Source organism: Benincasa hispida, chromosome 3, assembly GCF_009727055.1.
Source record: "Benincasa hispida cultivar B227 chromosome 3, ASM972705v1, whole genome shotgun sequence".
Lineage (NCBI taxonomy): Eukaryota > Viridiplantae > Streptophyta > Magnoliopsida > Cucurbitales > Cucurbitaceae > Benincasa > Benincasa hispida.
In genome coordinates this window covers 65398177-65459124 of record NC_052351.1, presented here as the reverse complement: position 1 = coordinate 65459124, position 60948 = coordinate 65398177, and the positions used below count along the sequence as shown (strand labels likewise).

General features: G+C 34.1%; 1 long non-coding RNA gene across 2 annotated transcripts; it reads right to left on the bottom strand.

The window, feature by feature from the left end:
* Positions 1-17088: 17088 nt before the first annotated feature.
* Positions 17089-31640, bottom strand: LOC120072989. 2 transcript variants are annotated; one of them, XR_005480651.1, is made up of 5 exons: positions 31421-31640; positions 31167-31282; positions 30871-30934; positions 30127-30178; positions 17089-17383 (listed from the first exon to the last, which is right to left on the bottom strand). It is a non-coding gene; the product is annotated as an uncharacterized LOC120072989 (long non-coding RNA). The 2 variants fall into 2 exon arrangements; XR_005480650.1 differs by lacking the exon at positions 17089-17383 and having other exon boundaries at positions 29105-30178; positions 31421-31636.
* Between the last annotated feature and the right edge of the window lie 29308 nt (positions 31641-60948).

Sequence of the window (60948 nt, the reverse complement as noted above, 5' to 3'; positions counted from 1 at the left end):
CCGTCCGAGTCGCATACATGCGTTTCTGGAATGGATGAAGCGCAGCGTTGCAATGCTTCATGGTGTTCTTCAAAAATTGGGCTGAACGAAGAGTAGCGTTGCAATGCTGCGTGGCAGTAGCTTGGTTTTCTGCAGCTGGTCTTTCTTGCTTCTTTCTTCAATTACAACCTAATTGAAACTCTATTGTCTCTAACAAATTTACAGATACTTAATCACATATTAAGACCTATAAACAAAGAGCCAATTACAATAATTAACACTTAACTAAATAGAAATTAAAGGCAAAAATGAAATTATCCATATCAGCTCCCATTTTCATACAACCTATGAAAATCACCCACCAAGTAAAAATAACACGAATTAAGTGCTTAAACATGCTCTGATACCAATGATTGGAGTTAGCATGCAATTAACGGGAGCAAATAGAACCATTAAGTACTATAATTCCTTCAATTTTAGTAACTAAGCAAGCATGTTCATGAACTAAAATAGAGTTTTGATTATATACCTTTGAAGAACTCTTAAATCTTCGACTTCAGCTTGAATCTTCACTTCAAAACGTTGTAGACCACCACTTGGCTTTCCTACTATTCCTTAAGACCTTAGATTGAATGGTGGGATTCAAAATGAATTAGAATCGAGGGAAAAAGATTAGAAATTTCTGGTTTTGGTGTGACATGAGAAAGAGAACTTTTCCCTTACTCAATTCTATTTTTTGCATAAGTGAAAAACTCAACAGATTTTTCATCTTTGATCAACAACCCCATGCAATTATTTTATTAGAATTTGACACCTAAAATACAAAATTTTGAGTGGAAAAATGGTGGCATGTGTGGGAAAAACCCACTTTGGTTTTTTTTTTTTTTTTTCATTTTAAAATAAAATTGAATCTAATTTCAATTTTAAATTGAATTCAAAATTCAATTGAAATTAAAATGAAAAACCAATTCTATAATATATTAACTCAATGATTAATACCATATAAAATTCGTTTTCTAAATTGATTTTATATTAAAATCAATGTAATTTTGAAATTACAAATTTCAAATTAATTTAAATAATTAAATAATTAATTTAATTAATTAATTATTGAATATCCAATTTTAAACTACTAAATCATTAATTCTAGAAACGTGAATCCTCATTTATGTAATTAGATATTTAAATCATATTTAAATATAATCTAATTCTCCAACTTCTTCAATTCGATAATTAAAAATGTAATTATATTGTATATAATTATTGATTCCCTTAATTCGAACTTGAACATCCAAATTCTCTTATAACACTATTCTAAGGTTTAGTTCGTTTGTGAGCTAGTAGGGGGACCTAAAAGACCTATAGATCATGGGCTCCAACAATTTGAGATTAACTAGCAAAACTCTTTAACCTAATTAATTAACCAACATTCGTTCACTACTAGGTTACTTCATTAAACCCTAGTAATTGCATTCCCCTTACTGTAGATATATTTTTATCCATTTGATATAACTATAACTAGTAAGTCAAACCCTTCACAGGTTGTTCGTAATAATGGCTGAGTCAAAAGTTATTTTACCCCCGAGATGACATCTTGTACCTTAAGTCCCATTGATCCTCAAATGAACAATTGGTTTGTGATCCAATCACCAAATCGAGTCTCTCTCGGGTCAATGAGAGGGTGTGGCCCCCTGTTCAAGATTCGGAGTAAGCACTTAAGGACCTTTCTACTATCCCTAAAAGTGTACGAGTGAATTTCATTTTGCACCCTCTGTCCCTAGCTATCTACCCGATCTTATCCTTGAAATGGGAGACTTATTGAGTCGACTCTATTGAGCCAACCCTCACCCATGCAAATCTAAGGATAATCTCGAATAAACAGGAGTTCATAGTTAGCTCAAGATTAAGGTCAAGTTACCTAGGTTATCACTTTGAAATAGTCAATCTTAAACAGTAAACAACGTTATAAAGTAAGAGTGAATTATTTCTTGGTCCGACCTTATACAAACTCTTTACATAGGACGTCCCCACTCGCATGTCTCCACATAAACGAAACAAGATCACATCGTTTATAGTACCTTACAATAATTGTAACATCTACAAAGTGGGTCACATCTGATAGTGTCCCCAGAGTAAGGTATCCAGTCTTATCCATATACTATAGACTATTTTTACTATCTACTCGAACTTGATCCACTCTTATGTCTCCATATAAGTCCAAGTGCTAATGTAATAGTCATGGATCTTGGTTTATTGGATTTAGGTTCTTTCTAAAATGAAATGATCAATTCATACATTCAATAACAACTTTATTGAATAAAACTTCAATAACATCTATATTGATTAACATAATAAGTTTATTGTTTATAAACCATGATTTTTAGAACATAAAATCTAACATTAACTACAGTTCAGTGCTCTAATCCTGGATTGGATACTAAATTTCCTACCGCATAACAAATGTCAGGTCTAGTACATAACATTGCATACATAAGGCTCCCAACAACCGATGCATAGGGAATTTGTCTCATTTTCTTAGCTTTTTAAGAAGTCTTAGGACACTTTTCCTTTGACAAAATAATTTCATGCCTGAAAGGTAGTAAATCTCTCTTAGAATTGTACGTTGAATATCTGACAAACATCTTGACAATATATGATGCTTGAGACAAGATCAACGTTTTATTCTTATGATCTGTAATAATCTAGGTTCCTAGAACAAACTGCACCTCACCCAAATATTTCATTTGGAATTAGATGGCTAGCCATTGTTTTATATTAATCAGTAGACCTACATCATTTCCATTGAGAGGATATCATCCACATAAAACACTACGAAAGCCACTAAACCATTGATGATCCTCTTTGATAGGATATAGAATCATGCACGGAAGTAATCAGAATCAATAAGCACCTTAATTACATTTAATTTGAGTTCTGAAAGCATACAAAATCAAAATTTCAGAAGAGGGTTTCATGAAAAACATATATTTGAAGAATTCCTCCAAATTCAAGTTGCTCCTCACGAATTCTAAGCTTCAAATCTTCAGTGAACCACCAAAGAGTAGTTTGGTTGGAGGGAAAAGAGGATGGGAATGGGAATGGGTTTGCAAAGCCCATGTTTGGTTGGTGGAATTTGTTTATTTACCTTGGAAAAGGCAATTCCTAGGTATCTTTTACCCACACAAATGAAGGAATTGCATACCCATTGAGATGTGTGGGTTTTTATTTCTTCTCCCGCTTCCTACCATGATTTTCCTTCATTCTAACCGTGAAATCGTATAGATTTTTTTACTCAGTGATCGTGTAACATTTAGTAAGTGATCGTGTAGCATTTGGTAAGCGATCGTGTAGAATTTGATAGGCGATTATATAACATTTGGTAGGCGATCGTATAGTATTTTGTTACTCAGCGATCGTGTAGCATTTGGTAGGCTATTGTATAGCATTGGGTAGGCGATCGTATAGCATTGGGTAGGGCAATCGTATAGCATTTTGTTACTCAGCGATCGTGTAGCATTTGGTAAGCAATCGTGTAGCATTTGGTAAGCGATCATATAGCATTTGGTAGGCAATCATATAGCATTGGATAGGCGATCATATAGCATTTTGTTACTCAGCGATCGTTTAGCAGAGGTTAGTGATCGTGTAGCAGAGCTAAGCGATCGTATAGCTGAACTCAGTGATCGTGTAGTATTTGGTAGGCGATCGTATAGTATTTGGTAGGTGATCGTATAGCATTGGGTAGGCGATTGTATAGCATTTTGTTACTCAACGATCGTGTAGCAGTGCTAAGCGATCGTGTAGCCGAGCTCAACAATCGTGTAGCATTTGGTAAGCGATCGTATAGCATTGGGTAGGCGATCGTATAGTGTTTTGTTACTCAGTGATCGTGTAGATAATTTGATCGATCGTATAGTATTTTGTAAACGATCGTGTAGATAATTTAAGCAATCGTATTATTACGAAATCGATAGTTAAAGAACACAAAAAAAAAAAGGGAACGTAGAGATAGAGAAGATCAACACACAGATATATGTGGTTCACTACGAATTCTGAATAGGTTGTTCGAAGCGCCAACAAACAGATTCAAGGCATTTCAACAAATGCTTGATAGGGACAATCTCAATTCTTTTTTTTTACTTCCCATATACTCTCACACATACTATTCCCAGACATTGTTCTCCCATGCACAACCAAACATAATCATCCTTGATTCCTAGTAATTTTATTCCCAGACATATAATTCCTAAACATCCTTAATTCCTGGGCATTGAGAAAACCTCAATCCAAACAGCCGCCAAGAGATCTTCTCTATTATTCCCAACCTTGAATTTGAGTGGTGGAACTCAAGATTGAAGTGAATTATGATGGGAATTGGAGTGAGTTTAAGAGAGAAGAAAGCTTTCTGTAAAAACTAATTTCTCAGCAGCTAAGAAAACTTCTCAAATTTGAGAAATTCAGAGGCTTTTATCAAAACCTTTCATGCAAGCACTAAAAAATCTCCGATTTGGACACTTCAATTTGGAGCATGAAATGGGCTAGGTGTTGGAATTATGGTCAAACACATCAAATGCCAAAATTTTTTGGAAAACTCCACTATCAACCTCAATTTCCATTTTCCATTTCTAAATTTAATTAATTCAAATTAACTAAATTTAGAAAATAAAAATTCAATTTCTAAAATTAAATGAAAATGAAAATGAATTTGATTCTAATTAATTAAAAAAATTTAATTAAATAATAATTTAATAAAAAATTCAAATTAATTCAACATCTACTTTAAACATGAAGCCTATTCATGTAATCAATATTTAAATATTATAAACTCTCTAATTTCATTTAATTTTGATAAATTAAACGTTAATTATATAGAATATAATTATGCATACCCTAATTTGAAATTGAACAATTCAAATTCAGACCCTAATTTACAATTTGAACATTTCAAATTGATGAAGGAAATCAAACATGAGGATTTCCATGAGCAGCGGAAGGATCGTTCCAAATTCCATTTGAAATTGAATACTAACAATTACAGTCACAAAACGGAAACTAACAGGTCATGCAACATCTAGAAATTATAGCATGCTAATAGATAATCAAGGGATAGAGTGTGTGTACCTTTAAAGACTCATTCTTCAAACTCCCTCGATTGATCCAATGCGTTCAAGAACAGCAACTCAGCCCTCAAACATAACGACCGATACACAACACGATCAACAGCAAACACGAACCCAATGAATGGCCTCCAGAACATCGAAATCAATCGAGTTGAGTAAGGATACACCACCATAATGGTTATCTTGGTATTCTCGGTGTGAGAATCCAGGAGTTGTGAGCTCTGTATGGACTTGGTTAGAGGAAGAGACAGGAGGACAGCGATCGTGTAGACGATCGAGCAAGTGGGAGATGACACAGTCTATTGTATAGATGAATGCTCGATCATGTAGTAAATGGCAGCCTATCGTATAGACAATGTCATGCGATCGTTTAGCTACGACTAGCTGATAATTATCAAATAATTAATATTAATATAAATAAATATGATAACCAACTTACCATATTATATTTATAACCTATAGTTTTAATATATAAACCATAGTTCTTTTTCTATTTTATGGTACTTAATGTAAATCATATTTACATTAATCCTCCACTTGATGTATCTCATACATCACACCAATTATATCATATATAATTGAATTTTCTCTTGTCAATTTAAACACTTCAAACTAACACCAAGAACTAATTCTCAACTTGAATCTATTATGCTACCAAGGGGACCTTATGGACCTGTAGCTTGAAGCTCCAACGGTACATGAATAACTACCTAAACTTTTTAGTCACAGGATCCACCATCCGTTAACTGTCGGGCACTCCATTAAAGACCGAAAACTTCACTCTTCTCATTATAGATATATTTTATGTCCATATCAACCAATAAACTGTGCGATAACTCTTTACAGATTGCTCGTAAGTACAGCTGGGCCAATTTACCGCTTTGCCCCTATAGTTACATCTAACTCCTTAAGTACCACTGATCCCTCTAATGAACATAGGTCATAGTCCTACTATGACTGAGTCCCCTCTTCCAAAGAGAGGAAGCGGCTATTATGTTCAAGATCCGGAATTAGCCTTTAAAGGAGCAATCTATCTACTTACCCCTGCTTCGGGGAAGGAGTGAATTTCATCTTGTGTAACTGAGTTTCCAGCTCCCTAATCAGACAAATCTCCAACATTGCATACATTAAGCTTCCAACAGCTGAAGCATAGGGAATCCATCTCATCTCTTCAATGTCTTGAGGTGTCTTAGAACATTGATTCTTAGACAAAACGATTCCATACCTGAAGGGTAACAAACCCTTCTTGGAATCTTGCATCCTGTACATGATTGACATTTGATCGATGTACGATGCCTGAGATAGGGTTAACCTCTTGTTCTTATGATCCCGAATGATTTGGATCCCAAGAACATACTGTGCCTCACCCAAATCTTTCATTTGGAACTGGGTAGCTAGCCATTTCTTAATGTCAATCAGATACCCTACATCATTCCCAATGAGTAAGATATCATCCACATACAGTACTAGGAAAGCTATTGAGTTGTTGATGATTTTCTTGTAGACACAAGGAGCTCGATCAACGTTCTAATCAAAGCCAAATGACTTGACCGCAGTGTCAAATCTAATGTTTCATGATCTAGAAGCTTGTTTCAGCCCAAAATGGACCTATTAAGCTTGCAAAATTTTTTCTCTTGATCTGGAACTACGAACCCCTCTGGTTGAGTCATGTAGATGTCTTCTCAAGATTACCATTAAGAAAGGCAGTTCTTGACGTCCATTTTCCATATCTTATAATCATAAAAGTGTGACTATGGACAGGAGTATCCTAATAGACTTGAGCATGACAATAGGTGGGAAAGTTTTCCTCATAGTCAACTTCCTCAACCCCATGAGTCAAGCCTTAAAGGTTTGCACCTTCCATCTACACCTCTCTTTCGCTTATAGATCCACTTACACCCAATAGGTCTTACTCATCAGACGGATCCACAAACTCCCAGACGTTATTGAAGTACATAGACTCCATTTCCTGGTTCATGGCCTTAACCCATTCATCTTTGTCAACATCCTCCACTGCTTTCTTAAAAGACAATGGATCTTCGACCCCATCATTAAAAATGACGTTCTGGGCTTTAGTCAAACCCATGTAACAATCTGGTCGGTTCATACCTTCCCACTACGTCGAGGCAGTCTCAACTCTTGAGCTGGTTGACTAAATGTACTGACATCAACAACTCTTGTTCATCTATGGGCCTGTTCAACAACTCTTGTTGAACCCTTAGTAGTCTCAGTCTCACTAGAAATCTCACGTAAAATAAGCTTACTTCATGGCTTATGATCCATAATGTGGTCTTCTTCCAAAAAGATAGAATTTGTAGAAATAAACACTTTGTTCTCACTTAGATCATAGAAGTATCCACCCCTCATTTCCATGGGGTAGTTTACAAAAAGGCAAACTTTCGAACTCGGTTCCAACTTCTTCGAGTTAGTCACAAGCACATGTGATGGACACCTCCAAATCCTGAAGTGGCATAAACTACCTTTACGGCCTCTCCACAACTCAAAAGGTGTTTCAGAAACACTTTTTGAAGGAACGTTGTTTAGAATATAACATGCAGTCTCCACTGCAAAACCCCAAAATGAGTCTGGAAGATGAGCATAACTCATCATAGACCGAATCATGTTTAACAAGTTTCTATTTCTCCTTTCTAATACACCATTCTGGTGAGGTGTACCTAGGGCCAAGAGTTGGGATTTAATCCCATGTTCTATCATATATTTTTGGAATTGGAGGTCCATATACTCTCCACCACGATCAGATCGTAGTGTTTTTATCTTCTTACCTGACAAGTTTTCAACTTCAGCCTTATCCTCCTTGAACTTGTCAAGGACTTCAGACTTACATTGCATTAGGTAGAGATACCCCTACCTTTGAAAATCATCTATGAAAAAGATGAAATATTCATGCCCACCTCGAGCCCTAACATTCATCGAACCACAGAGGACAGAATGTACAAGCTCCAAGGCTTCCGTGGCTCTGTAACCTTTTCTAGTAAAAGGTCATTTGGTCATCTTGCCTTCGAGGCATGATTCATACACAGGTAAGGAGTTTTCTTCTAAACTCTTTAGAAGTCCACTTTTCACCAACTGTTCAATCATATTGAGGTTGATGTGACCTAACCTTAGATGCCAAAGATGGGCGTTTTCCTTAGAAGAAACCTTTAGCCTTTTAGCTGTAGTTTCCGTACTGAACATTCAGTGTTAAACAAGGCTGTTATGAATAACGGCCTTAGTACATGTAAGTTAATTTCTATTGAACCAAAACCAATCTCTATTCCATTAGTGAAAATAAAAACTTTATTCTCAGAAAATGAGACGGTATACCCTTGCTCAATAAGACAAGAAACCGAGATTAAGTTTCTCTTGATATAAGGAACTATGAAAATATTATACAGTAATAGATAATGTTTCTTGTCAAAAAATAACTTCAGCCTGCCTACAGCAACAACTGAAACATCCTCACCAGTACCAACTCGAAGAGTCATCTCTTCTTATGGTAATGTTTGCCAGGAACTGAATCCTTGGTAAGATGAACTGACATGGTTGGTAGCACCCAAATCTAGGATCCAAGCAGAATCATCATTCTCTACCAAACACGTCTCCAAGACCAATAAATCACATTTAGTGTCTTTAAACATCCTCCTCTTTTGGAGAGTAGTGGGATCTATATCAGAACCTAAATAAGCTCTAAGTTCCATGTCAGAACCTAAGTAGTGGGATCTGTATCAGAACCTAAATAAGCTCCAAGTTCCATGGTTTTGTCATCCATCCCATTGTGTTCGAAAAGTAAGAACCGACGTTCAAACAAATCGTGCAAGAGTCCATGATCTTGCGTGCAATGACCATGTTCTCAACCTTTTTGGCCAAAACATCAGATATGCTAGCTAAAATGTGAAGTCGAGCCAATGAATTAGCTTTCATCCACACCTTATATGCATTACGAACACTTTGCAGTGCATCAAAGGTCGAGACTTGAGGACATTCCTCAACCATGACAAATTCGATGTCGTTTACCACGGAATACTTTTTACAAGACTCTTTCCACTATATGTAATTGGTCAAATTAAGGGCATTAAACGGAAATACTAACGCGTTGTTGAAAATAAAAACACATTGACCTACGTTAGATTTTAAGCAAATACCCGTTGAAAAAACATGTAACATCTAATAAGGTTTAGCAAAACTAACATGAACCCTGTGTGACATCTAATTTCGCAATGACGCTTCAAAGGTTTAGGACAAAAACCGCTGAAGGGAGGTCAATTGTCCCTCATCTGAATTGAGAAATTCTCAACTAGTCATCAATACCAGAATAACTCTTGCTCCTATAATGACTAGCCATCATTGATTTGGTCAAGATATCATTAACTTACTTAATAATCTCCCGTAAGTGTGACCTGTCATTTTAGGCCCTAGAGATCCGCCCAAAGCAGCCAATCCGAAGGGAAAAAAATTCGATTGGGGCAAAACCTAAAGCGACCCTATCCATTTCTGGAGTTCACCTTGATCTTGATCAACTACACAAAACCCATCCAAAGAGGGACGCACCTAAAACGTCACGAGGGAGTACAGAATGATCTCACAGAGTGAATCAATGACAGAGAGCGTAGGACATGTTGACACACACCCTTCACTCACTTACTATAAACACTCTCTCCGTCCACTTTGATATTGACATATCAGATACATCTCTTCCTCTTATTGAGTATTTTATAACCTAGGGTTTAGTTTACTTAGAAAAACACGGCTAAGAATTTTAACTAAGTCACTTTTTAGGTTTGCCAAGGAGTAACACTTACCTTGGATAGTTGAAACAACTTTTGATCATATCATCCATTAAACTCTTTAACGGAGTCTTTGACCAACTGTCGCATGCTTGCAGAAAATCTATCTAATTCACCTTTCCAGATAGGTTCCCAGGTAGGGGTGTTCCATTTCCATCAACTTAAGTACCCTAGCCTAGACAGAACCCACCTTAGACAAAAGGTCCCTTATAGATAGAATTAATACAATTTTAACCTTTTATTCCAATCAATTTAATCCTATTAAACAAATTTAAAAAGATTAAACTAGATAGCTAATCCCATTAGAACCTTTGAACTTAGGTCTATCTCAATCCAATTTTAGAACCCTTTTAAAACATGAGTTCACCATAAGTCCCCATACAACTCTTTTTTATCGATTTTAGTTTTAATTTCCTTTATAACACTTATAACCGGAAACAATAAAAAACGAACACAATGCTAAGCAAACACATGAAAAGCATTCATAATGTTTATAAACAACCTAAGTGTCATGATCAATGCATCTTTCATTCATTGCTACTTCTTTTATATAACTCTTATATAAGCAAACAATGAACCAAGCAAAACATGCTCTCATTCACCCTTATATTATAATATTTATATGTAAAGATGATGCATGAATATGCCTACTATATGCCAAAATATCTCTTATATCTCATGATGCATGTGCATGCTTTCAAGTAATTTCTTCATGCAATATTATAAGACTTATAATACATGATGCACGAATAATTGCACAACCTAAGGTGGGTTTTAAATCTATATGTCAAACACTTTGCCATATAAACCACATACAACTCATGTATAAAAAACAAATGTTGATGAACCAGGTAAAATTGCCTCAAAATCCTCGAAAACTACAAGCTAACTATTTCAAAACAAGGAGTCTTCAGTTCAAACAGACGAACCAGATCTTAAACCGTCCAGGCGAAGCAATGCGTCTCCATTGATCGTGCACCAAACACCCCGCAATCGTCTACACGAAAGAACAAATGCTTTGCTCAATTGTTTGCATGTGCTTCCAAAGCTAAACGATCATTTAGCAATGATTGTGTACCTTTTACTCTGCGATGAAGCATGAGGTACGCAATCGTGCAGCGCGCTTCGCACAATGCAAACTGTATACAATTGTCTAAATGACTACGATGCAATGAAGCACGATTGTCTAAACGATCACTGAGCGAGCGCCTTCCTATCGTATATCGCGTGATCGTGTAGTCAGTAACTATGCGATAAGGCATGCTAACTACACGATCGTTTAGTGTGCGCTTTCTTCTAAACGATAAGCATCATATGCTCCCACTACGATCGTCCACCTCCAGCGTCTCCGCGATTAGGCAACCAATGCTACGTGATAGAGTAAACGATTTACCCCATCATTTAGCATTAGCTAAAAAATCATTTAGTAAATATTACACGATCGCATAGAAAAATATACAAGATCGTTTAGTTAAATCCCAACGATCGTTTACTTGAGACTACACAACACGACCAACTTTTGGTCTTCTTCTTCGTTGAGAACCGCATCTCCATGCTTCGAAACTTCATCTGAATGACACACTAACTCAAACACTTTGAATTACAGACTCGATTGCATGTTAATTATGCCCAAAAACATAGGGGTCCTTACAAATTAACACTTTGTAATTTAAAGAAAGCTTTAAACAAAGGCAATTAAACCCATAAACATTCATCAACGTCATCCACAAACGCATTTAACAAATAAACGCAATATAGAAAAACTCACCATGACTGTAAAAGAAGTTCAAAACAGAAGTGAAATTTGGAATATCAGAATAACCTGGCTCTGATACCAATTGAAGAAAATCGAACATGAGGATATCCATGAGCAGTAGAAGGATCGTTCCAAATTTCAATCGTATATGAACATTCACAATTCCATTGAGATACCAAGGGGACCTTATGGACCTGTAGCTCGAAGCTCCAACGATACGTAAATAACTGACTAAACCTTTTAGTTAAGGGATCCACCATCTGTTAATTTCTTGGCACTTCACTAAAGATTGACAGCTATCCATCTTAACCAATCAACAGTGCGATAACCCTCCATAGATCGCTCGTAAATATAACTCGGCCAATAACCATTATGCTTCTGTAGTTACATCTAACTCTTTAAGTACCACGGATCCCTCTAATGAACATCAGCCATAGTCCTACTATAACTGAGTCCTCTCTTCCAAAGAGAAGCTATCACCACTATGTTCAAGTCCCGAAATCAGTCCTTAAGCGAGCAATCTATCTACTTACCCCTACTTCAAGAAGGCGTGAATTCCATCTTGTGTAATTTAGTTCCTAGATCCTAAATCAGACAAGTCCCCAAAAAGGTAGGCATGTTGAGTTGGCAATCTGACCACTCTCACCCATACTAATCAAATAATCGCCCTCAAAGGCAGGAGTTCTCAAAACACTCAGAATTGAGGTCATGTCACCTATGGTCGTTTAGGTGAGATGTAAGTCTCCAATATTAATGGCGTTATATACAGAGACGAATCATCTCGTGGTTTGGTCTTATACAAACTCTTTGTATAGGACACCTCCGCTCGCATGTCTCCACATAAATTGTTAAGATCTACCATCTGTAGTAGTTTATAACACTTGCAAACCTCTACAAAGCGAGTCGTATCCGTAATGTCACCAGGATCAGGTATCCCACCTTAGTACTTATACTATAGACCTATTTAGGTTATTACTTAAGGCATGATCCACTTGTATATCTCATATACATGCTTAAGTTTACATACGATAGCCATGAAGCTTTGTTTATTGGATATGAGTAAATGCCAGAATGAAATAACTCTTATTTTATTCATAACAATGTGTATATTACAAACTACGAGACTCTGGAGAATTAGGACACCAATCCCAACATAGATAATTAGGACCATTGGTTGGGATTCTAATCAATTGGACTAAGCATAAACAAGAAATTTAAGTCATAAATTAGGTCGATGATTTAAATTACATTGGACAAATCCATTTCTCTAAACTAAGACATCTCGGTTAATTTCACTTCTATTATTACTTTTCTTGCATTTTTATTTTCACGCAATTTTAATTATCCAACCATACCAATCCCTCACTCCCCCCTTCCCCTCCCCATTTATCACTTTAACTGAAAACAAGCCTGATTAACTAATCTTTCGCGCTTTTCTGAGATTTGACCTAGACTTACCGCTTGTACTACAGTTAGTATAAGTAGTTAGTTTGGTGATTTATAAATATTATTTGCGTAGGTGCGGGTTTACGAACGACGGTGAATCCGCCGACCTGCCAGACTTACATTTCACTAGGATGACCATAGGTAGCTTGGCCTTAATGCTAAGTGAGTTGTGAACTTCTGTCTATGAGGGCAGTCATTTGATTTGTATGAGTGAGAGTTGTCCGATTCGCTGACTGAGTATGCCTACCATTGGGAATTCGTCCGAGTGGGGAGCGGGGAACACAACTTCACAAGATTGAATTTGCTCCTTTCCAGTCATAGGGTAAGTAGATAAATTGCTCCCTTAAAGGCTGATTTCGGATCATGAACAATACAACGCCTCAGCTTCTCATTGGCCAGAGAGGGATCTAGTTTATAGTTGGAGTATAACTAATTGTTCATTAGAGAGATTAATGGTACTTAATGATTTAGATGTAACTATAGGGGAAAACAGTAATTTGACCCAGTTGTAGTTATGAGCAATTTGTAAAGGGTCATCTTACTGCTGATTGGTTATATTCATAGACATAGAAATATATCTACAATACAAAGAGTGCAGCTGTCGGTCTCTAGTGAAGTGACCCATAGTTAATGAATGTTTATTAATTTAACTAAAGAGTTTAATTAATTAATCTTCTATCATTTGAGCTTCTAATATGTAAGTCCATAAGGTCCCCCTACTAGCTCAATAAGGATTAAAAAAGAATCAATTAATTTTGGATTAATTGAATTGCTCAAATTAGTTAAGAGAATTAATTGTATGAGGTGCAATTAATATGATGTATATAGTACATTATAATATAAAATCTGATGAGAGAGAGAAATATTTGATATGATTCAAATATTAATTATGAGTAAGATTCATATAAAACTATGGGTTAAAAGTTAATGTGAATATGATTCAAAATAAAACTATAGGTTATGCGAGAGATTACTATTTGAATATGATTTAAATTTGTGACATTATATTAAATTTATTGTAGTATAAAGTTTTTAATTTAATTACATTTAAATAATTTTTAATGTAATTTGATTAGATTTAAATTAAGAAATAACTTCTTGGGAGTTATTCCATTGTGTCAATGGATGAATTTTTTTTTTAATAACTCTTCCATCCCCTCTTTCACATAACGCTGTAGGAGGTTCTTTAGAAGGTGATACAAAACGTATTGTTTTCTCTGTATTTCTTCTTCCTCTCCCAAGAACGCTCTCAAGAAAAACAAAATTCTCCCTCACCAAAATTCTAGACGAGCCCATACTTCCGTGTTGATTTCTTACCTTGAGAATAGCAAGGAAGACTTTGGTGGTAGTGTCCAAGAGAATTTCTATATCTTGCTGTATTCGTGGAGGAAGAGTTCATGACGTTGAGAAAGTGTTCGTGATCTTCGGACAGTAGTACATGAAGAACGATTTTCTTCAAGGGTAAGTTTCTTATCTTCTCTTTCCTCTCTGTATATTTAGATAACATGCTTAGAATAATATTTATCTTTCTGTATTTCTGTGTTTTTAATTTCTTTCAAAAAAACGAATTTACTAACACAAAGGTGATCTCTTACTTCGACATTAGGATTCGACCCTTTCATTGTGGACCTTTGTGTTCACTACTTATGCCTATGTCTATGCTTATATTTATGTCTATGTTATGTTATGTACACCCATACTCGAATAGGAAGGAGAACAAATTCCCTCGTGGGCCCAGTAGTGGGTCACCTATTGAGTATTTGATACTCATCTTTTCTTATGCTATGTTTTTCAAGTAAGGACAAGGACAAACCGACACATGACAGAAAAAATCCATGATCACACCCATGAGACTAGACTAACAGTTTCACATATGTTTTTCCATGCCTTTCATGTTCCATTTTGAGTTCTTTAATTGTTTTACTTTGTTTTATTTTAAAAATCATGTTTAGTAGTACCCTAAACCAAGATTTTATTTATTTGAACTTTTAATTTGTCAAAACGGTTTAATTTAAATAAAAAGGTTTGTTTCTTCAAGTTTAAGTTCCAAGAGGTTTATTTTTAAGCTTATGCATGCATGTACTACCGTCCTAATAGTATATGTTAGAAAGTCGAGTCATTACAAAATATATTTTTTCAACTATAATACTATGATATCAAATTGTTCAAAATTCAAATTTAAGTTTATCGTTAGTGTATCAATAGTTTATCAACCTTTTAAAGTACAAAAACTAAATATTTTATGGTTAATTGAAAGTGATTAAATTAAATATTTTAAAGTACAAAAACTAAAAAAGAACTCATCACAAAGTATGAAAACTAAATTTATATTTAATCATATTTAAGTTATGATCAATTTAACCAAAACTTAAAATTTCGATGTCTTGTTAAAAAAATATCGATGTCGATAAAGATGTTAAGGTCTCAATTTCACGAAAACGGATAGAAATATCAACAAAATATCAATGTTGATGAAAATTTTTGAAAAAAATAATAAAAACCAAAAGTTCAAAAAATTATTTAAATTAATAAATAAATACTTTTTATTTTTTAATCAGTTAAAATATTTATTATTTATATTATATTCACATTAGTAATATTTTATTACTTATATTTTATTTTTCATACTTTTTTTCATGATATAATAAAAGTGTCTAACTTATTACTTATGTCAAATATTCATTAATATTAATGAATACGTCGTGATGTCTACAAAAATTTGAATATGATATGGCCAATTTTAAGATATGCACCTTTATGTAAGATTTAAAAAAAAAATGAATCTTTCACCTAACTTTAATCCAAGGTGGGTCACCTCAATCCATCATTGGAATTAACATGTGGTGATGGATATAAATTAGTTTGATGGTAAAGATTTGTGTCCACATATTTCGTTGGACTATGATCTGACAGCCCAAATTTATGTCCACAACCATTTTCCTCCACTTTTTTTCTTCACTTTCACTTTTTTTTTCCTTTGACTAAACAAAAGTGAAAAGACTTATGGTTGACAAATTTTCAGCGCTATCTATGACAGTATTGTTATTTTGTTACGCTCTATATTTAATGTGATGGTAACGTCCACTTGAAGGTGTACATAAATAATGGGAAATTATTCGAATAAGAGAAATTCTAAAAATAAATATATATGCAACTATGATTGAGAAAAATATAGAGGAATTGATATTTATTATCTATACTTGTAGGGTGGTACTTCCTCTTTCGGTTACTGGTCAATAATTAAGAATTATGAAGTTTAGTGTGTTTGGTTTGAAGTAAATTTAGGTCGAATGATTTTATGAAGATTTTTCTAAGAATACAACAGTCAACAACACATGTGGGATTCCACGATTTTAAAAAATTGTCATAACTATATTTTATGGTTATTTTTTTTGTCATTGAATTGATGATCAAAGAAAGAGTATCAATTACACTTAAAAAAAAAAAAAAAAAAAACACTAATCCTTAATGAATTCTTATCTAGACAATTTTATTCTATAAGATATTAACGACAGTAAATAATCTTCAATATATTGGATTTGTGTTCTAAATCCATGTAATTAATGAGTTATTTGGTAAGTTATTTACTTATTTTACTTGCAATAATAAATTGTTCATCATAGTAAAAATTCAAGATTGTAAATGTATTCTTGAACAATATATTGTTGACATACGAGTTAATTCATGTTCAAAAAATAACTTAAAGAGATTATAGTATATAATAAGATCGGGTGTTTACGCTTGGTACTATGTAGAGGTATTCAAAATTCAGTCTAAACCAACAAACTAGATTGTACCGAACCAACTAACAAAATTCGATCCTGTTTCTTCAAAATAAAGTGTTTTTTTTTTTTTTTTTTTTTTTTTTTTTTTGGTTCACTAACATAGAAAAAGGGAAGTTTTGGTTTGGTCAGCAGTACTGTGCTTAAAAAACCATCATAAACTTAACCGAGCCAACCGAGTAGTAATATAATATATCTATTGATTTTTGGGGTGACTGGACAATTTTTTTATTTTAAAAAATATCTAAACACAATTTTCATCCCAAAAATGTCTAAACGTAAAATACTAAATTAAAATACATAGTAATTATTTAAAAATATGGACATTACCCTTTCAGGCAATCAACATAAATTACACCAAATTTATGTACAAACTCTAATGTGTAAATTGTCACATCCCCTTCCAGGTTACCTTTTTAATTTAGAAGTGATATGAAGACAGCAGATGTCAACCCTATTATGACAATAACTGTCAAACATACTCCTGTGAACCTGTGTCCTTAGCACCTATTAAACCTGATTAGCAGTTTATAATTCTCCAGAACTTAACACACAATCTCAGTAATAGCTCAAAGTATACAGATTACTATTAATTAAAATATCAACTTCAACATATATAACAGTTTCAGAAAAACCAAGCCTATTTACAACAACAGTTCAACACAATTTCTACCTTAATTACCACGACATGTACAGGAAAAACTAGGGTTTAAATAAGACATAGTGGACCACTTAAACTTCAAGCCCTCTATGATCCTTGAGTAGTGATTGACTGGCAGAACTGCTATGTTGGGGTTAATATCCTAAATCTCGTAGGATCCTATAGTTTATAATTATATTATACAAACATTGTATTTATGTAATTAAATATATGATGTTTTATTTCACAATTAGTTGCATTAACCACAAAACAATAAACTAACATCCAAGGTTATCTTGTAGCTTAAACATGTATGTAGAGATATACGGCTGGATCATGTTTAAGTGATAACCTAAATGGTCTAGATGGATAAGGTTGGATACCTTATCCTGATGATACTACGAGTATGGCTCACTTTGTAGATGTTACAATTGTTGTAAAGTGCTACAAATGATCTGATCCTGGTCATTTATGTGGAGACATATGAGTAGGGATATTCTATACAAAGAAGTTTGTATAAGACCGGACCACGAAATATTTAGTCTTATTATATAACGTCGTTCATAATAGAGACTTGTATTTTACCAGGATAACCATAGGTAACATGATCTGAATCCTGATTGAGTTGTGAATTTTTACCCATGAGGGTAGTCCTTTGATTTGTATGAGTGGGAGTGGCCAGATTGCCGACTTAATAAGCCTACCATTTTGGAGATTCATCTGATTGGGGAGTTAGAAACACAGCTACACAAATAGGGAATTCACTCATTCCTCAATGCCGGGGCAAGTAGATAAATTAACCTCTTAAGGACTAATTTTGGGGCTTGAACAATGTGGTGCCACACCTTCTCCTGGCCCGAGAGGAGTTTGATTATATTTGAACTATGATTTATTGTTCATTAGAGGTATCAGTGGTACTTAAAGAGTTGATGTAACTATAGGGGCAAAATGGTAATTTTGGTGCAGCTGTACTTATGACCAATTTGTGAAGGGTCACTGTACTATTGATTGGTTATATCCAATGGATACAGAAATATACCTGTAGTGTGAAGAGTGCAGGTATCGGTTTTTAGTAGAATGCTTGACAGTTAACGCGAATGCTGAATAATTTAATTGAAGAGTTTAATTAATTATTCACGTACCGTTGGAACTTCAAGCTACAGGTCCATAAGGTCCCCTCGATAGCTTAATGGGATTTTATGAGAATCAGTTTTTTTTTTATTAATTTGAACTGTTGAAATTAATTGAGGAAATTAATTATATATGGTATAATTAATTAAATTTTAATTATATATAATATAATTACTATAATGTATTTGATACATTATAATAAAAAGTATTTTTTTTAGAGAAATTAAAATATTTTAATTTATGGGAATTGGATTCATATAATTAAATTTAATATAAATGGGATTTATATTAAATACCGTTGTTGAGAGAATTAACTATAGGTTATATTGTATTGAATACAATATTAAACTATAAGTTATATGTTATATTTCATATAACATATCGTTTAATATATATTGTATGATAAAGTAGTTATCATATATGTAAATATATATATATATTAAGGCTTATTATTAAAATTAATTTTATTTAAAAAAGAAAAATCAGTTTTAGGGAGGGAGTTGTAATTCCCTCTCCCTTTTTCTCTCCACAACATGCAGGAATGGAGGAAGGGGCTTTAGTCTTTTTCTTCCAAAAAAAAAAAAAAAAAAAAAAAAGACAGAGAATGTTGTGATCTCAATCCTTCCTCCTCCTCCTCTATACTAAGAAAATCTCTTCTCTCTCAAAATCAAAAATAGCCAGAGCTCACTCCTTCTGGGTTCTCATCCTTGAGAATACCGTGAGCCATTGTGGTGGTGCCCTTTTTGAAGAGGATTTATTGTGAAGATTGGATTCTTCAAAGGTAAGAGTTCTAAACCCAAATCCATTCTCTTCTATTTGTTTTTCCAATATGTTGTAATTATGTAATTAAATGCATATTTTTTTGTTGTTTTACTGTAAAATTTTCATTATGTGAAATTTGGGAAAATTGGGACAATCTGCTTCTGCTCAAGAATCATAACAAGGTTTCTTCAATTGTTATCAGAGCCAGATTTTGATCCCAATTTTTCCTAATTTTCAGAATGTTTTTTACAATGTTGGTGGGTATCTCATTTTGTTTATTCATATGATGAATTCTGTGTTGAATGGTTTGCATTTAATGGATGCTTTTGGGATTAGATGTCTTAGATTTGCTTTTATTTACAAATTTGGTTATGTAAAGGCCCATGTTTTTGGGGCATAATTCGTTATCGAGTCTGTATTGATTGTCCTTGAGTCATTCATGATGGTTCCTACCCGGATTTTGGAGAAAACGAGGCAAAAAATGGTGAAGTTTTGAAGATGTTCGAAACTATATAGTGGGTGAATGTATAGTAGTGTCATGACGTTGTACCCTAGCATAACGACGCTGCGATGCGGCGAACAAAGGAAAACTTCGTAGCATCGGGATGCTAGGGCACGATGTTACGACGCTCTGAGACAGAGTTTTCATGCAGTTCAACTCCAATTCAAGCGTGGTTCGTGGTCTGTTGGTTTGGTTCAATTCGTGGTTTCTCCGGTTCGAGCGATTTTGGGTTCATCTGGACTAGTTCCAGGTCTGGTTCGAGCAGTTCAAGGTCCGATTCACCTATTTCGAACCAGATGGATATTTATTATAATAGTTAGTTTTAAATTTCCTTTTAGGTATCCAATCCCGTTCCGTTAATTGCTTTTATACACTAGAAAATTATACATGTGATGTATGATTTATTTTATTATTATATGTCATAGTATGTCATATAGTATAAAATCCCACTATAGGTTATACATTTAATTTCATGCATTATATTATAAATGTTATGATTTTAGATGCATGATTTAATTTTATAGCATGCGCATGCATCATTATAATATAAATGTTATAATATATGCATGCATGCATTAATAGCATATCCATGCATCATTTATATTATAATTGTTATAATATATGGTTTGATGAATGTATGAATGTATGCTATAATATGTTTCATTACCTTACTACATAGATATTATATATGTTAGTAATGAAATGAAATTGCATGAACATGACACTACCTTAGATAATTTATAAATAATTTACTTAAGTATGCCAAAGCATGCAATGTATGGTTTTAATTTATTTCATTTTTTATAATTATTATAACAAAATGAAATTAGAAATTAAAATCAATAATTCAAAGTTGCATGCAAAACTTAGGTAAAAATTATTTTTTAAAATTGTTTTAAAACATGATTTAGATAGACCTAAAATCACATTTCTAATAAGATTAGAAATTTAAGTTTAATCTTTTAATCGGTTTAGTATGATTAAATTTAATCTTTTAATCGGTTTAGTATGATTAAATTTATTCTTAATAAAAGATTAACTTTGTAATAAATGTATCTATAAGGGAACTTTTGTCTAAGGCGAGTTTTGTCTAGGCTAGATATTTAAGTTGATGGAAACGTAACACCCCTACCTGGAAACTTACTTGGAAAGGTGAATTAGATAGATTTATTACAAGCATGCAAGTTTGATTAAAGTTTGTTAAAGAGTTTAATAGACCTTAATCAAAATTGTTTAACTATGCAAAGGCAAGTGTTGTTTTCGGGAAAATTAAACATTCACTTAGTTAAAATCAGTAGCCGGATTTTTCTAGGTTAATTAACCCTAGGTAAAACACTCAATAGGAGGAAAATGGGTATATGATACTTCATTTTTTATTTTCACGTTTCTCCCTAAAAGTTCACACTGTGAGATCTATATTCGACCTCAAGGCACCTTGAGTGTCCCCCAACGGATGACATTTGTATAAATCAATATCAAGGTGAATGGAGAGAGTGTTTATAGTAAGTGGGAGTGGGACGTGTGACAACATAGCCCTCGGTCTCTCTCATTAGTTGGAAGTAAGGTTTCATGCTAGCCTCATGGCACCTTGAGTGTCCCCCTATAGGATGGAATTTTTGCATGGTGCTTTATTCAAACTCCAACAATGGATAGGGTTACTTTAGTTTCATGTCCCAATTGGTTTTTTCCTATAGTTGGCTTATTGGGACTAAATACTAGGACCTAAAATGAGAGGTTACACTTATAAGAATTGTTAAGCAAGTTTAACAAATTTTGGGCCGAACAATGGTGACTGATAGTTACAGTAAGAAGGTGTTTTTTTGTCTATTAGTTGAGATTGTCTCATTTTAGTGAAGGGGCACCTGATCATCCTAAGGTGACTTTTGTCCTGCCTCACTGAAACATCATTGCAAAATAGATGTCACTTAGGATACATTAAACTATTTTGCTAAAAATTGATTGGTTGTCTTGATGGTTTAATGCATTTATACTAATTATAAATAATTTGTATGGTTTCAGCAAACTTATTTGAATATGACTTCCGCAACCCTAAATTACTCGTTGTTGACAAACTAATAAGCGAAAATTACACTTCGTGGAAAATACGATCAATACAATCCTTATCATCGATGACCTTTGTTTTGTGTTTATGAAGGACTATCCTCCCATTCTAGCTCTCAATGCTACTCAAAATGTTCGAGAAACATACGGGCGAGGGATACGGGAAAACAAGAAAGCCCAAGCATACATCTTGGCAAGTCTTTCTGAACTCTTGGCCAAGAAGTATGAGCCCATACTCACGGCCCATGAGATTATGGAGTCCCTGGGGGTAATGCTCGGACAATCGTCCGCACAACTCAGGCACGACGCTTGTTCGGAGCTAAGTAGGTGTCGTTAATTCTACCTAACTTGAAACAAATAATATTTATAAAGCTTGAACAACAACCTAACTAACCCATAATTAAAATAGAAGTAAGAGGTCGATCAATAGGGAATGTTATTTAATCCTTTCTTTAACTAAGCTTAAATATGAAAGCTATAAAACAGGGTTTTTTTTATTAAGACAAGAAACATGCTAAAAATCAGAAGATAAAAGCATAGTTGTAACCAAGTTTAGAACAATCTTGCTTCTAATCTAAGTTAGACATTCATTGCAATTCATATTATTGAATTCTACAAATTTAATTCCCAATCGGATTAAGCACGCAACTACTTACTTAATCTAGATTAAACTAATCTCTACAAAGGCGGACAACTAGCATAACCTAGTTAATAAAGCTTCCTAATCAACGATTAAGGTAAGATAGCCCTAACCCTAATCTTCTACATGCTTTTACCTCTATTGGGTTCCTTAGCGATCATATAGTAGAGAAAACACGTGCATTAAGTTCTAGGATTCAATTGTGTCGATTAATTGTTAAGATAGCTTACTTAGTTAATCAAATTTTCTCCAAATCTAGTAATTAGTGCGTCCTAGGTTGGTCAGCCATTCAACACGCAATTACTATTGCCTCTTGGAGATCTTGGCTAGACATTATATCGAACACATAAAAAAGAAATAAAAATCTAACCTAGGTAGAAAACAAAATTAACATAGAGACTAATTGATACAGAGAGAAATTCCAGCCTCTATTGAAATCGTGCTTCTTCCTCTTTAATAAAAATGAAAGAAAACTATTTATAGTTCTAGGGTAGCGTCGCGATGAAAATTCTAGCATTGCAATGCTAAATCGTAAAAAAGTTGTTGGACTAACGTTGCAACGTTGGGCTGACACTTGGTTGCACAAGGCGCGTGTAGGCGAAAATGAAGTACGTCAAAATCCAGAGCATTGTAATGCTGTGAGAAACGTTGCAACGCATCGAGTTTTTGCAGCAAAAAGTGAGTGTTCTATCTTAACTCGATACTTGATGCTCGATTACTCGGTAGCATTCACTTGACGAACCTTTTAGTATTTACTCAATGACTCGACAGCCTTACTCGATGGCATTTTGGGTATTTACTCGATGGCTTTTTTTACTTGATGACAATTTACTCGATGGCTGCCATATACTCGATGCTTGGTTACTCAACAGCTTTACTCGATTGTACTCGATGGTATTCTGCTAAATACTTGATGGCACTCAATTATACTAGATGACATTTCGGTAATTACTCGATTCTCTTCAATTTATTGATTTTCTTGGTCATTTTTTTTATCCTTTTTGGCCCGATTTTCTTGTAATGACTCCTAAACGTCTCGAGGACTGTTTTACCTACAAAATTAGCATTTAAAGCAAATAATCAATACAATTTTGGGGAAATTAACATAGAAAATATACATCCTAAAAACCTAACAATGCTCTTCACATCTTTAATGCTCTTCACATCTTCAATGCTCATATACAAGAAGGGGCATCTGTTCGAGAACATGTTCTCAACATGATGGTCCCCTTCAACGTGGTGGAGATGAATAGGTTCGTCATGGATGAAGTCATTCAGGTTAGCTTCATTCTAGAATCTTTACCTAAAAGTTTCCTACAATTCCGTAGTAATGCTTTTATGATCAGGATTGACTACAACCTGACCATCTTGCTCAACGAGCTATAGACCTTCCAGTCCTTGATGAAAACCAAGGAACAGAAGGATAAAACAAATGTTTCTTCGTCCTCTAACAAATTCTACAGAGGTTCAACCTCTGGAACAAAATATGTGCCTTCTTCTTCTGGCACCAAAAAGTGGAATATGAAGAAAGGTGGAAAAAAGAAATCTAACCCACCAGCTGCTGCCCAAAAGGGCAAGAAAGCCAAGGTTGCGAAGGGAATCTATTTCCATTGCAGCCAGGAGAGACATTGGAAGAGAAACTGTCTCAAATACTTGGCGGAAAAGAAGAAAGTCAAGTAAGGTGAATATTATTTGCTTATTTTGAAAACCTGTTTAGTGGAGAATGATGATTCGGTCTGGATAATTGATTCGAAAGCTACTAACCACGTTTATTCTTCATTTTAGAGAATTAGTTCCTAGTGGCAATTAAAAGCTAGGGAGGTGAAGATGCGGGTTGGAACAGGGCATGTTGTCTCGGTTGTGTCAGTGAGAGGTCTTCAGTCAACTTTACAGAATAGATATATTTTGTTAGAAAATGTATATGTAGTTCCTAGTTTGAAGATGAACTTAATTTATGTAAAGTGTTTACTTGAACAATCATATTGTATAAACTTCTTTGTAAATAAAGTGTTTATTTCTAAGAATGGTGTCAATATTTGTTCCGCTGAACTGGAAAATAATTTATATGTGCTAAGACCGTTAGCAACTAAAGCCTTCTATAACACTGAAATGTTTAAAGCTGTGGTAACTCAACATAAAAGACTTAAAATTTCTCCTAAAGAAAATTTCCAACTTTGACACTTGAGATTAGGACACATCAATCTCAATAGGATTGAGAGATTAGTGAAGAATAGACTTCTAAGCGAGTTAGAAGAAAATTCTTTGCCAGTATGTGAGTCATGCCTTGAAGGCAAAATGACTAAAAAACCTTTTTACTGGAAAATATCACAGTGCCAAAGAACCTCTAGAGCTAGTACATTTAGACTTCTGTGGTCCGATGAATGTCTAAACAAGGGAAGGTTTTAAATCATCACGTTTACTGATTATTATTCAAGATATGGGTATGTTTATTTAATGTAACATAAGTCTGAATCTTTTGAAAAGTTTAAATAATTCAAGGTTGAAGATGAAAATACAATGAATAGAACAATTAAGACATTTTGATCTGATCGAGGTGGAGAGTTTTTGGATCTAATATTCTATAACTATTTGATAGAGCATGGAATTGTGTCCCAACTCTTAGAATTTGGTACACCTCAATAGAATGGTGTATCAGAAAGAAGAAATCGAACCTTGTTAAACATGGTTTGGTCTATGATGAGTTACGCTTTCTTACCTGATTCTTTTTGGGGTTTTGCAGTATAGACTGCAGCGTACATTCTGAACTGTGTTTTATCCAAGAGCGTTATCAAAACACATTTGGAATTATGGAATGGTCGTAAAGCTGGTTTACGTCATTTCAAAATCTGGTGTTGCTCAGCACATGTGCTTGAGGCAAATCCTAAAAAACTGGAAACTTATTCAAAATTGTGCCTATTTGTTGGCTACCCCAAAGGAACAAAAGAGGGTTTCTTTTTCGACCCTATGGAAAATAAAGTGTTTGTATCAACAAATGTTGCTTTTCTAGAAGAACACCATATATGGGAGCACAAGCCCCGCAGTAAGGCTATGTTTAATGAACTTTCCAAGGAATCTACTAAACCTTCAACAAGAGTTATCGAAGAACCCAACACCTCAACAAGATTTTTTAAAGTTGGATCATCTAGTATGTCAAATCCACCTCAAATGTTGAGGGAGCCTCGATGCAATGAAAGGGTTGCGAACCCACCTATCCGTTACATGAGTTTAATAGAAATCCTAGCTATGGTAGCTGATGGAGATGTTGAGGATCCATTGTCCTACAAAAGGCAATGGAGGATGTTGACAAAGATGAGTGGATCAAAGCTATGGATCTAAAAATGTAGTCGATGTACTTTAATTTGGTTTGGAATCTCGTAGATCTACCTAATGGGGTTAAAACTATAGGTTGCAAATAGATCTACAAGAGACAACGAGTGCTAATAGGAAGGTGCAAACCTTCAAGGCTAGACTAGTGGCAAAGGGTTATACCGAAGTTGAGAGAGTTGACTATGAGGAGACTTTCTCACCTGTTGCCATGCTGAAGTCTATCCGAATTCTCCTATCCATTGGCTCATATTATGACTATGAGATTTGGAAAATGGACGTCATGACTGCCTTTCTGAATGACAATCTTGAAGAGACCATTTATATAGAGCAACTCAAAGGATTCATAACTCAAGGTCAAGAGCATAAAGTTTACAGGCTTAATCGATCCATTTATGGTCTAAAATTAGCTTCACGATCTTGAAACATAAGGTTTGATACTGTGATCAGATTTTATGGCTTTTATCAGAATGTTGATGAGTCTTGTGTAAACAAGAAGATCATCAATAGGTTAGTAGCTTTTCTAGTATTATATGTAGACGATATCCTACTCATTGGGAATGATGTAGGTCTACTGTCTAAATTTAATAACTGGTTAGTGACCTAATTCCAAATGAAAGATTTGGGAGAGGCTCAGTTTGTTCTAGGAATTCAGATCTTTAGAGATTGAAAGAATAAAATGCTAGCTCTGTTTCAAGCATCATATATTGACAAGATGCTTGTCAAGTATTCGTTGCAGAACTCCAAGAAAGGGGATTACTACCTTTCAGGCATGAAGTAATATTGTCTAAGGAACAGTGTCCTAAGACACCTTAAGAAGTTAAGGAAATGAGATGGATCCCCCATGCATCAGCTGTTGACAACCTAATGTATGCACTATTATGTACTCAACCTGACATCTCCTATGTGGTGGGGATAGTCAGTAGATATCAGTCTAATCCAGGATAAGATCACTGGACCACCGTTAAGAATATCCTCAAGTATCTACGGAGAATGGGGGACTACATGCTCGTGTATGGTTCTAAGGATCTGATCCTTACAGGATACATAGACTCTCATTTTTAGACTGATAAGGATTCTAGAAAATCTACATTAGGATCAGTGTTCACTCTTAACAGATGGGCAGTAGTTTGGAGGAGCACCAAGTAAAGGTGCATTGCTGACTCCACTATGGAGGTCGAGTATGTAGCAGCTTGTGAAGCTGTTAAGAAAGTTGCTTGACTCAGGAAATTCTTGACTGATCTGAAAGTCGTTCCAGACATATCAAAACCCATCCCACTTTATTGTGATAATAGTGGTGTTATGGCTAATTCCCGAGAGCTTAGAAGTTACAAGCACGGGAAACACATAGAGCAGAAGTATCATTTCATCCGAGAGATTGAGCATCAAAGAGACATGATCATCACGCAAATAGCTTGGGAGTAAAATGCTGCTTATCCATTTACAAATGGCCTCACGACTAAGATGTTTGAAGGTCACCTGCAGAGTATGGATTTATGGGATAGGCCACGTTTAGAGTAGAGCAAGTGGGATATTTGTATTGGGCATGATGTGCTCTAGTTTATTGTTTGTCTACTTTTTATTTTAGTTTGACTTTTACATTGTACACTCCACTAGCTTTAGATCAAGTAGGATATTGTTGGGGTTGATATCCTAAATCTCGTAGAGTTCTATAGTTTGTAATGACATTGTACAAACATTTTATTTATGTAATAAAATATATGATGTTTTATTTCAAAATTAGTTGCATTAACCACAAACCAATAAATTAACATTCAAGGTTATCTTGTAACTTAATCATGCATGTAGAGACATACAATTGGATCATGTTTAAGTGATAACCTAAATGGTCTATAGTAGATGAATAAAACTAGATACCTTATCCTTGTGAAACTACGAGTATGACATGTTTTGTAGATGTTATAATTGTTGTAAAGTGCTACAAATGATCAGATCCTGATCATTCATGTGGAAACATGTGAGCAAGGATATTCTATACAAAGGAGTTTATATAAGACCGAACCACGAAATGTTTAGTCTTATTATAACGTCATTCATAATAGGGACTTACATTTCACCAAGATGACTATAGGTAACATGATCTGAATACTAAGTGAGTTGTGAGCTCTTGGTCATGAGGGCAGTTCTTTGATTTGCATGGGTGAGAGTGGCCAGATCACCAACTCAATAAGCCTACCATTTTGGGGATTCGTCTGATTGGGGAATTGGAAAAACAACTACATAAGGGGGAATTCACTTATTCCCCAATGTCGGGGCAAGTAGATAAATTGCTCCCTTAAGAGCTGCGGGGCTTGAACAATGTGGCGCCACACCTTCTCCTAGTCCGATTGGACTATGATTTATTGTTCATTAGAGAAAGCAGTGATACTTAAGGAGTTAGATGTAACTAAAGGGGTAAAACGGTAATTTTGGCGTAGCTGTACTTATGAGCAATTTGTGAAGGGTCATTATACTGTTTGGTTGTATCTAATGGACATGGAAATATATCTATAGTGCGAAGAGTGCAGCTGTCGATCTTTAGTGAAGTGCATGACATTTTAACGAATGGTGAATAATTTAATTAAAGAGTTTAATTAATTATTCAGTACTGTTGGAGCTTCAAGCTACAAGTCCATGGGGTCCCCTCGATAGCTCAACGAGATTTTAAGAGAATCAGTTTTTGGATTCATTTGAACTGTTTAAATTAATTGAGAGAATTAATTATATATGATATAACTAATTAAAATTTAACTATATATGATATAATTACTATAATGTATTTGATACATCATAATATAAAGTACTTTTTTTTAGAGAAATTAAAATATTTGAATTTATGTGAATTGGGTTCATATAATTGAATTTAATATAAATGGGATTTATATTAAATATCGTTGTTAAGAGAATTAACTATAAATTATATTGTATTGGATACAATATTAAACTATAGGTTATATGTTATATTTGATATAACATATCGTTTAATATATATATTAAGGTTTATTATTGAAATTAATTTTACTAATTTTATTTCTTAAAAAAAATAGTTTTAGGGAGGGAGTTGTAACTCCCTCCCCTTTTTCTCTCCACAACGTGCAGGAGCGGAGGAAGGGGCTTCAGTCTTCTTCTTCCTAAAAAAAAAAACATAGAGAGTGTTGTGATCTCAATCCTTCCTCCTCCTCCTCTCTACTAAGAAAATCCCTTCCCTCTCAAAATAAAAAATAGCCAGAACGCACTCCTCATGGGTTCTCATCCCTAAGAATAATGTGGTAGCCATTGTGGTGGTGCCCTTTTTTAAGAGAATTTAACGTGAAGATTGGATTCTTCAAAAGTAAGGGTTCTAAACCCAAATTCATCATCTTCTGTTTGTTTTTCCAACGTGCTGTAATTATGTAATTAAATGAATATTTTTTTCTGGAAAACTTTCATTCTGTGAAATCTGAGAAAATTAGGACAATCCGCTTTCACTAAAAAATCCTAACAAGGTTCCTTCATACTAGGCCTCGAGGCGTCGGCCGCTACCTAGGGGGAGAAAACATTTGAAAGAATGAGCTTACAAATGCTCAACATGGAATTATAGTACATAAAAAACCTTCGAATAAAACTCATCATCATTTTTTTGTAAAGCACCTCTACTCCTTTGTCTGAACATGAGGGAAACCTCTTTTGCTCAATTCCTAATATCCTTAGTTGAGATAGAGCTGTTTTGCTCGATCTCGTCAATGTCGATAACATAGATCATACGTGCACATAGAACTAAATAGGATCCTGACTACTTAACAATATCTTTGGTATCAGGGATCCCTAGCATAATTGGAAATCTGGGTACCTTACCATACCTTCAGTACCAACATTTGGAGTATGGCTTTTGTACAAGGCACAAATTATTAAAACATTCTATAAACATAAAACAACATACTCAATGATAAAATGATTGAACTTCAAAGCTACATGTCATTACATAGTGCCTTATAAACATTAATCATGCTTATAAATTTCTTTGTAGAAATTCAACATATTTCATAATATGGGCATAAGCTTATTGAAAATGTCAATTTCACGTATAAAATTTCAGTCTTTAAAATTATGGATCATGTGATCAACATATATTCAAAGTATGTGTTGAGTAAATCATGGTATAAAAAAACATGTTAAATTGACTATGCACTAAAAACCATTTATAAAAACTTGTCACTCACAATTTCCAACTCCATCCTTTAGGTATATAAGCCTCTCCTAATTGAACTTGGCCTGAAAATAACATTATTAACTTATAGTTATCCTTTAGATGATTATTCAATACAAATAATAGATGATTATTTAGTCTAAATAGTGCATCAACAACTTGTCATTCAACCATAATTTCCTTAACCCCGAAACAATCCTTAAAATATCCTAACTTTACTTAGACTTCTCTAAAACCCTAATTTAGTCCAATTTAGAATTTTACCTTATACTTTAATCCTCAAATTACCTTCAAATTAATTTATGATTCCAAATCAATTCAATCCCAAGGTCAGAGCATCTAATTGATATCTATGAGGACTTAATTTAAGCTTAGGAACATCTTGATTAACCTTAATCTTGTCCAATTTTACCTAATTTTTTCATTAACCCTAATTAGGGTTTACTTTATAAACAAACTCCTTAATCAACTTAAAATTCCAATTTCTTCTGATTTCATGTTTAAGCTATCATATTAATACAAATTGGGCCACTAATTATGCTTAAGAACACCTTAATTACCAAAAAAATTTGATTTCCATCTTTTAATCACGGACAAAAGATGACAGACAGGGGTCATCTTCAACCTCCAACTCATAATTTCTTCCAATTTCGGTGAGCTTTCCAGTGAGACTTCCGATGTCCAAATTCTCTCATTTCAGCCATAACCACTCGAATTATATTATATAAACCTCTTACCCATCATCTAACTATCTTACCCCAAAGTTTAGAGCCTCCAATCGCCCTGAATCTCCTGGAATCGGTCAAACACTCCTGGGTCCCCTGTTTTTCCGGCGAAAAAGTTGAAAAAAATTTCAGAGTCTAAATTTGACGTTTTCGGCCAATAAAACATCAAATAACTTTTAAAAAGCTTTAGAGGAACGACAGAATCAACTTAAGTTCGAAGTAGCCTATAAGTCCATGAATTTGCATAAAACCTGAAGTCCTCTGGTTTTCAAAAAAAAAAAAAAAAAAACTGCACAGCGTTCTGTTTTCTTCAAAATCATGGCCTTACCAAATTCCTTCTCCTTCATCAGCCCATAAAATTCCCTCTTCAACTTTCATGAAGAAAATTTTTCAATTGCTCGACTGGTTTGAGAGAAATTCTTTAAATTCTCCACGGGTATACCCCTGCACGTGACAACAACATTTATAGCTTTCAGCCCTTAATTCATCAATTTCTAAACCAAATTCCTTCAAATTTCTTGCATAATTCTCTAGATCTATCCTTTAACTACTTAACCCTTGAAAATTAAGCTCTAATATTACCTCAATTGCTCAGAATCTCCTTAATCAACCAGTTTAGCTTCTGAATTTTAGCAAAATCTTTCAACCTTCTTTTTTCTCGTTTGTGATGTAGTCAAAGAAAATAAGAAATGGCACAACAAATTTTAGAGCACCGATCAGTTCCTCTCCAATTTTTATACTACCGCCTTTTTTTGAAAAAAAAAAATTTAATTAATTAAATCCCATGACAGCTGCTGCCATATTGTTCCATCACCTCTACTTCCACTTCCAATTAAAATAACTTGAAGGAATTTCCCCCAAATTATTTAGTCACCTTTTTAATTCTTTGCCATAAAAAAAAAATTAATTCCTTTTAAATCCCCTTCCAACTTGATTTCTTAACTTTCCAAATTCTCCATTTAAATCTCTTTCTAACAAAATGTCACTCTAATTTATTATTTTTCTCTATTACAACCTTGGCAAATTTTCCTTAAATAAATAATATCAACGAAACTCATAGCTGTTGGGTTACTTAAAACATCTCCAAAATTCCCTTTTATTCTCACATTATTCACCAATTTACTTTTTCCCTTTGAGTTCCATACTCAATTGATTCCCCTTAATCTACCTTACTTAATATGCGTTTAAGACAATAAATAACATTGTAAATTCTCAAACATAGACATTAAGAAATTCAAAATCTAGGGTTTACATCATTGTTTTAAATAGTAAAATTACTAAAAATATTTTCAAGTATAGTAAAATGTCATCGTCTATTGATGATAGTCTGCAATAGACTTCTATTACTCGATATATAGACTGCGACAGACTTATAGACACTAACATTTTACTATATTTGTAAATAAATTGGCTCATTTTCCTTTATTAAAAAACAAGCCAAATCTAATCCAAAAATTCAATTTTTTGTGAATATAAGAATCATAATCTAATCCAATAATTCAAAATAATCGAAAATAAGAAGATTTAATGAAAAAATCGATTGAAGCATTTAGTTACACAAGTAAATTATATATATATATATATAAAATACCGTATAAAAGTGAAAAATGTCTCTATGAAAGCCCCCGTGTGCTCACAAGTACATCCTCTACGAACAAATACAAGCAAAATCAATTTAAAAATGAAAAATAAACTTTATTAAAAAATATATATATACCAATACAAATGATAACTTAATATCATAATAATATAGTCACAAATACAAGGTCTGTACAAGATAAAATAAATAATCATTCATACTTCTAGTAAATAAGGGATATATGACACCCATTTCCACCCTACTTAATTACAATGTCATCCCACAACGCTCAAACCTATGAACCTACCTCATTTCCTACAAATACACAGGTTAATGTGTTTTGTTACCATACATAAATGAGATGTTGTAAAATTTAATGACGATACAAATATTATTTGACATAAACCAAGGTTTTGTGAGATGTGTCTTCTTCCTAACATTGTCACCATCGCTCAAATCTGACCATCTGCCCATCCTCCAACTTAAACATAGCCAATTTTTCAGAAACATGAACATCAACCAGCCGTTTGATTGCCACATGGAGTGATACATGGGATATATTTCTTCGACTTTGATCCCGTTTGAGAATGCCTATTGCCAATTTTAGGAGAATGCAACACCAACACCATTGAAGAGTGAGATGGTGGAAGATGAATGAGAGGAAATTTTGCTTTTTTTTTTTGTAAACATGTCAAAAAAATTTCGCCTGAAAATTTGATTGCTATCTAATTTTTATGTGATTGACACACCTGCAATTAAAAAAAAAAAAAATTGAAATCATGATTTTGGTTTCTTAAAATGTATTCGCCATTTTTACGTAATTTCTCAAAATAAAAATATAAAATCTTAAAGGGTAAGAAATCTTAAAAGAACTTTGACAGATAAAGAAGTTTTTTAAAAAAAATTGTAAACCACCAAGAAAAACTAGCGTGCAAAATTGGGATATTGGTTAGTTAGAAGGTAATTGGAGAAGAAAAAATCAAACGAATATAGAGCAATTCAAAAGTTAAGATATATTTGAAAGAAATTTTAAGATAAAACTTTTTACAAAATGACACCTCCGTTTTAGACATTTCTTACAATATCTCTTGATTTTGCAAGTCAAAATCCTGGTCCAGTCCATGTCTTTTTATTTTTATTTTTATTTATTTTTTTATTAAAAAAAGCCCACACCCCATGAAACTCAACATGACATGACTCACTTTTCAGCCACACCTTAAAATCTGAAACCTCCTTTCAAGCAAACCACATTCTCATCTCCATTCTTCACCTTCACGCCATTTTCTTTGCAGATCCGCTTCACGCTTCATCCCTACAGATCTAGAATGTGGCACGTGGGTTGGAAAGTGGGACTTTAAGAGAGTCTCATGTTTTCGCCACCTTTTTTTCTTCTTTAATAAAAAAAACTAAATGTAGGAGTCCAAATTGCAGAAAATAATATAGATTACGAGAGAGAGTGCAATATACGAGATTATCTTCATTGGTTTATCATGCAATTGTTCATGGTTATCTACTTATCAAGCCTAATCGAATGTACGAAAATCCGGACAAACTCCCTAAGGAAAACCAACATGATGTCGATTTTTAAATTATTAAGTATTGTCATGCAAGCCTATTTATTTAGTTAATCACATTAAGTTCTTGGATCGATTAGAAATTAAGTTAAATTGGCCAAATTTAATGTAACGCATTTCCATTCCTTAAGTTTTGCTATCTTTCGCTGCTGGGTTATACTAGAATCCTAGCAATAACCATAGTTATAACTAAAACCTATTGCTACTCAAATTAAGCATGTCATAGAAACAATTATGATACCTACAACGTGTATAGTGTGGGCGAACGTACATACAAGTATTCATGATTAAGTAACAATTTAATTTACCAATGTGTTCATTCTAGATTCAAACAAGAAAATAAGAAGATATAGATAATCCTAGAAACACATATCAAAATCAACGTTTGGGCCTTCAAACGTTCATTGAATTCAAATATTGATGCCAAAATATACAAATACAACTCAAAATCTAAAGTAAACTCACGATTTTTTGGCTAAAAATTACTAAAGACGAGGTTAGAGCTCTCAAAATCGGCTAATCTCTCATCTGCCTCGACCTACAAATGAAAGAAACGTTTTATAAAAATTGTGTAGTGTTGCGGTCTTGTGATGCAGCACTGCAACGTTCTAGTCGAAACATAGCGTTGTGCACCTGATGTTGCTCGCTCGATACCTCGTGTGTGCGCGCCCTTATCTGCCTTGTCGTGCGCACACCTGCACGTAACCCATCACTTTACTGCAAGCCCATGTAGTGTCGCTGCGCTGCTGGCTACGCCTGTAGGGGAATTTTGATCATTTTTGTTCTTTTGAAGCACAATTTCTTTTTTTAGCTCCTAATTACTCCAAATTAACCTCGAACAACCCATAATTGTCGATTCTGCCTCTTAAACACTCGATACCTATAAAATTATTAATTAAACACATAAAATCAAATAATGACCTTGTATTAAGCAAAACGAGATAGCACATTTTTTGTGATATCACCAAATATGGAGCTGAAAACATAATTTCACAAGATAAAATCCACTCCTTCCCATATAGGTTAAGTAGATGAATAGTTTCTTTAAGTATTGATTTTGAGATTTGAACAGTGGGTCTTACCGTCTCATTAGTTTGAGAGAGACTTAGTTTTGAAGGAATCGAATCCCAAGCGGAAGCGTGTGAACGCATATGCTTTTAATTTACATTTTGAACTTATAGAAAATTAAAGGGAAGTTTAAAGATATTAAACTAAGCATACAATTGTACAGAGAAGATTTCCAATGGAAAAAGAACTATCTTTGATGACAATTCTTCAATCTTCTCAAATTCCTTGCCGTGATCACGATCTCAGCAACTCTTCTTCGGTCTCACGAATAGGGCACCACCACTAAGATCTTCACTGCTATTCTCCGACAAGGAAATGGCTTGTGGGAACTAAATTTTGGAAGAAAGGGAAGAGTTTTACAGAGAAACCTTTTTTATGTGAATTTTTGTGAGATGAGCGATTATAAGAGTGGAGAGAGTGAGTGATCTAATTTCGCCAAAAGGCTCTCTTCTGTCTTTTTTCAAAATGAAAACTCTTCAACTATGCAAGAAATTGAAATAAGGTTCCTCTTAAATTTAGGAACCAAATAGATGTTATTTAATAACAAATAATAGTTTTTGCTAAAAAATAACTTCACACTTCCTATAGCAATAGCTGAGACAATCTCCCCAGTCTCGACTTTCATTGTCATCTCTCAAGCCTCTAACTACTTCTAGGAATCAGATTCTTGAAATGAAGAACATGATGGGATTCGAATCCCAAACGAAAATGTGTGAATGCCTTGCATCCCGCATATCGATTTTTACATAAACAAAATGAGTGTACTAAAACAAACTATGTGTAGAATAAACATGTGAAACAGTATGCTATAGAGAAAGGAAAGAACCATTCTCACATTTGTAAATTCCCATGCTCCTAGAACGATTCTCTCGATATTCTAATAAATGACTCCTCCAACGATTTTGAACATAAAAGTCTCCTTGACCATTCTTGAATATTACCACGAGAATAATTTTGTTACTCTCAAGGATTCCAATAGAAGGATAGGTGGTATCTAACCATTGGAAAAGAGTGAGGAGGAAAAACATTTTGGAGAGTAGAGAGGATTTCTTTTTGTGGCTTAGGAAAAATTTGCACAATGAATACTCTTTATAAAAGGGACAGAAGGAAGACTTTATATAGAGAAGTATCAACCCCATTCTCTAAGTCTTTTTCCAATTTTCCCTTGTGAGCAATTAATTAAATAACTTTAATTAATTAGCACATTAATTAAATAACTATTTGTACATTAAATTCAATTTAACATATATATATTTAGTTATCATAAAATATTGTATGTGTATGTACAACACCTCTCTATTTATTAATTAATTCCTTGTCAATCTAATTCACTTGAATTAATTATATGAATCTCATTCAAACATTTCTTTCCAACTTAATTTTAATTATAGATCAAATCTATGATCAATTACATATTAATTATATTAATATACAATTTCCTCAAATTGATTTGAACAATTCAAATCATTCCTCTTTAATATTCTTTAGTGGGCTAACAAGGGGACCTAGTAAACATATAGATCAGAAGCTCCGACGCTACGAGATTAATTGGTTAAACTCATTAACCAAGTTAATAAATATTCGTTAACTGTGGGTACACTCCACTAAAGACTCACAACTGCACTTTTTTCACTGTAGATATATTTATGTGTCCACAGATATAGACCAATAGCAACAAGTTAATCTTTCACAAGTATTCGTAACTCCAATTTGGAAAAATTACCAGTTTACCCTTGTCTCACTTCTTAAGTACGAGTGCTCCTCTAATTAACAACCTGTTTATGGTCTAACCAATAAATAGAAATCCTTCTCGGGACAATGAAAGGCTAGGGCCCTTTGTTCAAGTCCTGGAGACATCACTTAAGGGAACACTCATCTACTTATCTTGAAGACGGAAATGAGTGAATTACATCTTGTATTATTATGTTCTCAACTCCGCACTCAGACATGTCCCCAAAATGGTAGGCTTATTGGGTCGGTGAACTGACCACTCTAACCTATACAAATCAAAGGACATTTCCTTGTGAACAGGAGTTCATAATATACTCAAGATTAAGGCGAAGTTGCCCTAGTCATTCGAGTGAAATAGAAACCTAACTAATCAACGACGTTACATCTAGTGGTTACTATTTCATGGTTTGGTCTTATGTAAACTCATTGCACAGCATACCTCCACTCGCATTTGTTGGGAATGGCCTAAACTCGCAGTTCGTAAATGTTGTTAACATATTCTATTTATCAATAAAAATGTTGTTAAGTTTTAATTCAATAAATTATTATTGATATTGCATCCTTCTGTGAAAATCCAATAAACGAATTCATGGCTATAACATGAATACTTTAACTTTATGTAGTGACATAAAGAATGGATCAAGTTTTAGTATGTAGCTCAAAATGGTTTATAAGTAGTATACGGGTAAGATTGGGTACCTCATCTTCGTGACACTATTGGATGTGACCCATTTTGTATATTAATATAAAGGTTGTAATCCAAAAATCATTCATGTAGAGGCATGTGAGTGGGGGCATCATGTGCAATGAGTTTGCATAAGACCGGACCTCAAAATAGTCACTTTTCTTTATAACAACCATTTACTGTTAAAACTGACTATCTCAAACTCAATAAACTAGGGTAACTCGATCTTAATCCTGAGCTAACTATGAACTTTTGTTTATTCGAGATTATCCTTTGATCTGCATAGGTGAGAGTAGTTCAACAGCACTGCTCAATAAGCCTCCCATTTTGGGGATAAGACAGGATAGATAGCTGGGGACATAGCTTTGCAATATGGAATTCACTCCTACCTAATTTAGGGTTAGCAGATGGGTTGTTCTCTTAAGCACTAATGCCTTGTCTTGAACAACGGGGCCCCGCCCTCTCATGAAAGAAAGGGTTATGATTTATAAGTTGGACTATAAATCAATTGTTCAATGGAGGATCAGTGGAAGCTTAAGGAGCAAGATGTATTTCTAGGGGTAAAATGGTAATCTTTGACCCAACTGTAAATACGAACGACCTATGAAGGATTGACTTACCGATTATAGTTAAAATGGACAGAAATATATCTACAGTGAGGAGAGTGAAACTATTGAGCTATAGTGGAATGTCTTGGTAGTTAACAAATAGTAATTAATTTGATTTAAAGAGTTTAACCAATTAATTTCAAGTCGTTGGAGCTCATGATCTGTAGGTCCATAAGGTCCCTCTACTAGCTCGTAATTTGGATTAGTAAATTGAGTAATCTTGATAATATTTGAAATGTTCAAATTCAATTTGGGTTTTTATTTATTGTATTCGATACAATTAAAATGTTTACGAAATTGGAGAAACGATTAATGTTTAAAATATAATTTAAATATTAATTTCATTATGATGGAATTGTTTATTTATTAATTTAATAATATATATTAAATTAACAAAATTAATTAAAAGGTTTAATTATTTAATTTTATTTAAAAATTAATTAATTGAATTAATTTTTATAAAACTAATAAGTGAAATTAAATAAGTTTAATTTAAAAATGATTTTGGAAATCATTTTTGAAAAACTTTTTTAAAATCATTTTTCAAAGTAGAGATTTCCAAAAGTTGGAAATCCCTACTCTGTTTCGAACTACCTAATTCACTTAACTCCATTTTCTCCATGAAGTAGGAGTTGCCCTTCATGCAAGCCATGAATTTGCATGGTGAAAGCTCTATAAATTAAAGTGCTGAGCTGAATAATGATTCATGCTTACAAGAACTTCAAAGAGAACTTTGCGGAAACCTCAAAACCCTCTTCAAATCTTATATACATCCAACTCAATTTAGTGTTCCCACCACACATTCCTTATAAGAGAATAGTAGAGAAGATCTTGGTGGTAGTCTACTTGAAGATTGACTACTTGAAGATTGAAGCTCGTTCACGTGGAATTCAGCTGGATTTGAAGAGGATACTTTAAAAGTATTGTGTTTAGCAAACCCTTTTCTGTAAAAGTTACTTTGAAGCATGTTTTAAACTCAAAATTAAGATGATTAGAATGCTTATTGATTTTGTTTTTCCTCCGCTGCATATTAATATACTCTAACTATCACACCCCCTCCCAGATTACCCTTTAAACCTGCAAGGAGGTGTGACCGCAACAGTTACCAACCCTCTTGCTGGTACTTATTGCCTATTGACTTGCTTAACCTAACTTAGAACCTTGAAATGCTTATGTATAAATATACTCAGTCATCAACTTAAGAACAAATGACAATCATTTAACGAGTTATACATTACTCTTCAATAATACAACTTATACACCTTACATAAGCAGAAAGCCCACCAAACTCAACTAGTCCCTACAAGACATAATACATGTGTACTACTTATTACAAAACCCTCACATAGACTTCTAACAATTTGGACTTTAAGTGGCAGAGCAACAGTAGAGTCATCTTCTGGGAGTGACCGTTACCTGTGGAGAAAACATTTAAACAGGGTGAGCTAGAAGCCCAGTGAGTGACTAACCTTTGAACATAAAAAACATATACATCAGTCATGTTTAACAAGGAGATTATGAAATCAAAAGCGTTGCTAAAAATGATAAATTAGCCAAGCAAGTAATTACATAAAACTCTTCTTACTAGAATTTAACCATAACAAATGCGTCATAAGCCTCAACTTTGGGAGACCCGTAGGCCTTAGCTTCCACATTAAATATCTTTACAAGAGAGCGACTCCTCTGGTCTGCTCTTATACATAACCCTACTGAACCTCAATCTGGTTGGGGGAGAGACCCTCCGGCCCAACTACCGCTATTACCTTAGTCGAGGTGTGTCACTTATGACCATTTCTTAAACCATTAATTGTACTAATTGAACAGCTTCATAACACTTGAAGCATCAAACATGATAACATTCTGTAGATATTTCCTGAGCCTTAGTTGAGAACGAGTATTTATCGCTCAAGCCCCCAACGTCATACTTCGGCCTTGGTTACTAAAATATGGCCTAGAAGACCCATACATCGCCTTCTCACTTATGGCCCAAGAGACCCATACTTCGGCCTCTTCTTCTGAACCTTCTATGTACACGTGGAGTTATTAAGCACCTCAATACGTTAGGTACTTCCTAGACACCTTCCATGCTTTCAATGTCCAACTTACTAAAGACATATCATGCTTAACATCATATCTTTTACGAACCTTTCAGAACGTAGCTTTACACATAGCATTTGTGGAAACTTAGCTATAGTCCTTAGAATGCATGCTTCAACATAGGATACCTTTTATGCAATAAGGCTATCATGTCACCTTGGCATGCAATCAACCAAGCACATACTTGAGGAAGATGCTATGCAACCTCATGTAGCTTATTTGCTTGAGACCTATGAACTTATCAACAGTTATCAATGAATGACATAGTTCATCCCTCTTCATAGTACGGAGCCAACTCAACACATAGCATTCTTCATTAACAAGTTTTACTGAACTTGAATTCATCTCTTAAGATGTGGATCCTCTATCCATCACCTTCCTAGTCATACTGACCCTACGTATATGTAGCGAGGATCCCATCATCAACCATATCTAAACCCGATTACCACTTCGAGGTATTGAGCTAAACATGCTTTACTAGGAGTCCTTCACCTAGACCTCCTACTTAGCTTGTCTTATAGACCCAACTTTCCCTAGTAGCATATGCTAACCATTCAGATTCTGTTTAGGACAACATACCTCATAAGCACTAGACATTAATTACTTAAGAACATCATGCCCAAACCAAAACTATCCATTCTCTATAAGTTATTAATCTAGCAAGCATTCGTAAACATCAGCAAGGGAAATAGCTAGGTAAACGTTTAAGGCTGGCTATCAATAAGTGTCTTTTCATAAAAGCATGACTTGTTAATAAAGGAAATCAAACATGAGGATTGGCATGAGCAGCGGGAGGATCGTTCCAAATTTCAATTGTATTTGAACAACAACAATTACAGTCACAAACGGAAACAACAGGCTATACGCAAAACAGAAATTACAGCATGCTTTTCTAAAGATCAAGGGATAGATACATACCATTGAAGATTCATTTTCAACACCCTTGATCACGAACAGATTCCAAGACCAATCCGACCGCTCGAACAACACGACCGCTTCACTACACGATCACAGCGAACTCGAACACCGTGATCTCCAAGATCAAGAACAAACAGCAACCCCACACGAACACCACAAATGCCCTCCAAATAACCTTAACAATGTCGAGTTGAGTATGACACCACCACAAAGGTTACCTTGGTATTCTTAATGTGAGAATTCAAAAGTGTGGGCTCTATGTGAACTTGGTTAGATGTAGAGACCGGAGGAGAACAATTGCGTAAACGATTGAGTAAGTGAGAGATGACAGTGTCTACCGTATAGACAATTCCAAATCGTTTAACAAAAGCTATGTGATTGTTTAGCTAAAGTTGCACGATCGTTTAGCTCATCGCGCCAGCTGAGTGTCTATCGTATAGGAACACTCCACGATCGCCTAGTCTCTCCAAGTTGTCGTTTAGTAAATCTAATTTACTTGACAACCTTTCCATGAGAACTTTCCGAGAATGGAAATCTCAAAACAAATTACTAAATTTAGTAAAACTTTTTTTCTTTTATCTCACGGTGACCATGAAACCACCAATAATCTCTCACTCAATTGGTTATCAGAGAAAAAGAGATAATTATCCAATAATTAATATTAATTATAAATATAAATGATAACCAATTTATCATACTATATTTATAACCTATAGTTTTAATATTTCATCTCATGAAACATATAAACCATAGCACTTTTTCTATTTCATGGCTCTTAATGTAAATCTCATTTACATTAATCCTCCTCTAGATGTATCTCATACATCATACCGATCATATCATATATAATCGAATTACCTCTTGTAGATTTGAACATTTCAAATCAACACCAAGAACTAATTCTCAACTTGAATCCATTGAGTTACCAAGGGGACCTTATGGACCTGTAGCTCGAAGCTCTAACAGTACGTGAATAACTAACTAAACTCTTTAGTCACGAGATCCACCATTCGTTAACTACCAGGCACTCCACTAAAGACCGACAGCTGAACTCTTCTTACTATAGATATATTATGTGTCCATCTTAACCAAACAACAGTGTGATAACCCTTCACAGATCGTTCGTAAGTACAGCTAGACCTATAACTGTTATGCCCCTGTAGTTAAATCTAACTCCTCAAGTACCACTGATCCCTCTAATGAACATAAGTCATAGTTCTACTATGACTGAGTCCTCTCTTTTAAAGAGAAGTTATGGCCACTATGTTCAAGCCCCGGAAATAGCCCTTAAGGGAACAATCTATCTACTTACCCCGCTTCAGGGAAGGAGTGAATTCCATCTTGTATAACTAAGTTCCCAGCTCTCAAATCAGACAAGTCCCCAAAAAGGTAGGCATGTTAAGTTGGCAATTTGGCCACTCTCACCCATACTAATCAAAGGACCGCCTTCAAAGGCAGGAGTTCCCAAAACACTCAGAATTAAGGTCATGTCACCTATGGTCGTTTAGGTGAGATGTAAGTCTCCAGTATCAATGACGTTATATATAGGGACGAATCATCTCATGGTTCGATCTTATACAAACTCTTTGTATAAGACACCCCCGCTCGCATGTCTCCACATGAATGGTCAGGATCTACCATTTGTAGTAGTTCACAATACTTGCAAACCTCTACAAAACGGGTCGTATCCGTAGTGTCACCAGGATTAGGTATCCCACCTTAATCCTTATACTACAGACCTATTTACGTTATCACTTAAGGCATGATCTACTTATATATCTCATATGCACACTTAAATTTACATACGATAACAATGGAGCTTTGTTTATTGGATATGAGTAAATGCCATAATGAAATAACTCTTATTTTATTCATAACAATGTGTAGAAATTACAAACAACGAGACTCCGGGAGAATTAGAACACTAATCCCAATGGTTAAAACATTCATAAATATTTGTAAGCATTAGAGTCATTCACAGCCTTTGAAAAATCCCTTTAAGATTGATGAGCTTCCCCTCCTAATGTCAACCCTGTGAACACATCAAATTACTTTAGTTACTAGTCATGGTTTCCCTTTTTAGACTCGCTTTTAGAATTAAGCTCACATTTATACAATTCACTTTCAAATCTTATCAACTTACCTTAGGGCATCGGGTATCTAGTCGAATTTAAAAGGGCTTACTTCAGCGGATCGCCTCCTTTCTAACACCCATACCCAACACTTAGTAGGGTCTTTGGGGTGCCAAGCCCACGTTTAGCAAGTAGTTGCTTGTTTGCCCAACAAATTTTAGATTCAGCTTCTAATGTCATTAGCTCAAAATCCGTAACTCATTTTAAGAAAATTTCTTCTTCAAACATGCTCGGAATCGTGTTGACAATGATACCTCTAAGTTTCAGCATAAAACTCTACGTGGTTTAATCTAGACCATTGAATATTCCCCAGTGCCTCTAAACCGCGAAGTTGCCTGCTTGTTCAATGCTTTCTACGTTTAGCTTCTAAAATATGTAACTCAAACTCCAGACCTTAACTTGCAAAAGTTCCTTCTACAAACTTACTCATAAGGGTGATAACAATGTTACCTTAAATTTTCAGCTTGAAATTCATCTGGTTCGGTCTAGATCTACGTTTCTTGATCGAGTGCCCGAAACGCCCCAAAAATGAACCTTCGACTCTTCCTTCCTTCTTCGACCCTCTTTTCAGTGAGATCTCCCTTCTAAAGGCTTAATTTCAGAAACTAGACTCATAGAGCTTTCCAATGTACTAAGTTCGTTCAACTTGCTTAGCAAATCATCCCAAAACGAGCCCTAGAAATTCTCCTCCTTTTTTATATCACCGTCCAGTTCTTTGCTTGAAATCTCCTTAAGCCACCTCAACCATTAGTGCCGATTAAAGGCCGAGATTAAGCCATCTGTCTAGATAACTAAAAGAGAAGTCTAAAACTGAGCATTTAAATTTGAGTGTTTCGAGCAACTCATTTCTTGCTGGGGAAACTCGGTGGGAAGAGGTCCTTACTCGATAGAAATTTTTAGGACCCTCTGTTAAATACTCGATGGGGATACTCGACACTGGGAGCTCGCTCGACATGCATTCCTCAATCGACGCTCGAACTCGATACGCGAGCCTTCCTTGCTCATCCTTGACACTTGCCTCTTTCCTCGCTCACATAAACTTGATATTCGGCAGCCTCTACCCGATGCTCGACAGCCTTTACTCGATGCTCAACCCCTTCTCGATTACTTATACTTGACAGTCAACAGTATTTACTTGATGCTCGCCTGGCGCTCACTTGATGCTCAAACACCCTTCAACACGTCCAACACTTAGCCAGATTTGTCTCTTTGTAAGGCTAGATCAGTAAATAACCGAGAGTTAAGTTCCCATACTTAAACATTTTTCCACTTTCAACTGATCCTTTACCTCAAATGCACAAATCCCATCTAACTTAAACATTTAACCCAATATTTTGCTTACTTAAACCATAGACATCATGAAAAAAGAGAAAGTGAGGTGTGAGTCTTACACTAACAATCGGTATCAAAGCATGATTTAAGCACTCAATTGTTGTTAATTTGAGTTTGGTGGGTGTTCTTCATGAATTGTATGAAAATGGTCAACTGATATGGTTTTTTAGTGTTTTGGCATTTGGATCTTTTCAATTATGTTGTAACTTTTGTAATTGACTCTTGTTTAATGGGCCTTAATATGTGTTTAAGAGTCTATAATTTGTTTGGAGTCATTAGAGTTGCAATTAGGATGTAATTGAAGAAATAAGTGAAGAAGGTCGAAGCAGCATGAATTGAAAATTTGAATTTCTGCCAGATTCTCGATGTCATACTCGATGGTACTCGATGATATTTCATGAAATACTCGATGCTCGATGCCATACTAGATGGTAATCTTGCATTTACTCGATGGTATTTCATGAAATACTCGATACTCGATGCATGATGCCCTACTCGATGGTATTTTTGTGAAATATTTGGTGTTCGATGATGCTCAATATCATACTCAATGCACACTAGCATACTCGATGTTGGTTGCTTGCTGATACTCGATGAGTTTTGCCCGGTTCAAGGCGATCCGAGCGTTCCAGAAGTTTTTGAAGCTGGTTTTGCTATTTTATGTAATAACTAGGCTTTTATTTACTTTGAAATACCAAAACCAAAAACCATATCAATTTTATGTTTAATATTTATGCATTTGATTTATGTTATAATTAGATGATTTTTTTTTTTTGTATATGCATAAAATATGCCATGTAGAATTAAATTATGCCATGCATTTCATGAAATACTCAATACTTGATGCATGATGCCCTACTCGATGGTATTTTTGTGAAATATTTTCCTAACTTAGCTATCATAATTCTTCGTCAATTTTATCCAAGCAACCAAAAGATGATTTTTATCTATAACTACGGATGACAAAAATTCAGTTACACACAAGAACAATTCAGAGCAAAACAACTTCAGGGTGTTGTTTTATTTAGGGAATACAATGAATATGACATGTAATTGATTGAAAATGATAGATTGAGGCTAGAAGTTCTAAAATCAGGAAATCCTCTCTCGAGCTCAAATAATCCTAATAACTACCCATCGACCTGAATCTCTTCTATCGCTTGAATAGTTACAATATTAAGACCCTTAAATCGCACCCCTTATTATTCTAAATTCACCCCTGTGAAATTTCGAATAACAATCTAATCTATTGGGTCCAGTAAATTAAATTCTCTCTCGAGACATCTAATTAACTTAAGTTCATTCAATTAATGGCCAGTTAATCAAAAGCATTAAGCACAAACAATTTAGAATTCTATGCAAAATTAATCAATTGTAAATTCAATACTCAAAATAATATCCCTAAAATCCACAAACACACTAGAAACAGAGTTTAGCCACGCATGATTCCATTAACAGTATTCAACAAACAAACAATCATTATGGCAGAAAAAAAAATTAACAAAGAAGAACGATCTCCCCTCAATAGGTTCGAATCACAATCACAATCTTCTTGACTCTCACCACGAATACCAGATTATTCTTCAACAAAATTGCAAGATCATGATCAATCTTCTTGTCACGATCAATCCAGAAACTCTCTCAGATCAACTCTCAATCGAAATCTCGAGTCTTCAACCAAAAACGATCAAAATTTCTCTGTTTCGGCTCTTGTACGGATTAGAATTTAGGTAAAATCTATCAAAATCAGCTCACTCTTTTTTCTCTCCTCATTTTGACTTGGCGGCGCAACACTGTTATTTATAATATGCTCGCAGCGTTGCAACGCTGGCATCATGCCAGTCGTGTGTCAAAGTCGTAGCATTGCAAACCTGGGTGATAATGAGTGGGTTGGTTCATCTGATAAAAATTTTGATAGGCTCCTTGAAATTGATTCATTTGGTGCACATAATTTTCCTGCTCAGGGTTAGGTACCTCCCACGATGTGAGTGCATTACAAGCTGCCATCGATGCAATCGATGGTTGGGTACCTATAGACAAGTGATTAATGGCATTATCAAAGTAGTCATCTACGCCTTTAAAGAATTTACCTCATTGAGTTTATAAACTCCAGCCACTCTAGATGAAGATCATTCTAAGGGCCAATTATAGCTCGTGGCAGCCATGTCCTCTAATAATGTCTGAGCAGCATCAGCAGTTTTTGCAAAAAATGAGCCACCTGCAGCAGCATCCAAGATGGATTTCGTTGTACTGGTCAACCCATTGTAGAACAATTGGATTTGTAACCAGTCAAGTTATCCATGCTGGGGACACTTTTGCAGCAACTCCTTATAGCGCTCCCATGCCTCGAATAATTTCTCGTCTTTTCTCTATCTGAATGTGCCAATTTTTATTCTCAGTCTACTCGTCTCTGCAGAAGGGAAGAATTTGTTCAGAAAGGTTTGGGCCAACTCATCCCAAGTAGTTATGCTTCCTGTTGCAAGTGACTCCAGCCAATCTTTCACCTTGTCCTGCACAGAAAAAGGAAACAATCTCAATCGAATAGCATCAGAAGAGACTCCGTATATTTTTACCGTCCTACTAATTTCCAGAAGAGAGTGGATATGCTTATGCGGATTTTCATGTGGAGTTCCCCTGAATGCAAGGTCCCGTGCCATCTGAATTAAACCAGGTTTTAGCTCAAAATTATTGACATTAATTGGGGCCTCGGCAATGCCCGTTTGGGTTGTAGAGATAGCCGGTTGGAAATAATCTCTGATAGTTCTAACAGCTCCCCCTTGGTCTCCCATGGCGTCAAGCTTAACTCTCTTGTTCCTTCTTACTCTTCTCAAAGTCCGTTCAAGTTTTAGATCATAAGGAACAAGTTCAGCCTGTTGACTTCTTCGCATACACAAGATTCTGCAATAACTAAAAAAAATGCCCAAATTAAGATCAACTCCATTTTTAGCAATATTAAGCTTGGGAAAAATTTTCGTGCCAGTTCCTAGCAAAGGTACCAAAAACTTGAGGGTATGCACAAACGCATGCAATCGAAGTAATAAATCCCAAATAGGGTATCATCCTCAGGGACCGGCGTGAGCAAAATTTTCCTAATTTAGCTATCACAATTCTTCGTCAATTTTATCCAGGCAACCAAAAGATGATTTTTATTTGTAGCTATAGATGACAAAATTCAGTCAGACACAAGAAAAATTCAGAGCAAAACAATTCTAGGGTGTTGTTCATTTAGGGAATACAATGAATATGACATGCAATTGATTGAAGTTGATAGAATGAGGCTAGAAGTTCTAAAATCAAAAAATCCTCTCTTGAGCTCAAGCCATCCTAATAACTACCCATTGACATGAATCTCTTCTATCGCTTGAATAGTTACAACATTAAGACCCTTCAATCGCACCCCTTATTATTCTAAATTCACGCTCGTGCAATTTCGAATAACAATCTAAATTATTGGGTCCAGCGAATTAAATTCTCTCTTGAGACATCTAATTAAATTAAGTTCATTCAATTAATGGCCAGTTAATCAAAAGCATTAAGCACAAACAATTTCGAAATCTATGCAAAATCAATCAATTGTAAATTCAATATTTAAAGTAATATCTCTGAAATCCATAAACACCCTAGAAATAGAGTTTAGCCACGCATGATTCTGATAATAATATTCAACAAACAAACAATCATTATGGTAGAAAATAAATTAACAAAGAAGAACGATCTCCCCTCAATAGGTTTGAATCTCAATCACAATCTTTTGACTCTCGCCACAAATATCAGATTGTTCTTCAACAAAACTGCACAATCACGATGTCACGATCAATCCAAAAACACTCTCAGATCAACTTTTAATCAAAATCCCGAGTCTTCAACAAAAAAACGATAAGAATTTCTTTGTTTCGGCTCTTGTACGAATTAGAATTTAGGTAAAATCTATCAAAATCGGCTAAATCTTTTTCTCTCCTCCTTTTGACTTGGCGGCGCAACATTGTTATTTATCCAATTTTCCTTGGGCTTAGGCCTACCCATGAGCTTTGCGCCTTGCCTGGGAGAACCCTTAAAAAAAAGCTATTCTCTTTCCCTTAAGTCTTGGTGCTCTCATCTTTTAGATTCATCTATTATAGAGTCAATATCATCATCATCATATTGACATGGGTCGTCTTCCTCCTTTAAAATCTCATCATGACACCTCCTTATCAAGGCTTATTCCTAGATTGAAGTCTTTATTTTATCCTCTCCTTCCTTTCATTGATCATGGTTTTGACATTTCACATGTCTCTCTTAGAGGTCATCCTTGTGGCTCTCATTGTTGTATATTCATAATTAGACACGTCTTTTATATTTGATATTACTATAAAAGAAAACCAAGAAAAAGAAAGGTCTCATAATTCACTATCTCACATGTTCACTGGTTAGATGGAATTTACTAGTGATTTCACCCTAAAAATTCAAGAGCCTTAAGTGTTTGATAATATTTTCATTTTGATTTTAATATATATTTAAGTATGATGACTTCGAATGTACAACTATAATATAGTCTAATTAACCCACAATTTAAAAGAAAACTATTCTTAAAAAAATAACCCACAATCAAAATTTTACTTAGGTCTCGTTTGGTAACCATTTCGTTTTTTAAAATTAAGTCTATTTCATCCCAATTTCTTATAATATTTTGCATCTTTCTTAAGTACAATGGTTGCATTCTTAGCAAATTTTCAAAAACAAAACAAGTTTTTAAAAGCTACTTTTTTAATTTCAAAATTTGGCTTGATTCTTAAACCATTAATAAAAAGTAGATAACAAATGAAGAAATTTAGAGATGAAAGTAGTGTCTATAGACTTAATTTTTAAACACAAAAAATAAAAAACCAAATGATTACCAAACAAGACCTTAATAATTCAAACAATCTTTATGATTTTTTTTCAAAACACTAGAAGAAATTCGGGTTTTAATGTCAGTTTTAAACCGACATTAAAGGGCTTTAAATTAAAGCCCTTTAATGTCGGTTTTAAACCGACATTAAAGGGCTTCAATAACACCAATAACACAGCCTTCAATGTCGGTTGCAATCGACATTAAAGGTCTTTAGTGATTAAAGCCTGTTGGTTGCAGCCGACATTAAAGGTCTTTAATGTCGGTTGCAATCGACATTAAAGCTTGTTTTTTTTTTTAATTCTTAACCAACATTGAAGCCCGAATCTATCCATTTTATCAATTATTGTCCCTTTTTTAAAGTTCCCTTGCTAAATAAATTTTTTCGTTAAAAAAGTATAACATGACACATCATCATCGAACGCTATGGCTATGACATATTATTCATGTATAGATTGTAAGTCTATTACATTTAATCCGCAAATTCAGGCTTTGAAAACATAAATTACAAGTAATACAAAGATTATGATTTTACTTATGAGTTTACTGTCCCTCTCCACTTGGTAAGTTTGGATCCCTTCATAATTCTTCTTGAACAGACCCCTTAGCTTCAGCAGTGTCTGGTTATAGGCATCTTTGTCTGACCACTGTTGTTCAAAGGATCACAAACAATAAAGGTTTGGGCGTAAGCGTAACACATGCAACGGAAGATTGTATCCATTCAAATATATATATAGATATAAATGGATAAAATGTTTGAGACCTTACCCTTAGAAACTCTGCAACTTTTGCCAGCTAACTGTTGCTACTCGAATGTACTTTGGTTTCCATGCCAAGAGAAAACAGAAGAATCGGATTGCAGGACAAAACACTCAGTAGAGTTCAGTGAGGTTGCAACCTAGATAATCATAAGTTAAGATGTTACCATAAGACTTACAATGGCTGAAATTAGTACAGGCTTTCAAGTGTTATCATCACTGCCATCCGTGATAGAGGGGCAACAAGTACCATAGTTAAAATCATGTACTTTATTTTTGTGTGTGCTTGTGTGTTTGTGAAAGGAGGAAGTGGTCCTTGTGTAGCTAAGGTCCTCTAAAAGACATTACTTCTGGTATGCACAAAGAGTTACTAGTTCATTTACTTGATCTTTTCCTGACTACAAATAAAGCTGAAAGGCAGCAAACAACCCTTAAGGTGTTAATCAAAATACCTGTGGGATGTTGTTAAACAGCAAAATATGGTCTGAAAGAGTGGAACCTGGAAACACATCACCTCTAATTGCTATACCTGTGCAATTAAAGAATGTGAATCAAATTGAATATTTCAAAACTGTCCTAGACTAAGATGAGTGAAAAGCTAGAAAGTTTACCTTCGTAAATTCCATCTATAACACGGGCAATAGTATTGTACATCTCATTAGACATTCCACCTTGTGATATTATAAAACAATATCACATTTGTATCATCTCTCAGTAAACCATATAACCACTTACTTTAGAGGGTGGCAATAAGTGTTATAACATTATTTCTCTCTCTCTTGTAATTTTCATCAATCAAATTTAAAGTTTCAGTTTCAGCTTTAGGATGGAAATGCCTATATGTACTTTCCAGTTTCTAGATTCTAATACACCATACCAGTAGATTACCAAATCCATTTTCTCTATCAGAAATAACAACTAATAAGCCTCAACTCTTTGCTCTAGTTTTAACAGTCATTAAAAAATAATGAACAAAAAGTAGTAAAGTAATAATCCAACATTTTTCATCTACCTATTTCTTCCGCATCAAAATATATAAGTAACACGTCAGGAGTTGTTCCTCCATTTCATTACTAAGACAAGAAGTGTAATATCTTTGCCAGGCTACTCTCTTTCTGTCTATTATTATTACTTTTTAACATTAGAGTTTTTTTTCTTTTACAGAATATCAATAATGTAGGTTTGGAGAACTTTTTTTATCTCTCTGTTTAGGCTTCGGGATTCAAGAGATTCCTCATCTCCCCAAACCTAAAGGTTTTCTTTCTTTTGATGTCCTTCTGTCATATGATAATCTACTACTTTTGTTCGTAGTATTCTTTTTCCAATGACATCTCTCTGTTCTTATAAAAGAAAAAAGCAAAACGCATATACCAACAAAAATAAAAATTAAACCATAGCAAGTTAATAAACAGAAGTTGAATCTCACAAGCCAATTTTCTAATAGAAGCAATGCTTGGGCGAAACCACTCCCTAGAAAATCATCATCAGATGACACCAAGTTTTCATAATCACAACCAACCATCGAATCTACGTTTTTCTGAAAAACTATGTGGTAAATAAACCCAATACATCTAGAAGCCATGACAGGTTAACTACTTATCAGTTTTAATGAAGGCTATATTTAGACCCATTCAATCTTGTGTAGCACATTAAACTCTTTAAGGTTCAAGATCAACCTGAATGTAATGGACATACTGTAACCATATACCTTTCATGTTTTGTTTGTAATAGAAAAGTAATTATATTATCAGCAATTCTGAAATAGGTGCATAAGGGTAGAACCTGTTAGCAATATCTCCTTGTTCAGAAACCAGAGTTGCCAGCTGGTTGAAGATATTACTCAATTCATGAATGGTGGATTCAACATTTTGAAGAGCTTCAACTCTGCTCTGTATGTAAGTATCTTGTAATGGAACCATCTGTTGCTGTTGCTACTGCTGCTGTAACAACGGTTGACCATCCTCATCCACCCGCTTCCTGTAAATTTACAAGCAACATAATTTTCATTTCACCACATGATAATAATTTAATTAACTTTGCAATGGTTGAAATTAGTACAGGCTTTCAGCATAAACATGAAACATGACCCAATGACAATATCATAATATTATTTCTTTACCTGTGTACCATCTTTTGATCTTGTAATTTTCATGACCCTTTCAGTGAGTTGGACATTGTATTCGTCAACCGTGTAGCCATATTTTGATCTTCCTGAGGTTTGAAATAATAGAAAATGTTTTAACAGCAATAAACACATATGTTTATGTACAAATGCACTTAAATATGTCATGATATGAAAATGTAAGGAATGAGAAAACATCCCTACACTTGTTTACAAGCAATTATTCTTTTACAGAAATCAAGAATACTTTCATTAGATCAAGGAAACCATCTTCCATTATTCCCTTTCTTAGAGAATCAGCACTAGTTATTCAACTGAATTGGCAAGTGTACCACCACATTCCAAGTTTAATTATGTAACTTACAATAGTTAGATTTTCTCAAAATAAACCCTAAATGCTAACTAACCTCGATGCTATCCTTTCCAAACCAAGAGCCCAAGAAATAATCTTCTTTTCTCTCACCAGAGTGGTAGGTGTAAAGAATGATGTAGCAGTCTCCACTATAAAATTTACCAATATCCTCTGCAAGCAATGGAGTTTTGGCACTGCCATTGATTCGCCATACCTAGAGAATGAAAACCATCAGGACCCCGATTAAATAATCAAAACTAATCTAACCATTTCAAACAACCAAAACTGGTATCATCTAACCCTCCAATTTCTCGCCTCCCTCCAGCAACGATGGAACTTCCTCATTCACTGTGCACTTTTTGTTAATCCCTTGAGATCGAGACCTTGTTGCTTCAATAGAGCTGTTTACAAAAAGAGTACCATTTTGAATAATAATTAAAGCAAGCAGAAAAAAAACACATTTTATCAATTAGATTGGTAACTACCAGCTACTTTCCTCTTCCTTCCTCAGCACCTGTAGTCACTAATCCAACTGGCCAGGACTCAAAGTTAGACTTAAAAGAATGTGTTTCATAGCCTTGTATAACCCGAATCACACGAATTGCCTTCTATTCTGGCTGGCAATAAATTCCTAAATATAAAATATTGTTTGATAAATCCTATCCATAAAACACGTAAAGTAACAATATGCCTCCAACATAATCATATACACAACCAAACATTCTCAATAAGTCAACAAAGTCATATGCACCTTATCACTTAATAACTCATTCACACGTAAGCTATTACACTACTACATGACATCACACATTAAAAAATTGCAGAAATGGAAGAACAGAAGTTCCAAAATTCAACACAACAAATATATGTTGATTCTGAAGTCAGTAAATGAAATCTCAAATCACAAAAACCCATAAAACTTCATATTCTTTAGTTTAAACATGGATAATCAAAAACTAATACTCTAATTTGAAAATGGGACCTTCAGAAAACAACAAAAATGAAAGAACAAATGCTCCAAAATCCAACACAACAAACAAAAGTTGATTCTGAGGCCAGTTAACAAAATCCCATGAAATTTTATATTCAAATGCAGAAATGGAAGAACAAAAAGCTCCAAAAACTCATAAAAACTTGTATTCTACCTCTTTGCATTCAAAATTACTCCCAGAAACAACTTGAAACGATCCAAACAATGCGCGCATAGTGTGCCTCTGTACTTCCCCTTCCGACACGAACCGATCAAGAAACTTCTCATCGGCAAGAACCCTCTCCTCGCCACTGTCAAGCTCAAAAGCACTGCTACGAAATTTCGGCAACTCTATCTCTTCCTTTCTTTCGATCACTCCTTCAATCTGCTCGCCTCCTCCGAACTATTGATTATTAGAGTGCAAATTATGTTTATCTATGATTCCCTTCATGCTTTAGAAAGTCAAACACAAATGGTAATATAATCAATGGAGGAAATGACTAAACAATAAGAAATTAATGATAATGAATTCATGATTCCACTCCAATCTTTATAATTTAGAGAGATCAAAGAGTCAAGCATAAACATCGTTATCATAACCGTAATAGTTAGAATTGAGTGACTGAAAAGTTCAGTCATCACTATTACCATAAACCTCGTTGTTGATGAGAAAGCGAGGCTTGAGGCATGATTTATAGTTTTCATTTAGCCTTTTATGTTTGTTATGACAAAATTTATGAGGCACTACTTTACAAGAATATCCTCTTGTATCCATTATCGAATTGGTTAATATCCTTATTTGTTCTCATCTTTTTCCGTAAGATTGTTGTAAGAAAATTACATGTGTTTTCTTCGGTTAGCTCTTTATTTCTGTCTCTTTTCTCTCCATTTTTAGTAACATACTGTCCTTTATAAATGGAATTAAAGTAGGTTCAGGAAACGTAGAATTAAGAAAACGTGAGAAACCGATTACAGTTTTTGGTTTCTAGAAAAAATAAAATATAAGAAAGAGAGAAACCTTGAGCTGTAATACTCAAACAACTTTCCAGTGGTGGAGAAGATAATGAGGGAAACATCGGCATCGCATAAAATGGAAAGCTCTTTAGCTTTCTTGAAAAGCCCCCTCTGACGCTTGGAAAAAGTGATCTGCCTCGCAGTGGCATTATCGATCTTCCTGATCTGGATTTTCTCCTTCGCCATTTCAATCTCTATAACTAGCTATAGCCTTGATTTATGATAGGGAAACACTGAGAAAAAATTAGAGAGAAACATGAAAAAAGATCAGATAAAATAGTTTCAGTTAGAGAAATTTCTAGTTTCGTGAAAAGAAACAATAAAAGGCCGAACTAACCAGTGAACAATTGAAGGAATCGAGCCAGAAATAGAAAATTCGAAATAGGCCTCACAGGAACGGGGAGGGACAGGGGAGTGAGACCAAGGGAGATAAGAAGGCAAGATGGGCTAGGGCTTGGAAGAATGTGGGTTTTCCGGGAAGGGGAAGCGTTTTTCGGAAGTGGGATTCCGATGAGGGGGAAATGGGAGGGGAGGTTTTGGAGTGAGAAACAGCTACCTAATAAAATAATGTTTCAACTTAAAATATGAATAAAAAAAGAAAAAAGAAAATGGGGTTTTATAGTTAGACGGAAGAACCTGGATGCCGTTGGGTGAGTTCTTCACCATAATGGACGGTCCAGTGACCTCAAACTTCCTCGCTCCGTCGACTAAACACACCGCCATTTTTGAATTCTGTAACTTAATCTTTATCTTCTTCCTCACCGGTCCTTTAGAAGGCTGAGTCGGAGAAAGACCAAATGAAGAAGAATCTTAAGTGGGAGTATTGGATTGGCGAGGCCGTTGAAACGCAGTGCCGACGATGAAGGATCGAAGCGGCGCGAAAGTGGAAAACGGAATCTCAGGGACGGTGGTGGCGGAGAAAAAGATGATGAGAGAGAGAGGAGTTAGGATGAGAAAGAGGAGACGGCAATTGGTTAGGGTTTATGAGGATGCAAGGAAGTGGTTAGGGTTTATAAGCGAAAAATGAAAAAAATCGGGGAGAGGGGGGGAGTTGGTTTTTTTTTTTAAAAAAAAGTGGATCTTTAATGTCGGTTTTAAACCGACATTAAAGGTATACCTAGAATGTCAATTTAAATCCGACATTAAATATCCACTTTAAAAAAAAAACTTACATTATACATCTGATTTCACTTTTTCCAACCGACATTAAAGTCTACAATTCTTGTAGTGAAATTTTCACTAGCACGAACATTTTATCGATATTTTAAATATATGATGATGATTAAAAATAGCCAATTGTTTGAACTTGAGGAGCACAGTGGGAACACGGATACCAATAAAATATAACATTAAAATAAATATAATATAATATGATAATAAAATAAATTAAACATAATATATAAATATATGAAATAAATAAATAACAAAAGTAAGTAAAATAAAAAAGATGGATTTCTCCACTTTCTCTAATCTTTTGGAATTTGCCCAATGTGTATGTGTAGTCCAAAACCCACTAAATGTCATTATTTATAGGCAACTTGGCAATTAGGAGGTGAATTATATGGACACTAATAGTGTATAATGTTGAGACACATGGATAACACTTTGGGAAATGAGGGCATGACACATGGTCAATGAACACTAAGCATGAGTATTAATGAGCATCTATTATCATAATATTTATAATACTCCCCCTTAGATGCCCATTATATATATGAAATATACCTCATTAAAATCTTACTAGAAAAAAAAAACCCATTGGAAAAAAATTAATGAAGGAAAAAGAGTACATATTTCATATAATCTAATAATCTTAAAAAGAATACAGTATATTTACTCCCCCTCATGGAAACATCACTTGAGATCTCTGAGTCACCGCATTCCAATATTGTGCACCAATTTCTCAAAGGTTATGGTTGGTAATGATTTTGTAAATAAGTCTACTAGGTTATCATTCAAATAAATTTGTTGTACAATGATGTTACCATTTTCTTCAAGATCATGAGTTTAGAAAAGCTCTGGTGAAATATATTTTGTTCTATCTTCTTTAATATATCATCCTTTGATTTGGGATATGCATGTTGTGTTGTCTTTGTATAATATTGTTGGAAGATTTTTATTAGAAGACAAACCACATGTTTCACGAATGTACTAAGTCATTGATCTTAACCATATACATTCTCGACTAGCCTCATGAGTTGCAAGAATTTTAGCATGATTTGAGGAAGTAGCCATTATGGTTTGTTTCACTAATCGTCATGATATAAAAATTCTTCTCCATGTACTAAGTAACCTGTTTAAGATCTAGCTTTTATGGATTAGATAACTAATCTGCATCTTCACAACCAACTAGATCATAATTAGATTTATTAGAATAAAATAAATCAATGTAAACTAATTCTCAAATAAAACGTATTATATGTTTAACTCTACTTCAATATCCTTCTATTGGAGGAATATCATATATATAACAAAATTACTAAAAAATACTACAAAGTGCAGTGTACAAACTAGTCAAGCTATATAAGTGCCCTTATTTCTCAAAATTTATGGTTCTTCAAGATCTAACATTCTTCGTCATCTTTCTGAGATCAGATGATATATTCTTTTCACATTGAGTGAATGAACCACCATAGGAGTATTCAATGATGTACATAAACCACAAAAGATCTTTAATGTATAAATTGATGCAATTTCATTTGCCCTATGTTTTATTTGCAAACTCAGACAAAATTTATCATCTCAATTTCTTTCTTCAAAAATTCTATTGTCTTTGAAATCTCTTCAGGAGTTTTTGCTCAAATCATTAACATATAGTAAATTTCAGGTTGTGATTTCTTTATAAAAGGATATAAACAAATAAGGTTATTTTGTACCCTTGTACCAACAAACATTGAATAAGATGATTATATCACATTCATCGGGAATATTTTATAAGAATCTCTATGATATATATATGATTCTCTCATATTTGAATTATAAGATTATGACACCTTTAATTCTTCAAAAATTTTCATAAATAAATATCATTATTAAGAGATTCATATAAATGTAGTATGGCTGCATCCATAAGATGCATATTAAACTTTTCATACACAATCAGATAAATTTAATATCTCATGGTAATGCATATCGACCATTAGAGAATATGTTTTCTCATAATTAATATCAGTCTATTGCTATAATTATTGTGGGATTTGTCACGCTTTATATTTTGTGACTTCACTCTATTTGTTTTATAAATACTCTACTTGTATCCCACAAGTTTGAATTCTCTGGTGTCTAGACTACTAGTCCTCACAACTTGAAAAATGAGTTTATTTATATTGGATTGTTTCTTTCCACATAAGTCAATCCTCTCCATGTCAATATTTTTCGTACTCACTTTCATAAATAATATTGTAAGTAACATTATATGCAAAAATGTTGTCAACTTATATGGTTTCATAATTTATTGAGATCTCTTTATTATCCTCATTACTTCAATATCCTTATGAGTACTCATATCTAGGATTTCTTCTAGAACATCCATATTCTTAACTGCGTCAATTATTGAGTATTTCTTTTTCGAGGATTTTTATCTTAGGAACCAAATGGTCTATCACGCTTTTGGGTTGTTCTAGACTCATTAGTGAGAATGTATTGCATTTAATGAAATATTTGTAGCTGGTATATGTGACTTAGTCACTTTCTTAGAATTTATGAATACATATGGTAACTGATTTGCTATATTTGCAAATGAATTATTTTCCTAACTTCAGGTTTACGTTGATCTGTATAGGGATCTAAATGAGATAAAAACGATGCATTACATGCAATTTCTTTTTCCAACTTTTTAATTCCTCCCCCTAATATTGGAAAATTTGTCTAATTAAAATGACAATCAGCAAATCGTGTAGTAAATACATCACCCATCAGGGGTTCAAGATATTTAATAATTGATAGGGAATCATATCCAACATATATTCCTAACCACCTTTGAGGATCCATCTTAGTATGATGTGGTGGAGCAATTGGAACAATATTGCACATCCAAAAATTCTCAGATGGGAAATATCTGACTCATGGTCATAAGCTAATTATAATGACGAGTACTTATGATAAGCTACTGGCCTAATGTGTACAAGTGACGCCGAATGTAAAATAACATGTCCCCATAAAAATGTAGGAGGCTTAGCTCTTATAAGCAATAGTCTAGCAATTTTGTGAATGTAGGAAGCTTAACTACAAAGATTTTATGAATGATTATGCTAAACTATTTTGTGTATGAACATGAGCTACAGGATGTTCGACACTTATCCCAATTGACATACAATAATTATCAAAAGCTTAGGATGTAAATCAGCATTATCAAGGCAAATGGTCTTAATTATATAATCAGAAAATTGTGCTCTTAACTTAATTATTTGAGCAAGTAATCTTACAAATACAAGATTTTGACTTGATAATAAACACACGTGTGACCATTTGCTGGATGCGTCTATCAATACCATAAAATATCTAAAGGGTCTACTTGGTGGATTAATAGGTCCACATATATCACCATGAATTCGTTCTAAAAATGCAGGTAATTCAATCCCTACTTTAGCTAACGATGATTTAGTTATCAATTTTCCTTGAGAGCAAGCATCGAATGATAATTCATTAGATTGAAGAATCTTCTGGCTCTTCAATGGGTGTCCATTTGAATTCTCAATAATTCTTCTCACAATTATAGACCCTGAATGATCTAATCTATCATATCAAATTGTAAATATATCTAGATTCATGAAATTCAGGTTCATTGTTGCATATGTTTCAACTACTCATATATGAATATAATATAATCCAAAAGATAAAGCAAAAAACTCTTCCAGTATATGTTTTTCATATGAAACAGTAGATTTGGTATAAAGATACTTCATATTATTCTTTCTATCATTATCAATATAATAACCATTGCAACGTATATCATTAAAATTAAGTAGATTTCTCTTTGATTGACTTGAGAATAATACATTGTCAATTGTAAATTTTGTTTCTCTGAGCAAAATAATATTTGCTTTTCCAAATCCTTCGATCAGGTTTGCAGAACTTGATATTGTATTGACTTTTACTTCCAGCATTGTTAGTTTACAAAAATATTTTCTACTTGTAAGTATTGTATGTGTAGTTGCACTGTCTGCTAGACATGGATCTTCTTTACTCATTTTTGAGTCACCCAACATATGAAAATGATCCAAGTTTCTTCATTAAAAGAAAATAATTACAATAAGAAAAACAACATTCAGAATATACAAATTTTAATATTAACTAAAAAACATGAAAATAAAAAAATGGACAACATTAATACTAAATCTTCTCAAAATCAAATGAACCGTCTGTTATATCATCAATTGTGTCAATTTTCTCATAAGGAGATTTGAAAAAAATCTTCCACATCCAAATCTATTATATTTGATGGGTAAGATATCTCATTATTCTAGTATGCAAAATTTGCTTCCATATTTTTCTCCTTTTTCTTCAGGGAGACTTGATAGAGATCAACTAAGTGTTTTAACATATAACAGGTACGTGACCACACCTAGTCATTCCACATTGGAAACGTTTATTTTTTACACTTTTTGAACTTTTATCTGGTAGAGTTTTTCCTTTGTGATCGTCATTTTGTGTGGTTCTTTTGAAATTTGAATTATTAGAATGACCACCACGAAAATAATAATTATTTCTTCCTCTGCCATGGTCGTGATCACGACCTCGACCATGATTATCAACATTCACAATATTCACTTCAAGGAATGGTGTTGTTCTAGTTCGTCGAGATTCATGATATTTTATCAATAACTCGTTATTTTTTTCGATTACTAAAAGACGTGAAATTAGTTTAGAATACTGTTTGAAACCTTTCTCTCTATATTGCTATTGTACACTACTATAGAAATTGGATTACTTAATGTTTTTCCAGTGTCAAGTAAAGGGTATACTTGACACTTATAAAAGCGTCAACTATTCGAGTGTCAAGTATAGTGTGATAACTTGACTTCGAAAAAATGTCAAGTAATATGTTTCTTGATACAATTTTCATGTCAAGTAAGATAATACACTTGACATTGGTGGTATGTCAAGTTTATTCGAGTGTCAAGTATAGTGTGATACTCTTTGACGTTTTTTATATGTCAAGTATATGTCTTTTTGTTTTCAAATTAAATGCCCCAATTGATATTATCATTTTCTACCTTGTATTCTAACGATACAATCACATCAAATAAATAAACATTATACATTTAAGATCTATCAACTCAATATATTCACTAGAAATCCATA